This window comes from Bos indicus, chromosome 4 (assembly GCF_029378745.1).
Source record: "Bos indicus isolate NIAB-ARS_2022 breed Sahiwal x Tharparkar chromosome 4, NIAB-ARS_B.indTharparkar_mat_pri_1.0, whole genome shotgun sequence".
Lineage (NCBI taxonomy): Eukaryota > Metazoa > Chordata > Mammalia > Artiodactyla > Bovidae > Bos > Bos indicus.
In genome coordinates, this window is record NC_091763.1 from 548,911 (window position 1) to 619,964 (window position 71,054).

Here is a 71,054-nt window from a genome sequence, read left to right on the forward strand (position 1 = left end):
GTCAAAATGGTACTTGGCAGCCTTGATGCGACCCACAAAGTTCCCCGATATACCGGTCTCCCTCAGGAGCAACACCGAGGTTCCCAGCACCACTTCCTTTGAGCCACTTCTTCCCTCCTGATCTCGACAGGAGGGTCGATTCCCCTGCTTTGTCCAGAAGGGGTTCTCGAACTTCCCGTCGAACCTCAGGCTGAGGCTGGTCTCACGAGGGAATTCGAGACGGAGTCTCGTGGGCGGGGCCACCTTCCAAAAGTCCTGTTATCCCGGTCCGCTCTTGACAAGAACCCCATGCCCGGACATCTCTTCGAACGCCACCCTGTGGAGGAAGTCACAACACGATAGGGCACTGAAACCCCCGTGCATCGTCCGGAAAAAACCCGCAGGTTCCAAATACAGCTCGACAAGTGGCCTGCCACCCCGTGAACACCTCGAGAGGCAAGCGGAGTTCCATGCCTCAACCCAAGACGAGGCCTGACTCTCCTGTCACAACTCTGCAGGGACCCTGGGATCGGAGTCAGAAATGGAGCGGAACCCTGTGGTTCCTGCCTGAACTTGAGATGAGGCCCTCTTCCATTGCACCAAACCCAGAGGAGTCCCGAGAGTCCCCTCCCAACTCCACAGTATCCCTGACTTCTCAGAGGCACCCTGAGAAGCTCGCTGAGGTCCAGCAGAAGTCAAGGGAATCCATGGTTTCCTGCCACACCCTGAGAAAGACCTGGAGAGTCCTTCTTCAACGGGTTTTGAGGCTGGATTCCCCTACCATGACTCGAGAGCAATGACGCGCTCCCCGTCGCCACTCGGATGGAGACCTGACTTCCCTGGGTACACAATGGAGGCTCCCTGAGCTCGCCGTCATACCTTGTGAGAAAACCCACTCTGATGGCGCAGCTCGAGATAAACCCCCAGATTCCCCCGTCATCGCCAGATGAGTGCTTTTGTTTCCTGCATGGCCTAGAGAGTAATCCCGAGTCCTGTCTCCCAACTCCACAGGAGGCTTATCTCCCTTTGGCCACTCTGTAGGCTCCAAAAGATACCCATCGCGACTTGAGAAAAACCACGTGCTTCCCCCGTCTTCGCAAGATGAAGCCCTTTCCCGCTACAGCATCTCAGGAGAAGTCCCACGTTAAGAATTGGAGGTCGAAACGGTACTTGGCACCCTTGATGCGACCCAAAAAGTTCCCCGACATACCGGTCTCACTCAAGTGGAACACCGAGGTTCCCGGCACATTTTTTGAGCCCGTGCTCCCCTCCTGATCTCGACAGGAGACACCATTTCCCTGCTTTGTTTGCAAGGGGTTCCCGACCTTCCCGTCGCACTTCAGGATGAGGCCGGTCTCACGAGGGAATTCGAGGGGAGACTCGTGGGCGATGCCACCTACTGAAAGACCCCGATTTCCTGGTCCACTCTTGACAAGAACCCCATGCCCGAACACCTCTCGAAGGCCACCCTGACGATGAAGATGCAACACGAAGGGGCAGTCACACCCCCATGCATCATCTGGAAAAACCCACAGGTTCCAAATACAGCTCGACAAGTGGCCTGTCACCCCGTGAACACCTCGAGTGGCAAGCGGAGTTCCTTGCCTCAACCAAAGACGAGGCGTGACTCTCCTGTCCCAACTCTGTGGGGACCCTGCCAACGGAGTCACAAATGGAGAGGAACGCTAAGGTTCCTGCCTCAACTCTAGATGAGGCTCTCTTCCATTGCAGCAAACCCAGTGGTGTTCCGAGAGGCCCCTCCCAAATCCACAGTATCCCTGACTTCTCAGAGGCACGCTGAGAAGCTCCCTGAAGTCCCCGGCACAAGTGGAGGGAACGCAGGGTTTCCTGCTGCAACCCGAGAAAGACCTCGAGAGTCCTTTCAACGCGTCTTGAGGCCTGATTCCCCTACCATGATTCGAGAGCAATGACTTGCAACACCTCACCCCTTGAATGGGAGACTTGACTTCCCTGGTGGCACAGGAGAGGCTCCCTGAACTCGAAGTCGTACCTCGTGAGAAACCTGACACTGGCGCTGCCGCTTGAGAAAAACCCCAAGTCTCCCACGTCATAGGGAGATGAGGGCCTTCGTCTCCTGCATGGCCTAGAGAGCCATCCCGAGTCCTCTCTCCAAACTCCACAGGAGGCTTGACTCCTTTTAGGCCACTCAGGGGGCTCCAAGAGATACCCGTCGCTACTCGAGAGGAGAGTGAAGTTCTTTGCTTTCACTCGGGACGAGGCCTGACTCCCCAGGTGCGTCTGGAATGCAACCCCGAGATCCCTGTTGCCACTGGAGAGGAACATTAGCTTCTGGACACAAGCCTAGATGAGGTCTATTTGCCCTGCAGCGACTCGAGAGCAATCCTCAGCTCTTCCTCACAACTCGAATGGAAGATTGGACTTCCCTGTGCCAACACAAGAGGCATCCTGAATTCCCCGTCGTAACTCGAGAATCCCGCCGCCGCTCGAGAAAAACCACGAAGCGCCCCCGTCATCGCGAGACGAGGGCTTACATTTCCTGCATGGCCTGGAGAGCCATCCCGAGCCTTCTCTGCAAACTCCACAGGAGGCTTGACTCCTTGAGGCCAGTCAGGGGGCTCCAAGAGATACCCGTCGTGACTCGAGAGGAGAGCAGAGTTCTTTGCTTCCACTAGGGAGGAGGCCTGACTCCCCGGGTGAGTCTGGAATGCAACCCCGACATCCCTGTCGTTCCTGGAGAGGAACATTAGTTTCTGGACACAAGCCTAGATGAGGTCTATTTGCCCTGCAGTGACTCGATAGCATCCCCAGCTCTCCCTCGAAACTCGAATGGAAGATTGGACTTCCTTGGGCCAACACAAGAGGCATCCTGAATTCCCTGACGTAACTCGAGAGTCCCGTCGCAACTTGAGAAAAACCATGTGATTCCCCCGTCATCCCAAGATGAAGGCCTTTCCCGCGACGGCGTCTCAAGGGAAGTCCCACGTTCCGTCTTGAAGTTCTAAATGGTACCTGTAAGCCTTGATGGGACACACAAAGTTCCCCGACATACTGGTCTCCTTCGAGACGAACACCGAGGTTACCCGGCACCAATTCCTCTGAGCCACATCACCCCTCCTGATCTCGACAGGAATGTTGATACCCCTGCTTTGTCTGGAAGGGGTTCCCGACCTTTCCTTCACCCTTCAGGATGAGGCCGTTCTCACGACGAAATTCGAGACGTAGCCTCCTGTGTGGTGCCACATTCCGAAGGACCCCGATGTCCCGGTCCGCCCTTATAACCCGATGCCCGGACACCTCTTCCAATGCAACCCTGTGGATGAAGTCGCAACACGAAGGGGCACTGACACCCCCGTGCATCGTCCGGAAAAACCCATAGGTTCCAAATACAGCTCAACAAGTGGGCTGTCACCCCGTGAACACCTCGAGTGGCAAGTGGGGTTCCATGCCTCAACACAAGCCCAGACCTGCCTCTCTGTCTCAACTCTGCAGGGACCCTGCGTTCACAGTCAGAAATGGAGAGGAACCCTGAGGTTCCTGCCTCAACTCGGGACAAGGCCCTTTTCCATTGCACCAAACACAGTGGAGTCCCGAGAGGCCCCTCCCAACTCCTCAGTATCCCTGACTTCACAGAGGCACCCTGAGAAGCTCCCTGAGGTCACAGGCACAAGTCGAGGGAACCCAGGGTTTCCAACCGCAACCCGAGAAAGACCTCGAGAGTCCTTCTTCAATGCATCTTGAGGCCCGATGCCCCTACCATGACTCGAGAGCAATGATGCACTCCCCCTCGCCAATCGCATGGGAGACCTGACTTCCCTGGCGCCACAGGAGAGGCTCCTTGAGCTCCCCATTGTACCTCGTGGGAAACCCAACATTGGGGCCGCAGCTCGAGGAAAACCGCGAGGAGCCCCTGTCATCGGGAGATGAGGGCCTTTGTTTCCTGCATGGGCTGGAGAGCCATCCCAAGTCTTCTCTCCAAAATCCACAGGAGGCTTGGCTCCCTTTCGGCCACTCAGTGGGTTCCAAGAGATACCCATCGCGACTCGAGACCAGAGCGGAGTTCTTTGCTTCCACTCGAGAGGAAGCCTGACTCCCCGGGTGAGTCTGGAATGCAACCCCGAGATCCCAGTCTCCCCTGGAGAGGAATATTAGTTTCTGGGCACAAGCCTAGATGAGGTCTATTTGCCCTGCAGTGACTCGGGAGCAATTCCCAGCTCTTCCTCGAAACTCGAATGGAAGATTGGACTTCCCTGGGCCAACACAAGAGGCATCCCCAATTCCCCGTCATAACTCGAGAATCCTACCGCAACTCGAGAAAAACCACGTGGTTCCCCCGCCATCGCAAGATGATGGGCTTTCCCGCGACGGCATCTCAAGTGAAGTCCCAGGTTCCGTCTTGAAGTTCAAAACGGTACTTGGCAGCCTTGATGCGACCCACAAAGTTCCCTGACATACCGGTCTCCCTCGAAAGGAACACCAAGGTTTCCCATCACCACTTCCTCTGAGCCCCTCTCCCCTCCTGATCTCGACAGGAGGGTCGATTCCCCTTATTTGTCTGGAAGGGGTTCCCAACTTTCCCGTCACCCCTTAGGATGAGTCCGGTCTCACGAAGAAATTCGAGACGTGGCCTCGTGGGTGGTGCCACATTCTGAAGGACCCCGATTTCCCGGTCCGCTCTTGATAAGAACCCTATGCCGGGACACCTCTTCGAATGCAACCCTGTCGATGAAGTCGCAACACGAAGGGGCTCTGATACCCCCGTGCATCGTCTGGAAAAACCACAGGTTCCAAATACAGCTCAACAAGTGGCCTGTCACCCCGTGAACAACTCGAGTGGCAAGCGGAGTTCCATGCCTCAACACAAGACGAGGCCTGCCTCTCCTGTCCAAACTCTGCAGGGACCCTGTTATCAGAGTCAGAAATGGAGAGGAAACCTGAGGTTCCTGCCTCAACTTGGGATGAGGCCCTCTTCCAATGCACCAATCCCAGTGGAGTCCCGAGAGGCCCCTCCCAACTCCACAGTAACAGTTACTTCTCAGAGGCACCCTTAGAAGCTCCCTGAGGTCACCAACACAAGTCGAGGGAACCCAGGGTTTTTTGCCACAACCTAAGAGTCCAATCTTTCATTGGAGTTGCGAGGGAGACCTGGGGGTTGCTCTCGAGTCACTGCAGGGCAAATAGACCTCATCTAGCCTTGTGTTCAGAAACTAATGTTCCTCTCCAGGGGCGACAGGGATCTTGGGTTTGCAATACAGACTCACCCGGGTAGTCAGGCCTCGTCTCGAGTGAAAGCAAAGAACTCCGCTCTCCTCTCGAGTCGAGACGGGTATCTCTTGGAGCCCACTGAGTGGCCGAAAGGGAGTCAAGCCTCCTGTGGAGTTTGGAGAGAAGATTCGGGATGGCTCTCCAGGCCATGAAGGAAAGGAAGGCCCTCATTTCACGATGACGGGGGCGTCTCGTGGTTTTCCTCGACCTGCGGCACCAGTGTGGGGTTTCCCACGAAGTACGATGGGGAGCTCAAGGAGCCTCTCGTGTGGCGCAAAGATAGTCAGGTCTCCCATGCGAGTGGTTAGGGGGAACGAGTCATTGCTCTGGAGTCACGGTAGGGGCATCGGCCATCAAGACGGGTTGAAGAAAGACTCTCGAGGTCTTTCTCGGGTTGCGGCAGGAAACTCTGGGTTCCCTCGACTCGACCATGACCTCAGGGAGCTTCTCAGGGTGCCTCTGAGAAGTCAGCGATACTGCGGAGTTGGGAGGGGCCTCTTGGGGCTCCACTGGGTTTGTTGCAATGGATGAGGGCCTGGTCCCGAGTTGAGGCAGGAACCTAGGGTTTCCTCTCCATTTCTGACTCGGATTGCAGGGTCCCTGCATGGAAATCCGCTTACCACTCGAGTTGTTAACTGGGTGACAGGCCATTTGCCGAGCTGTATTTGGAACCTGCGGGTTTTTCCAGACGATGCACGGAAGTGTCAGTGTGCCCCTCTGTTTGCGACTTCATCCACAGGGTTGCATTCGAAAAGGTGTCCGGGAATGGGGTTCTTATCAAGAGCAGACTGGGAAATCGGTGTCCTTTGGAATGTGGCACCACCCACGAGGCCAGGTCTCGAATTTCGTCGTGAGACCGGCCTCATCCAGAGGGGCGACGGGAAGTTCGGGAACCCCTTTCAGACAAAGCAGGGGAATCGACCCTCCTGTCGAGATCAGGAGGGGAGAAGGGGCTCAGAGGAAGTGGTGCTGGAAACCTCGGTGTTCCTGTCGAGGGAGACCTGTATGTCGGGGAACTTTTTAGGTCGCATCAAGGCTGCCAAGTACTGTTTCCAACTTTACGACGGCAGGTGAGACTTTTCTTGAGACGTCCTTGCCGGAAAGGGCTTCATCTTGCGATGACGGGGGAACTACGTGGTTTTCCTCGAGTTGCGGCGGGATTCTCGAGTTATGACGGGGAATTAAGGATGCCTCTTGTGTTAGCCCAGGGAAGTCTAATTTTCCATTCGAGTTGCGAGGGAGAGCTGGGGATTGCTCTTGAGTCACAGCAGGGTAAATAGTCCTCCTCTAGGCTTGTGTCCAGAAACTAATATTCCTCTACAGGGGCGACAGGTATCTCGGGGTAACATTCCAGTCTCACTCGGGGAGTCAGGCCTCATCTCGAGTGGAAGCAAAGAACTCCAGTCTCCTCTCCAGTAGCGACGGGTATTTCTTGGAGCCCACAGAGTGGCCTAAAGGGAGACACTCCTCCTGTGGAGTTTGGAGAGAGGATGCGGGATTGCTCTCTAGGCAATGCAGGAAACGAAGGCCCTAATCTCCCTCTGAGGTGGGACTCTCGGGGTTTTTCTTGAGCGGCTGCGCCTGTGTAGGGTTTCTCACGAGGTACGACGGCAAGCTCAGGGAGCCTCTCGTGCGGCGCCAGGGAAGTCGGGTCTCCATGCGAGGGGCGAGGGGGAGCGCGTCATTGCTCTCGAGTCATGGTAAGTGAATCGGGCCAAAAGACGCATTGAAGAAGTACTCTCGAGGTCTTTCTCGGGTTGCAGCAGGAAACCCTGCGTTCCCTCCACTTGTGCCGGTGACCTCATGGAGCGTCTCAGGGTGCCTTTGAAATGTCAGGGATACTGTGGAGTTGGGAGTGGCCTCTCGGGACTCCACTGGATTTGGTGTAATGGAAGTAGGCCTCATCTCCAGTTGAGGCAGGAACCTCAGGGTTCCGCTCCATTTCTGACTCCGATCTCAGTGTCCTTCCAGAGTTGGGACAGGAGAGGCAGGCCTCGGCTTTTGTTGAGGAATGGAACTCTGCTTGCCTCTGGAGTTGTTCACGGGGTGACAGGCCACTGGTCGAGCTGTATTTGGAACCTGCGGGTTCTTGCAGATGATGCATGGGGGTGTCATTGCCCCTTCGTGTTGTGACTTCATTCACAGGGTTGCATTCAAAGAAGGGTCGGGACCTCGGGTTCTTCTCAAGAGCGGACTGGGAAATCAGGGTCTTTTGGAATGTGGCACAACCCACGAGGCTACGTCTGGAATTCCCTCTTGAGACCGGCCTCATCCTGATGTGCGAAGGGAAGGTCGGGTACCCATTGCAGACAAAGCAGGGAAATCGATACTCCTGTCTAGATCAGGAGGAGAGAATGGGATCAGATGAAATGGTGCCGGGAACCTTGGGGTTCCTCTCCAGTGAGACCGGTATGTTGGGGAACTTTTTTGGGTCGCATCAATGGTGCCAAGTACCATTACAACCTTCAAGACGGAACGTGGGACGTCTCTTGAGACTCTTTAGTGGGAAAGGGCTTCATCGTGCGATGACTGGGGAACCACGTGGTTTTTCTCGAATTTCAGTGGGATTCTCGATCTACGACAGGGAATTCAGGATGCCTCTTGTGTTGGCCCAGGGAAGTCCAATCTTCCATTTGAGTTGCCCAGGAAAGCTGGGGATTACTCTCGAGTCACTGCCGGGCAAATATACCTCATCTAGGCTTGTGTCCAGAAGCTAATGTTCCTCTCCAGGGGCGACAGGGATCTCGGGGTTGCATTCCTGACTCACCCGGGGAGTCAAGCCTCGTCTGCAGTGGAAGAAAAGAGCTCTGCTCTCCTCACGACTAGCGATGGGTATCTCTTGGATTCCACTGAGTGGCCTAAAGGGAGTCACGCCTACTGTGGAGTTTGGAGAGAGGACTCGGAATTTCTCTCTAGGTCACGCAGGAAATGAAGGCCCTCATCTCGCGATGACGGGGGAGTCTCGGGGTTTTTCTCGAGTGGCGGCACCAGTGTGGGGTTTCTCACGAGGTATGATGGGGAGCTCAGGGAGCCTCTCGAGTGGCGCCAGGAAGTCAGGTCTCCCATGCGAGTGGCGAGGGGGAGCGCGTCATTGCTCTCGAGTCACGGTAGGGGCATCTGGCCTCAAGACGGGTTGAAGAAGGACTCTCGAGGTCTTTCTCAGGTTGCAGCAGGAAACTCTGGGTTCCCTCGACTTGTGCCGGTGACTTCAGGGAACTTCTCCCGGTTCCTCAGAGAACTCAGGGATGCTGTGGATTTTGAGGGGCCTTTCGGGACTCCACTGGGTTTGGTGCAATGGAAGAAGGCCTCATCTCCAGTTGAGGCAGGAACCTCAGGGTTCCTCTCCATTTCAGACTCGATCCCAGGGTCCCTGTAGAGTTGGGCCCGGAGAGTCAGGCCTCGTCTTGGGTTGAGTCATGGAACTCCACTTGCCTCTCGAGGTGTTCACGGGGTGACAGGCCACTTGTCGAGCTGTATTTGGAACCTGGAGGTTTTTCCGGACGATGAACCGGTGTGTCAGTGCCCCTTCGTGTTTCGACTTCATCCACAGGGTTGCGTTCAAAGAGGTGTCCGGGCATCGGGTTCTTGTCAAGAGCATACTGGGAAATCGGGGTCTTTCAGAAGGTGGCACCCCCCACGAGGCTATGTCTCGAATTCCCTCGTGAGAAAGGCCTCATCTTGACGTGTGACGGGAAGTTCTTGAAACCCTTCCAGACAAAGCAGGGGAATGGACCCTCCTGTCAAGATCAGTAGGGAAGCAGGGGATCACATGAAGTGGTGCCGGGAACCTTGGTGTTCCTCTCGAGGGAGACAGGTATGTCAGGGAACTTTCTGGGTCGCATCAAGAGTGCCAGGTACAGTTCGACCTTCAAGACGGAACGTGGGACTTCTCCTGAGACGGTGTAGGGGTAAAGGCTTCATCTTTCAATGACCTGGGAACAACGTGGTTTTTCTCGAGTTGCGGCGGGATTCTCGAGTTACGATGGGGAATTTAGGATGCCTCTTGTGTTGGCCCAGGGCAGTCCAATCTTCCATTCGAGTTGCGAGGGAGAGCTGGGATTGCTCTTGAGTCACAGCAGGGTAAATAGTCCCCCTCTAGGCTTGTGTCCAGAAACTAATGTTCCTCTCCAGGGGCGACAGGGATCTCGGGGTTGTGTTCCAGACTCACCCAGGGGACAGTCATCATCTGGCGTGGAAGCAAAGAACTCCGCTCCCCTGTATATTCGTGTCGTGTATCTCTTGAAGCCCACTGAGTGGCTTAAAGGGAGCCAAGCCTCCTGAGGTGTTTGGAGAGAAGACTCCGGATGGCTCTCTAGGCTATGCAGGAAACGAATGCCCTCATCTCGAGATGACGGGGGAGTCTCAGTGTTTTTCTCGAGCGGTGGCGCCAGTGTGTGGTTTCTCACGAGGTTAGATGGCGAGTTCAGGGAGCCTCTGGAGTGGCGCCAATTTAGGCAGGTCTCCCATGCAAGGGGCGAAGGGTTTCGTGTCATTGCTCTCACATCATGGTACGGAATCGGGCATCAAGACGCATTGAAGGACTCTTGAGGTCTTTCTCGGGTTGCCGCAGGAAACCCTGTGTTCTCTCGAATTGGGCCCGTGACATCAGGCAGCTTCTCAAGCTGCCGCTGAGAAGTCAGGGATACTGTGGAGTTGGGAGGGGCCTCTCGGGACTCCACTGGGTTTGGTGCAATGGAAGAGTGCCTCATCTCCAGTAGAGACAAGAACCTCAGGGTTCCTCTCCATTTCAGACTCCGATCGCAGGGTCCCTGCAGAGTTTGCACAGGGGATTCAGGCCTCGTCTTGAGTTGAGCCATGGAACTCCGATTGCCTGCTGAGGTGTTCACGGTGTGACAGGCCACTTGTTGATCTGTATTTGGAACCGGCGGGTTTTTTCCGGATGAGGCACAGGGGTGTTAGTGCCCCTTCGTGTTGACTTCATTCACACGGTGGCGTTTGAAGAGGTGTCCAGGCATGGGGTTCTTGTCAAGAGCAGACCGGGAAATCGGGGTCTTTCGGAACGTGGCCCAGCCCACGAGGCTCTGTCTCAAATTCCCTCGTGAGACTGGCCTAATGCTGAGGTGCGACGGGAAGGTTGGGAACCCCTTCCAGACAAAGCAGAGGAATCGACCCTCCTGTAGAGATCAGGAGATGAGAAGGGGCTCAGAAGAAGTGGTGCCGGGAAACCTCGGTGTTCTTCTCGAGGGAGACTGGAATGTCGGGGAACTTTCTGTGTCGCATCAAGGCTGCCAAGTACGGTTTCGAACTTAAAGATGGCACGTGGGACATCTCTTGAGACAACTTCGGGGGAAAGGGCTTCATCATGCGTTGGCAGTGTAACCATGTGGTTTGTCTGGAGTTGCGGCAGGATTCTCGAGTTACGATGGGGAATTCAGGATGCCTCCAGTGTTGGCCCATCGAAGTCCAATCTTCCATTCGAGTTGCGAAGGAGAGCTGGGCATTGCTCTCCAGTCACTGCAGGGCAAATAGACCTCATCTTGGCTTGTGTCCAGAAAGTAATGTTCCTCTCCAGGGGCGACAGGGATCTCGGGGTGGCATTCCAGACTCACCCGGGGAGTCAGGCATCGTCTCGTGTGGAAGCAAAGAACTCCGCTCTTGTCTCAAATCGCGACTGGTATCTCTTGGAGCCCCCTGAGTGGCCTAAAGGGAGTTAAGCCTCCTTTGGAGTTTGGAGAGAGGACTCGGGATGGCACTCCAGGCAATGCAGGAAATGAAGGCCCTCATCTCGCGATGACAGGGGCGCCTCGTGGTTATCCTCGAGCTGCGACGCCAGTGTGGGGTTTCCAACGAGGTATGATGTGGAGCTGACGAAGCCTCTCGTGGGGCACCAGGGACGTCGGGTCTCCATGGGAGGGGTGAAGGGGAGCGCGGCATTGCTCTCGAGTCATGGTAGGGTAATCGGGCCTCGAGATGCATTGAAGAAGGACTCTCGAGGTCTTTCTCAGGTTGCGGCAGGAAACCATGGGTTCCCTGGACTTGTGCCGGTGACCTCAGGGAGTTTCTCAGGGTGCCTTTGAAATGTCAGGGATACTGTGGAGTTGGGAGTGGCCTCTCGGGACTCCACTGGGTTTTGTGCAATGGAAGAGGTCTTCATCTCCAGTTGAGGCAGGAACCTCAGGGTTCCTCTCCATTTCAGACTCTGATCACAGGGTTCCTGCAGAGTTGGGCCAGGAGAGTCAGGCCTCGTCTTGGGTTGAAGCATGGAACTCCGCTTGCCTTTCGAGTTGTTCACGGGGTAACAGTCCACTTGTCGAGCTGTATTTGGAACCTGCGGGTTTTTCCGGACGATGCACGGGGGTGTCAGTGCCCCTTCGTGTTGTGATTGCATCCACAGGGTGGCATTGGAAGAGGTGTCCGGGCATGGATTCTTGTCAAGAGCAGACTGGGAATCTGGGTCTTTCGGAAGCTGACACCGCCCACGAGGCTCCGTCTCGAATTTCCTTGGGAGACCGGCCTCATCCTGAGGTGTGACTGGATGGTTGGGACCCCCTTCGAGACAAAGCAGGGGAATGGACCCTCCTGTCGAGATCAGGAGAGAAACAGAGGCTCAGATGAAGTGGTTCTGGGAACCTCGGTGTTCCTCTGGAGTGAGACCAGGATGTCAGGGAACTTTGTGGGTCACATCAAGGGTGCAAAGTACCATTTCAACCTTCAAGACGGAACGTGGGACTTCTCCTGAGACGCTTAGCGGGAAAGGGCTTCATCTTGCGATGACGGGGGAACCACGTGGTTTTTCTCGAATTTCGGCGGGATTCTCTAGTTACGACGGGGAATTCAGGATGCCTCTTGTGTTGGCCCAGGGAAGTCCAATCTTTCATTCGAGTTGCAAAGGAGAGCTGGAAGTTGCTATCGAGTCACAGCAGGGCACATAGACCTCATCTAGGCTTGTGTTCAGAAGCTAATGTTCCTCCCCAGGGGCGACAGGGATTTCGGGGTTGCATTCCAGACTCACCTGGGGAGTCAGGCCTAGTCTCAAGTGGAAGCAAAGAACTCCGCGCTCCTCTCGAGTAGCAACCGGTATCTCTTGGATTCCACTGCGTGGCCTAAAGGGAGCCAAGCTTCCTATGGAGTTTGGAGAAAGGACTCGGGGTTGCTCTCTAGGCCATGCAGGAAACGAAGGCCCTCATCTCGCGATGCCGGGGGAGTCTCAGGGTTGTTCTCGAGGGGTGGCGCCATTGTGGGGTTTCTCATGAGGTACTACGGAGAGCTCAAGGAGCCTCTCATGGGGCGTGAGGGAAGTTGGGTCTCCATGCGAGGGTCAGTGGAGAGCGCGTCATTGCTCTCGAGTCACGATAGGAGAATCGGGCCTCCAGACGCTTTGAAGAAGGACTCTTGAGGTCTTTCTTGGGTTGCGGCAGGAAACCCTGGGTGCCCTGGACTTGTGCCGGTGACCTCAGTGAGCTTCTCTGGGTGCCTCTGAGAAGTCAGGGATACTGTGGAGTTGGGAGGGGCCTCTCGGGACTCCACTGGGTATGGTGCAATGGAAGAGGGCCTCGTACCGAGTTAAGGCAGGAACCTCAGGGTGCCTCTCCATTTCTGACTTCAATCGCAGGCTCCCTGCAGAGTTGGGACAGGAGAGTCAGGCCTGGTCTTGTGTTGAGGCACGGAACTCCGCTTGCCGCTCGAGTTGTTCACGGGGTGGCAGACCACTTGTCGAGCTGTATTTGGAACCTGTGGGTTTTTCTGGACGATGCACGGGGGTGTCAGTACCCCTTGGTGTTGTGACTTCATTCACAGGGTTGCATCCGAAGAGGTGTCCTTGCATGGGGTTCTTATCAAAAGCGGACCGGGACACCAGGGTCCTTTGGAATGTGGCACCAACTACGAGGCCACGTCTCGAATTTCTTCGTGAGACCGGCCTCATCCTGAGGTGCGACGGGAAGGTCAGGAACCCCTTCCAGACAAAGCAGGGGAATTGACCCTCCTGTTGAGATCAGGAGGGGAGAAGGGGCTCAGAGGAAGTCGTGCTGGGAACTTGGGTGTTCCTCTCGAGGGAGACCAGTATGTCGGGGTACTTTGTGGGTCCCATCAAGCCTGCCAAGTTCCGTTTTGAACTTCAAGACGGAATGTGGGACTTCTCTTTAGACGCCGTCGCGGGAAAGGGCTTCATCTTGCGATGGCGGGGAAACCACGTGGTTTTTCTCGAGTTGTGACGCGATTCTCAACTTTCGACAGGGAATTCAGGATGCCTCTTGTGTTGGCCCAGGGAAGTTCAATCTTCCATTCGAGGTGCGAGGGAGAGCTCGGGATTGCTCTCGAGTCACCACAGGGCAAATAGATCTCATCTAGGCTTGTGTCCAGAAGCTAATGTTCCTCTCCAGGGACGACAGGTATCTAGGGGTTTCATTCCAGACTCACCCGGGGAGTCAGGCCTCATCTCGAGTGGAAGCAAATAACTCCACTCTCCTCTCGAGTCTTGAAGGGTCTCACTTGAAGCCCACTGAGTGGCCTCAAGGGAGTCAAGCCTCCTGTTGAGTTTGGAGAGAAGACTAGGGATTTCTCTTCAGGGCATACAGGAAACTAAGGCCCTCATCTCACGATGACGGGGCCGCCTCGTGGGTTTCCTCGAGCTGCGGCGCCAGTGTGGGGTTTCCCACGAGGTACGACGGGGAGCTCAGGGAGCCTCGCGTGTGGCGCCAGGGAAGTCAGATCTCCCATGCGAGTGGCGAGGGGGGAGCGGTTAATTGCTCTCGAGTCCCGGTAGGGGCATCGGGCCTCCAGATGCGTTGAAAAAGGACTCTAAAGGTCTTTCTCAGGCTGGGGCAGAGAACCCTGGCTTTCCTCGACTTGTGCCAGTGATCTCAGGGAGGTTCTCAGGGTGCCTCTGAGAAGTCAGGGATACTGTGGAATTGGAAGGGGTCTCTCGGGACTCCACTGGGTTTGGAGCAATGGAAGAGGGCCTCATCCTGAGTTGAGGCAGGAAGCTCAGGGTTCCTCTCCATTTCTGACTCCTATCGCAGGGTCCCTGCAGAGTTGGGACTCCAGAGGCAGACCTCGTCCTGTGTTGAGGCATGGATCTCCGCTTGCTGCTCGAGTTGTTCACGGGGTGACAGGCCACTTGTCCAGCTGTATTTGGAACCTACATGTTTTTCCGGACGATGCACGGGGGTGTCAGTGCCCCTTCGTGTTGTGAATTCATCCACAGGGTTGCATTCAAAGAGGTGTCCAGGCATGGGGTTCTTGTCAAGAGCGGACCCGGAATTCGAGGTCCTTCGGTATGTGGCACCACCCACGAGGCCAGATCTCAAATTTCTTTGGGAGACCAGCCTCATCCTGTGGTGCGACGGGAAGGTCAGGAACCCCTTCCAGACAAAGCTGGGGAATCGACCCTCCAGTCCAGATCAGGAGGGGAGAAGGGGCTCAGAGGAAGTGGTGCCGGGAATTTCGGTGTTCCTCTCGAGGGAAACAGGTATGTCGGGGAACGTTGTGGGTCGCATCAAGGCTGCCAAGTATTGTTTCGACCTTCAAGACGGAACGTAGTTCTTCTCTTGAGACGCCATCGCGGGAAAGGGCTTCATCTTGCGATGGCGGGGGAACCACGTGATTATTCTCGAGTTCCGGCGGGATTCTCAAGTTACGATGGTGAATTCAGGATGCCTCTTGTTTTAGCCCAAGGAAGTCTAATATTCCATTCCAGTAGCAGGGGAGCTAGTAATTACTCTCGAATCACTGCAGGGCAAATAGACTTCATATAGGCTTGTGTCCAGAAGCTAATGTTCCTCTCCAGGAAAGACAGGGATCTCGGGGTTGCATTCCAGACTCACCCGGGGAGTCAGGCCTCATACCGAGTGGAATGAAAGAATTCTGCTTTCCTCTCGAGTCACGACGGGTATCTCTTGGAGCCCCTTGAGTGGCCTAAAGGGAGTCAAGCCTCCTGTGGAGTTTGGAGAATAGACTCGGGATGGCTCTCCTGGCCATGCAGGAAATGAAAGCCCTCATCTGGCGGTGACGGGGTCGCCTCGTGGTTTTTCCCGAGCTGTGGCCCCAGTGTGAGGTTCTCACGATGTACGACAGGGAGCTCAGGGAACCTCTCTTGTGGCACCAGGGAAGTCAGGTCTCCCATGCGAGGCGAGGGGGAGTGTGTCATTGCTCTCGAGTCACGGTAGGGGAATCGGGTCTCAAGACGCTTTGAAGAAGGACCCTCGAGTTTTTCTCGTGTTGTGGCAGGAAACGCTGGGTTCCCTCGACTTGTGCCCGGGAACTCTTTCAGCTTCTCAGCGTGCCTGTGAGAAGTAGGGGTACTGTGGAATTGGGAGGGCGTCTCTGGACTCCACTGGGTTTGGTGCAATGGAAGAGGGCCTCGTCCCGACTTGAGGCAGGAACCTCAGGGTTCCTTTCTACTTCTGACCCCGATCGCAGGGTCCCTGCAGAGTTGCGACAGGAGAGGCAGGCCACGTTTTGTGTTGAGGCATGGAACTCTGCTTGCCTCTGGAGCTGTTCACGGGGTGACAGGACACTTGTCCAGCTGTATTTGAAACCTACAGCTTTTTCCAGATGATGCACGGGAGTGTCAGTTCTTTCCGTATTGCTACTTCATCCACAGGGTTGCATTCGAAGAGGTTTCCGAGCATTGGGTTTTTATCAAGAGCGGACCGGGAAAACGGGGTCCTTCGGAATGTGGCACCACCCACGAGGCCACGTCTCAAATTTCTTCTTGAGTCCGGCCTCATTCTAAGGTGCGACGGGAAGGTCGGAAACCCCTTCCAGACAAAGCAGGGGAATCGGCCCTCCTGTCCAGATCAGGAGGGGAAAGGGGGCTCAGAGGATGTGGTGCACGGAAACTTCGGTGTTCCTCTCAAGGGAGACAGGTATGTCAGGGAACTTTGTGGGTCGCCTCATGGCTGCCAGGTACCGTTTCGAACTTCAAGATGGCACGTGGGATTTCTCCTGAGACTCAATCCCGGGAAAGGGCTTCATCTGGTGATGGGGGAGGGGAACCACGTGGTTTTTCTCGAGTTGCGGTGGGATTCTCGATTTACGACGGGGAATTCAGGATGCCTCTGGTGTTGGACCAGGGAAGTCCAATCTTTCATTCGAGGTGGGAGGGAGAACTGGCGATTGCTCTCGTGTCACTGCAGAGCAAATAGCCCTCATCTAGGCTTGTGTCCAGAAACTAATGTTCCTCTCCAGAGGCGACAGGGATCTCTGGGTTGCATTCCAGACTCACCCGGGGAGTCAGGCCTCGTCTCGAGTGGAAGCAAAGAACTCCGCTTTCCTCTCGAGTCGGGACGGGTATCTTTTGGAGCACCCTGAGTGGCCTAAAGGGAGTCAAGCCTCCTGTGGAGTTTGCAGAGAAGACTAGGGATGGCTATTCAGGTCATGCAGGAAACAAAGTCCATCATCTCGTGATGACGGGTGTGCCTCATGGTTTTTCTCGAGCTGGAGCGCCAGTGTGGGGTGTCCCACGAGGTACGACGGCGAGCTCAGGGAGCCTCTTGTTGGGCACCAGGGAAATCGGGTCTCCATGCAAGGGGCAAGGGGGTGCGCGCCATTGCTCTCGAGTCATGGGAGGGGAATCGGTCCTGGAGACGCATTGAAGAAGTCTTCTTGAGGTCTTTCTCCTGTTGTGGCAGGAAACCCGGGGTTCCCCTGACTTGTGCCGGTGAGATCAGGGAGCTTCTGAGGGTGCCTCTGAGAAGTCAGGGATACTGTGGATTTGGGAGGGGCCTCTCGGGACTCCACTGGGTTTGGTGCAATGGAGGAGGGACTCGTCTCGAGTTGATGCAGGAACCTCAGGGTTCCTCTCCATTTCTGACTCCGAAGGCAGGGTCCTTGCAGAGTTGGGACAGGAGAGGCAGGCCTCGTTTTGTGTTGAGGCATGGAACTCCGTTTGCCGCTCGATTTGTTCAAGGGGTGACAGGTCACTTGTCGAGCTGTATTTGGAACCTATGGGTTTTTCCAGACGATGCATGGGGGTGTCAGTGGCCCTTCATGTTGCGACTTCAACCACAGGGTTGCATTCTAAGAGGTGTCCGGGCACGTGTTGTTATCAAGGGTGGAGAGGGACATCGGGGTCCTTCGGAATGTGGCACCACCCACGAGGCCACGTCTTGAATTTCCTCATGAGACCGGCCTCATCCTGAGGTGCTACGGAAAGATCGGGAACCCCTTCCAGACAAAGCAGGGGAATCTACCCTCCTGTCGAGATCAGGAGGGTAGAAGGGGCTCTGTTGAATTGGTGCCCGGAAACCTCGGTGTTCCTCTGGAGTGAGACTGGTATGTCAGGAAACTTTGTGGGTCGCATCAAGGCTGCCAAGTACCGTTTCGATCTTCAAGACGGCACATGGGACTTCTCTTGAGACGCCATCGTGGGAAAGGGCTTCATCTTGCGATGGCGGGGGAACCACGTGTTTTTTCTCGAGTTGGGGCGGGATTCTGGAGTTACGACTGGGAATTCAGGATACCTCTTGTTTCCCCCAGGGACGTCCAGTCTTCCATTCGAGTTGCTAGGGAGAGCTGGGATTGTTCTCGAGTAACTGCAGGGCAAATAGACCTCATCTAGGCTTGTGTCCAGAAACTAATGTTCCTCTGCAGGGGCGACAGGAAACTCGGGTTGCATTCCAGTCTCACCCAGGGAGTCAGGCCTCATCTAGAGTGGAAGCAAAGAACTCCGCTCTCCTCTCGAGTCGACAGGTATCTCTTGGAGCCCCCTGAGTGGCCTAAAGTAAGTCAAGCCTTCTGTTGATTTTGCAGAGAAGACTCGGGAAGGTTTTCCAGGCCATGCAGGAAACGAAGGCCCTCATCTTGCTTGACGGGCGAGTCTGGGGGTTTATCTCGAGCTGCAGTGCCAGTGTGGGGTTTCTCACGAGGTACAACGGGCAGCTCAGAATGACTCCCTGGTGGAGCCAGGGAAGTCAGATCTCCATGGGAGTGGCAAGGGGAAGTGTGTCATTGCTCTCGAGTCATGGTAGGGGAATCGGGCCTTAAGACGTGTTAAAGAAGGACTCTCGAGGTCTTTCTTTGGTTGTGGAAGGAAACACTTGGTTCCCCTGACTTGTACCAGACCTCAGGGAACTTTTGAGGGGGCCGCTGATAAGTCAGGGATACTGTGGATTTGGGAGGGGACTCTCAGGACTCCTCTGGGTTTGGTGCAATGGAAGACGGTCTCATCTCGAGTTCAGGCAGGAACTTGAGGGTTCCTCTCCATTTCTTACTTCGATCCAAGGGTCCAAGCATAGTTGGGATTGGAGGGTAAGGCCTCGTTTTGGGTTTATGCATGGAACTCCGCTTACCTCTCGAGTTGTTCACGTTGTGACAGGCCATTTGTCAAGCTGTATTTGGAACCTTCGGGTTTTTCCAGACGATACACGGGGTGTAACTGCCCCTTCGTGTTGCGACTTCATCCACAGTGTGGCGTTCGAGGAGGTTTCCGGGCATGGGGTTCTTGTCAAGAGCGGATCAGGAAATCAGGGTCCTTCGGAATGTGGCACCACCCACTAGGCTACGTCTCGAATTTCTTCGTGAGAACAGCCTCATCCTGAGGTGCGACTCGAGAAAAACCACGTGGTTCCCCCGTCATCGCAAGATGAAGCCCTTTCCCGCTACATCGTCTCAGGAGAAGTCCCACGTTCCGTCTTGAAGGGCAAAACCGTACTTGGCACCCTTGATGTGACCCACAGAGTTCCCAGACATACTGGTCTTCCTCGAGAGGAACAGCGAAGTTCCCGGCACCACTTCCTCTGAGCCCCTTCTCCCCTCCTGATCTCTACAGGAGGGTCGATTCCCCTGCTTTGTCTGGAAGGGGTTCCCGACCTTCCCATCGCACCTCAGGATGAGGCCGGTCTCACAAAGAAATTCGAGACGTTGCCCCGTGGTTATTGCCACATTCCAAAGAACTCCAATATCACGGTCTGCTCTTGATAAGAACCCGGTGCACGGACACCTCTTTGGATGCAACCCTGTAGATGAAGTCACAACACGAAGGGGCCCTGACACCCCCATGAATCGTCCGGAAAAACCCGTAGATTCCAAATACAGCTGGACAAGTGGCCTGTCATCCTCTGAACAACTCGAGCGGCAAGCGGAGTTCCATGCCTCAACACAAGACGAGGCCTGCCTCTCCTGTCCCAACCCTGCAGGGACCCTGCGATCGGAGTCTGAAATGGAAAGGAACCCTCAAGTTCCTGCCTCAACTCCGGATGAGGCCCTCTTTCATTGCACCAAACCCAGTGGAGTCCCGAGAGGCCCCTCCCAATTCCACAGTATTCCAGAATTCTCAGAGGCACCCTGAGAAGCTCCATGAATTCACCGGCACAAGTTGAGGGAACCCAGCATTTCCTGCCTCAACCCGAGGAAGACCTCGAGAGTCCTCTTCAATGCGTCTTGAGGCCCGATTCCCCTACCGTGACTCAGGAGCAATGACACGCTCCCCCTCGTCACTCGCATGGGAGACCTGACTTGCCTGGAGCCACACGACAGGCTCCTTGAGCTCCCAATTGTACTTCATGAGAAACCCCACACTGGCACCGCAGCTCGAGGAAAATCAGGAGGAGCACCCGTCATCCCGAGGTGAGGGCCTTCGTTTCCTGCATGACTGCAGAACCATCCCTAGTCTTCTCTCCAAACCCCACGGGAGGCTTGACTTGCTTTAGGCCCTCAGGGTTCTCCAAGAGATACCCGTCGCGACTGGAGAGGAGAGCGGAGTTCTTTACTTCCACTCGAGACTAGGCCTGACTCCCCGGGTGCGTCTGGAATGCAACCCCAAGATCCCTGTCGCTCCTGGAGAGTAACATTAGCTTCTGGACACAAGCCTAGATGAGGTCTATTTGCCCTGCAGTGACTCGAGACCAATCCCCAGCTCTCCTTTTCAACTCGAATGGAAGATTGGACTTCCCTGGGCCAACACAAGAGGTATCCAGAATTCCCTGTCGTTACTCGAGAATCCTGCCGCAACTTGAGAAAAACCACGTGGTTCCCCAGTCATCGCAAGATGAAGCTCTTTCCCATACAGCATCTCAGGAGAAGTCTCACGTTCCGTCTTGAAGTTCGAAACGGCACTTGGCACCCTTGATGCGACCCAAAAAGTTCCCCGAAATACCGGACTCACTCGAGAGGAACACTGAGGTTCCCGGCACCACTTCATCTGAACCCCTGCTCCCCTCCTGATCTCGACAGGAAGGTCCATTCTCCTGCTTGTCTGGAAGGCTTCCCGACCTTTCAGTCACACCTCAGGATGAGGCCGGTCTCACTAGGGAATTCGAGACGGAGCCTCGTGCGCAGTGCCACCTTCTGAAAGACCCCGATTTCCCAGTCCGCTCTTGACAAGAACATGATGCCCGGACACCTCTTCAAACGTCACCCTGTGGATGAAGTCGCAACATGTAGGGGCACTGACACCCACGTGAATCGTCTGGAAAAAACCGCAGGTTTCAAATACAGCTCAACAAGTGGCCTGTCACCCCGTGAACAACTCGAGAGGCAAGCGGAGTTCCATGCCTCAACCCAAGACTAGGCCTCACTCTCCTCTCCCAACTCTGCAGGAACCCTGCGATCGGAGTCTGAAATGGAGAGGAAACCTGAGGTTTCTTCCTCAACAGGAGATGAGGCCCTCTTACATTGCAACAAACCCAGTGGAGTCCTGAGAGCCCCCTCCCAATTCCACTGTATCCCTGACTTCTCAGAGGCACCCTGAGAAGCGCCCTACGTCACCTGAACAAAACAAGGGAAGCCAGGGTTTCCCTACCGCAACCTGAGAAACACGCGAGAGCCCTTCTTCAAAGTGTCTCGAGGCCCGATTCCCCTGCCATGACTCGACAGCAATGACGCGCTCCCCCTCGCCCCTCACATGGAGACCCCAATTCCCTGGAGCCCCACGAGAGGCTCCCTGAGCTCCCCTTCATACCTCGTGAGAAAAGCCATACTGCGCCACAGCTCGAGAAAAACCACGAGACTCGCATGTCATCGCGAGATGAGGGCCTTCGTTTCCTTCATGGCCTAGAGAGTAATCCCGAGTCCTCTGTCCAAACTCCACAGGAGGCTGGACTCCCTTTAGGCCACTCATTGGGCTCCAAGAGATACCCGTTGCGACTCGAGAGGGTAGCGGAGTTCTTTGTTTCCACTCAAGACCAGGCCTGACTCCCCGGGTGAGCCTGGAATGCAACCCTGAGATCACTGTCGGCCATGGAGAGGAACATTAGCTTCTGGACACAAGACTAAATGAGGTCTATTTAACCTTCAGTGACGCGAGAGCAATCCCCAGCTCTGCTTTGCAACTCGAATGGAAGATTGGACTTCCCTGGGTCCACACAAGAGGCATCCTGAATTCCCCGTCGTAATTCGAGAGTCCTGCCGCAACTCGAGAAAAACCATGTGGTTCCCCCGTCATCGAAAGATGAAGCCCTTTCTCGATACAGCGTCTCAAGAGAAGTCCCACGTTCCATCTTGAAGGTTGAAACAGTACTTGGCACCATTGATGCGCCCATAAAATTTCTCCAAAATACCAGACTCACTCGAGAGGAACACCGAAGTTCCCGGAACCACTTCATCTGAGCCCCATCTCACTTCCTGATCTCGACAGTAGGTTCTATTCCCCTGCTTTTTCTGGAAGGGATTCCCGACCTTCCCGTCGCACCTCAGGATAAGGCCAGTCTCACGAAGAAATTCGAGACATAGCCTCGTGTGTGGTGCCACATTCTGAAAAAGACCCTGATTTCCCTGTCCGCTCTTGAGAAGAATCCGATGCATGGACCCCTCTTCGAATGCAACCCTGTGGATGAAGACACAACATGAAAGGTCACTGACACTCTCTTGCATCTTCCGTAAAAACGCGCAGGTTCCAAATACAGGTCGACAAGTGGCCTGTGACCCCATGAACAATTTGAGAGGTAAGAGGAGTTCCATGCCTCAACCAAAAACGAGGCCTTACTCTCCTGTCCCAACTCTGCAGGGACCCTGCGATCAGAGTCAGAAATGGAGAGGAATCCTGAGGTTCCTGCCTGAAATCGACATGAGACCCTCTTCCATTGCACCAACCCAGAGGAGTCCCGAGAGGCCACTCCCAACTCCACAGTATCCCTGACTTCTCAGAGGCACTCTGAGAAGCTCCCTAAGGTCACCTGCACAAGTCGAGGGAACCCAGGTTTTCCTGCCACAACCCGAGAAAGACCTCGAGAGTCCTTCTTCAACGCGTCTTGAGGCCCGATCCCCTACCATGACTCGAGAGCAATGACGTGCTCCCCCTCGCCACGAGCATGGGAGACCTGACTTCCCTGCTCCAAAAAGGAGGCTCCCTGAGTACCCCGCCATACCTCGTGAAAAACCCCACACTAGCGCCGCAGCTGGAGAAGTACCACGAGACAACCCCGTCTTCGGGAGATGAGGGCCTTCGTTTCCTGCAAGGCCTGGAGAGCCATCCCGAGTCTTCTCTCCAAACTCCAGAGTAGGCTTCACTCCCTTTAGGCCACTAAGGGGGCTTCAAGAGATACCAGTCGTGACTCTAGAGGAGAGTGGAGTTCTTTGCTTCCACTCGGGATGAGGCCTGACTCCCCGAGAGAGTCTCGAATGCAACCCCGAGATCCCTGTCGCCACTGGTGATGAACATTCGCTTCTGGACACAAGCCTAGATGAGGGCTATTTGCCCTATAGTGACTCCAGAGTAATCCCCAGCTCTCCCTCGCACCTCGAATGGAAGATTGGACTTCCCTGGGCAAACACAAGAGGCATCCTGAATTCCCCATCGTAACTCGAGAATCCTGCCACAAATCGAGAAAAACCACGTGGTTCCCACGCCATTGCAAGATGAAGCCCTATCCCACGACGGCGTCTCAAGAGAAGTCCCACGTTCCGTCTTGAAGTTCGAAACGGTACTTGGCAGCCTTGATGCGACCCACAATATTCCCCGACATACCGGTCTCCCTTGAGAGGAACACCGAGGTTCCCAGTACCACTTCCTCTGAGACCCTTCTCCCCTCTTGTTCTCGACAGAAGGGTCCATTCCCCTGCTTTATCTGGAAGCGGTTCCCAACCTTCCGGTCGCACCTCAGGATAAGGCCGGTCTCACTAAGAAATTCGAGACGGGGCCTGGTGGGTGGTGCCACATTCCGAAGAACCCAGATGTCCCAGTCCGCTCTTGATAAGGACCCGATGGCCGGACACTTCTTCGAATGCAACCCTGTAGATGAAGTGGAAACACAAAGAGGAACTGACACCCCCGAGCATTGTCTGGAAAAACCCATAGGTTCCAAATACAGCTCGACAAGTGGCCTGTCACCCCATGAACAAATCGAGGGGCAAGTGGAGTTCCATGCCTCAACACAAGACGAGGCCTGTCTCTCCTGTCCCAACTCTGCAGGGACCCTGTGATAGGAATCAGAAATGGAGAGGCACACTGTGGTTCCTGCCTCAGCTCAGCACGAGGTCATCTTCCATTGCACCAAACCCAGTGGATTCCCGAGAGGCCCCTCCCAACTCCACAGTATCCATGATTTCTCAGAGGCACGCTGAGAAGCTCCCTGAGGTCATCGGCACAAGTCGAGGGAACCCAGGGTTTCTAGAGGCAACCTGAGAAAGACCTCGAGAGTCCTTCTTCAACGCGTCTTGGGGCCCGATGCCCCTACCATGACTTGAGAGCAATGACGCCCTCCCCCTGGCCACTCGCATGGGAGACCTGACTTCCCTGGAGCCACACGAGAGGCTCCCTGAGCTTCAGTCGTACCTCGTGGGAAACCCAACAGTGGTGCCGCAGTTCAAAGAAAACCACAAGGCGCCCCCATCATCGCGAAATGAGGGCCTTCGTTTCCAGCATGGCCTGGAGAGCCATCCCGAGTCTTCACTCCAAAACTCCACAGGAGGCTTGACTCCCTTTAGGCCACTCAGGGGGCTCCAAGAGATACCCGTCGCGACTCGAGAGGAGAGCGGAGTTCTTTGCTTCCCTCGAGACGAGGCCTGACTCCCCGGCTGAGTCTGGAATGCAACCCCGAGATCCCTATCGCCACTGAAGAGGAACATTAGTTTCTGGACACAAGGCTAGATGAGGTCTATTTTCCCTGTAGGGACTCGAGAGCAACCCCCAGGTCTCCCTCGCAACTTCAATGGAAGATTGGACGTCCGTGGGCCACCACAAGAGGCATCCTGAATTCCCCATCGTAACGCGAGGATCCCACCGCACCTCGAGAAAAACCACGTGGTTCCCCCGCCATCGCAAGATGAAGCCCTTTCCCGCGAAGGCGTCTCAAGAGAAGTCCCACGTTCCGTCTTGAAGTTCGAAACGGTACTTGGAAGCCTTGATGCGACCTACAAAGTTCGCCGACATACCAGTCTCCCTCGAGAGGAACACCGAGCTTCCCAGCACCACTTCCTCTGAGCCCCTTCTCCCTTCCTTATCTCGACAGGAGGGTGGATTCCCCTGCTTTATCTGGAAGCGGTTCCCAACCTTCCTGTCACCTCTCAGGATGAGGCCGGTCTCATGAAGAAATTTGAGACGGGGCTCGGTGGGTGGTGCCACATTCTGAAGGACCCCGATATCCCGGTCTGCTCTTGACAAGGACCCGATGCCCGGAAACCTCTTCGAATGCAACCCTGTGGATGAAGTCGAAACACGAAGGGGAACTGACACCCCTGTGCATTGTCCGGAAAAACCCGTAGGTTCCAAATACAGCTCGACAAGTGGCCTGTTACCCTGTGAACAACTCGAGCAGCAAGCGGAGTTCCATGCCTCAACACAAGACGAGGCCTGCCTCTCCTGTCCCAACTCTGCAAGGACCCTGCGATTGGAGTCAGAAATGGAAAGGAACCCTGAGGTTCCTGCCTCAACTGGAGATGAGGCCCTCTTCCATTGCACCAAACCCAGAGGAGTCCCAAGAAGCCCCTCCCAACTCCACAGTATCCCTGACTTCTCAGAGGCACCCTGAGAAGCTCCCTGAGGTCCTGCACAATTCGATGGAACCCAGGGTTTCCTGCCACAACCCGAGAAAGAACTCGATAGTCCTTCTTTAAGGTGTCTTGAGGCCCGATTCCCCTACCATGACTCGAGAGCAATGACGCGCTCCCCCTCGCCACTCGCATGGAGACCCGACTTCCCTTGCTCCTCAAGGGAGCCTCCCTGAGCTCCCCATCGTACCTCGTGAGAATCCCACACTGTCGCCCCAGCTTGAGAAAAAAAAACGAGACTCCCCCGTCATGGCGAGATGAGGGCTTCATTACATCCATGGCCTAGAGAGCAAAACGAGTCCTCTCTTCAATCTGCACAGGAGGCTTGACTCCCTTTAGGCCACTCAGTTGGCTCCAAGACATTCCCGTCGAGAATCGAGAGAAGCGCGGAGTTCTTTGCCTCCAATCTAGACGAGGCCTGACTCCCCGGCTGAGTCTGGAATGCAACCACGAGATCCCTGTCGCCAGTGAGATGAATATTAGCTTCTGGACACAAGCCTAGATGAGGTCTATTTGCCCTGCAGGGACTCGAGAGCAATCCCCAGATCTCCCTGGCAACTTGAATGGAAGATTGGACTTCCCTGGGCCAACACAAAAGGCATCCTGAATTCCCCATCGTAACTCGAAAATCCCACCGCAACTCGAGAAAAACCACGTGGTTCCCCCGTCATGCAAGATGAAGCCCTTTCTCACTACAGCGTCTCAAGAGAAGTCCCAAGTTCTGTCTTGAAGGTCGAAACGGTACTTGGCATCCTTGATGCGACCCAAAAAGTTCCCTGACATACTGGTCTGACTCGAAAGGAACACAGGTGTTCCCGGCGCCATTTCATCTGAGGCCCTTCTCACCTCTTGTTCTGGACGGGAGGGTTGATTCCCCAGCTTTGTCTGGAAGGGGTTCCCGACCATCCAATCGAACCTCAGGATGAGGCTGGTCTCATGAGGGAATTCGAGACGGAACCTCGTGGATGGTGCCAAATTCTGAAAAAGACCCCGATTTTCCGGTCTGCTATTGAGAAGAACCTGATGCCCGGACCCCTCTTCAAATGCAACCCTGTGGATGAAGGCACAACACAAAGGGGCATGGACACCCCCATGCATCATCCAGAAAAACCCACAGGTTCCAAATACAGCTTGACAAGTGGCCTGTCACCCCATGAACACCTCGAGAGGCAAGCGGAGTTCCATGCCTCAACCTAAGACGAGGCCTGACTCTCCTGTCCCAACTCTGCAGGGACCCTGCGATCGGAGTCAGAAATGGAGAGAAACCCTGAGGTTCCTGCCTCAAGTCGAGATAAGGCTCTCTTCCATTGCACCAAACCCAGTGAGGCCCGAGAGGCCCCTGCCAACTCCACAGTATCCCTGACTTCTCAGACGCACACGGAGAACCTCCCTGAGGTCACGGGCACAAGTCTAGGGAACTCAGGGTTTCCTGCCACAACCGAAGAAAGACCTCAAGAGCCCTTCTTCAATGCATCTTGAGGTCCAATTCCCCTACAGTGACTCGAGAGAAATGACCCGCTCCTTCTCGCAACTCGCTTGGAGACCTGACTTCCCTGGCGCCACACGAGAGGCTCCCTGAGATCCATTCGTACCTCGTGACAAAACCCATTCTGGCGCCGCAGCTCCAGAAAAACCACGAGACTCCCCCGTCATCGCGAGATGAGGGCCTTCGTTTCCTTCATGGCCTAGAGAGCAATCCCATGTTCTCTCTCCAAACTCCACAGGAGGCTAGATTCCTTTTAGGCAACTCATCGGGCTCCAAGAGATACCCGTCGCGACTTGAGAGGGGAGTGGAGTTCTTTGTTTCCACTCAAGACGAGGCCTGACTCCCCAGGTGAGCATGGAATGCAAACCCGAGATACCTGTCGCCCCTGGAGAGGAACATTAGATTCTGGACACAAACCTAGATGAGGTCTATTTAACCTTCAGTGACGCTAGAGCAATCCCCATCTCTGCTTCGAAACTCGAATGGAAGATTGGACTTCCCTGGGCCAGCACAAGAGGCATCCTGAATTCCCCGTCGTAACTTGAGATTCCCATCGCAACTTGAAGAAAACCACGTGGTTCCCCCGTCATCGCAAGATGAAGCCCTTTCCTGCTACAGAGTCTCAAGAGAAGGCCCACCTTCCGTCTTGAAGGTTGTAAGGGTACTTGGCACCCTTGATTCGACCCAAAAAGTTCCCCGACATACCAGTCTCACTGGAGAGGAACCCTGAGGTTCCCCCCACCACTTCATCGGAGCCCATTCTTCCCTCCTGATCTTGACAGGAGGGTCGATTCCCCTGCTTTCTCTGGAAGGGGTTCCCGACCTTCCCGTTGCACCTCAGGATGAGGCCTGTCTCACGAAGAAATTCGCGACATAGCCTCGTGGGTTCGTCCACATTCTGAAAGACCCCGATTTCCCCGTCCACTCTTGACAAGAACCCGATGCCCAGACACCTCTTCGAACGCCACCCTGTGGATGAACTCGCAACTCGAAGGGGCACTGACACCACCGTGAATCTTCCGAAAAAAACCCGAAGGTTCCAAATACAGCTCGACAAGTGGCCTGTCACCCCGTGAACACCTCCAGAGGCAAGCGGAGTTCCACGCCTCAAACCAGGACGAGGCCTGACTCTCCTGTCCCAACTCTGCAGGGACCCTGCGATCGGGTCTGAAATGGAGAGGAAACCTGAATTTCCTGCCTCAACTGGAGATGAGGCTCTCTTTCATTGCACCAAACCCAGTGGAGTCCCGAGAGGCCCCTCCCAACTCCACTGTATCCCTGACTTCTCAGAGGCACCCTGAGAAGCTCCCTGAGATCACCGGCACAAGTCGAGGGAACCCAGGGTTTTCTGCTGAAACCCGAGGAACACCTCGAGAGTCCTTCTTCAATGCGTCTCGAGGCCCGATTCCCCTACCATGACTCGAGACCAGTGACGGGCTCCCCCTCGCCCGCACATGAAGACCCGACTTCCCTAGCGCCACACGAGAGGCTCTCTGAGCTCGTCGTCTTACCGCGTGAGAAAACCCACACTGGCGCCGCCGCTCGAGAAAAACACCGAAACTACCCCATCCTTGCGAGATGAGGGCCTTCGTTTCCTGCTTGGCCTGTTTCCTGTCACTCAAGAGGCAAGCGGAGTTCCCTGCCTCAACACAAGACGAGGCCTGCTTCTCCTGTCCCAACTCTGCAGGGGCCCTGCAATTCGAGTCAGAAATGGAGAGGAACCCTGAGGTTCCTGCCTCAACAGGTGACCAGGCCCTCCTCCATTGCTCCAAACCCAGTGGAGCCCCGAGAGGACCTTCCCAACTCCACAGTATCCCTGATTCTCAGAGGCACCATGAGAAGCTCCCTAAGGTCCCTGGCACAAGTCGAGGGAACCCAAGGTTTCCTTCCGCATCCTGAGAAAGAACTCTAGCGTCCTTCTTCAACACGTCTCAAGGCCCGATTCCCCTACCATGACTCGAGAGCAATGACGCGCTCCCACTCTCCCCCCGCATGGAGACCCGACTTCCCTGGCGTCCCAGGAGAGGCTCCCTGAGCTCCCATTCGTACCTGGTGACAAACCCCACACTGGAGCCACAGCTCCAGATAAACCACGAGTCCCCCCTGTCATCGCGAGATGAGGGCCTTCATTTCCTGCATGGCCTCAACAGCAGTCCTGAGTCATCTCTCCAAACTCCACAGGAGGCTTGACTCCTTTTAGGCCACTCAGTGGGCTCCAAGAGATACCCGTTGTGACTCGAGAGGAGCACGGAGTTCTTTGCTTCCCATCGAGATGAGGCCTGACTCCCCTGGTGAGTCTGAAATGCAACCCTGAGATCCCTGTCGCCCCTGCAGAGGAACATTAGCTTCTGGCCACAAGCCTAGATGAGGTCTATTTGCCCTGCAGTGATTCGAGAGCAATCCCCAGCTCTCCCTCGAACCTCAAATGGAAGATTGGACTTCTCTGGGACAACACAAGAGACATCCTGTATTCCCCGTCGTAACTCAAGAATCCCGCCGCAACTCGAGAAAAACCACGTGGTTCCCCCGCCATCGCAAGATGAAGCCCTTTCCCTCGTCGGCGTCTCAAGAGAAGCCCCACGTTTCGTCTTGAAGTTCGAAACGGTGCTTGGCAGCCTTGATGCGACCCACAAAGTTCCCCGACTTACCGGTCTCCCTCGAGAGGAACACCGAGGTTCCCGGCACCACTTCCTCTGAGCCCCTCCTCCCCTCCTCATCTCTACAGGAAGGTCCATTCTCCTATTTTGTCCGAAAGGAGTTCCCGACATTCCCATTGGAACTCAGGATGAGTCCGGTCTCACAAACATATTCGAGTCGTGACCTCGTGGTTAGTGTCACATTCCGAAGGTCCCCGATGTCCTGGTCTGCTCTTGATAAGAACCTGATGCCCGGACACCTCTTCGAATGCAACCCTGTGTATAAAGTTGCAACACAAAGGGGCACTGACACACCCGTGCATCGTCTGGAAAATCCCGAAAGTTCCGTATACTGCTCGACTAGCGTCCTGTCACCCCTTGAACAACTCGAGTGGAAGTGGAGTTCCATACCTGACACAAGAGGAGGCTTGCCTCTCCTGTCCCAACTCTGCAGGGAGCCTGCGATCAGAGTCACAAATGGAGAGGAACCCTGAGGTTTCTGCCTCAACTCCGGAAGAGGCCCTCTTCCATTACACCAAACCCAGTGGAGTGCCGAGAGGCCCCTCCCAACTCCACAGTATTTTTGACTTTTCAGAGGCACCCTGCGAAGCTCCCTGAGGTCACCAGCAGAAGTCCAGGGAACCCAGGGTTTCCTGCCGCAACCCGAGAAAGAACTCGAGAGTCCTTCTTCAACGCGTCTTGAGGAACGATGCCCCTACCGTGACTCCAGAGCAATGACCCACTACCCCTCGCCACTCGCATGCAAGACCTGAGTTCCCTGGCGCCACACGAGAGGCTCCCTGAGCTCCCCGGCGTATATCGTTGGAAACCCCACACTGGTGCCCCAGCTCGAGGAAACCCACGAGTTGCCCGAGTCATCTCGTGATGAGGGCCTTCGTTTCCTGCATGGCCTGGAGAGCAATCCCGAGTCTTCTCTCCAAACTCCACAGGAGGCTTGACTCCCTTTAGGTCACTCAGGGGGCTCCAAGAGATACCCGTCGTGACTCGAGAGGAGAGTGGAATTCTTTGCCTCCACTCGAGATGAGGCCTGAGTCCCCGGGTGCGTTTGGAATGCAACCCCGAGATGCCTGTCGCCCCTGGAGAGGAACATTAGTTTCTGGACACAAGCCTAGATCAGGTCTTATTTGCCCTGTGGTGACTCGAGAGCAATCTCCAGCTCTCCTTATCAACTCGAATGGAAGATTAGACTTCCCTGGGCCAACACAAGAGGCATCCTGAATTGCCCGTCGTAACTCGAGAATCCCGCCCCAACTTGAGAAAAACCAAGTGGTTCCTCCGCCATCACAAGATGAAGCCCTTTCCCGAGACGGCGTCTCAAGAGAACTCCCACGTGCCGTCTTGAAGTTCGAAATGGTACTTGGCAGCCTTGATGCGACCCACAAAATTCCCCGACATACCGGTCTCCCTCGAGAGGAACACCGAGATTTCCCGGCAGCACTTCCTCTGAGCCCCTTCTCCACTCCTGATCTCAACAGGAGGGGCGATTCCCCTGCTTTGTCTCGAAAGGGTTCCCGACCTCCCCGTTGCCCCTCAGGTTGAGGCCTGTCGCACGAAGAAATTCGAGACGCAGCCTTGTGGGGGATGCCACATTCCTAAAGACCCTGATTTCCCAGTCCGCTCTTGAGAAGAACCCGATGCCCAGACCGCTCTTCGAATGCAACTCTGTGGATGAAGTCACAACAGGAAGTGTCAAAGACACCCCCGTGTATCGTCTGCAAAAACCCGCAGGTTCCAAATACAGCTCGACAAGTGGCCTGTCACCCCGTGAACACTTCGAGAGGGAAGCGGAGTTCCATGCCTCAACCCAAGATGAGGCCTCACTCTCCTGTCCCAACTCTGCAGGGACCCTTCAATCGGAGTCAGAAATGGAGAGGAACCCTGAGGTTCCTGCCTCAACTGGAGATGAGGCCCTCTTCCATTTCACCAAACCCAGTGGAGTCCCGAGAGGCCCCTCCCAACACCACAGTATCCCTGATTTCTCAGAGGCACCCTGCGAAGCTCCCTGAGGTCACCGGCACATGTTGAGGGAACCCAGGGTTTCCTGCCACAACCCAAAAAAGACCTCGAGAATCCTTCTTCAACGCGTCTTGAGGCCCGATTCCCCTACCATGACTCGAGAGAAATGACGTGCTCCCTCTCCCAACTTGCATGGAGACCTGACTTCCCAGCACCCCACGAGAGGCTCCCTGAGCTCCCCTTCGTACCTCGTGAGAAAAGCCATACTGGCGCCATAACTCGAGAAAAACCACGAGACTCCCCTGTCATCGCGAGATGAGGGCCTTCGTTTCCTGCATGGCCTAGAGAGCAATCCCGAGTCCTCTCTCCAAACTCCACAGGAGGCTGGACTACCTATAGGCCACTCATTGGGCTCCAAGAGATACCCGTTGCGACTCAAGAGGGTAGCGGAGTTCTTTGTTTCCACTCAAGACCAGGCCTGACTCCCCGGGTGAGCCTGGAATGCAACTCCGAGATCACTGTCGCCCATGGAGAGGAACATTAGCTTCTGGACACAAGCCTATATGAGGTCTATTTAACCTTCAGTGACGCGAGAGCAATCCCCAGCTCTGCTTCGCAACTCGAATGGAAGATTGGACTTCCCTGGGTCCACACAAGAGGCATCCTGAATTCCCCGTCGTAATTCAAGAATCCCGCCTCAACTCGAGAAAAACCACGTGGTTCCCCCCCTCCCCCCCCCCATCGCAAGATGAAGCCCTTTCCAGCGACAGCGTCTCAAGAGAAGTCCCACCTGCAGTCTTAAAGTTCGAAACAGTACTTGGCAGCCTTGATGCGACCCACAAAGTACCCCAACCTACAGGTCTCCATCGAGAGGAACCCCGAGGTTTCCCGGGACCATTTCATCTGAGCCCCTTCTCCCCTCCTGATCTCGACAGGAGGATTGATTCCCCTGCTTTGTCTGGAAGGGGTTCCTGACCTTCTCGTCCCACCTCAGGATGAGGCCGGTCTCATGAAGAAATTTGAGACGGCGCCTCGTGGATGGTGCCACATTCCGAAGGACCCCGATTTCCCGGTCTGCTCTTGATAAGAACGCGATGCCCGGACACCTCTTCGAATGCAACCCTGTGGATGAAATCCCAACATGACGCGGCACTGACCCCTCCAAGCATCGTCCAGAAAAAACCATAGGTTCCAAATACAGCTTGACAAGTGGCCTGTCACCCCGTGAACACCTTAAGAGTCAAGCGGAGTTCCATGCCTCAACACAGGACGAGGCCTGACTCTCCTATCCCAACTCTGCAGGGACCTTGCCATCGGAGTCTGAAATGGAGAGGAACCCTGAGGTTCCTGCCTCAACTGGAGATGAGGCCCTATTCCATTGCACCAAACCCTGTGGAGTCCCAAGAGGCCCCTCCCAAATCCACAGTATCCCTGACTTCTCAGAGGCACCCTGAGTAGCTCCCTGAGGTCACCGGCACAAGTCGAGGGAACCCAGGGTTTCCTGCCGCAACCCAAGAAAGACCTCGAGAGTCCTTATTCAATGCATCTCGAGCGCCGATTCCCCTCCCATGATTCGAGAGCAATGACGCGCTCCCCCTCGCCACTGGCATGGGAGACTTGACTTCCCTCGAGCCACACGAGAGGCTCCCTGTTCTCCCCATCGTACCTCGGGAGAAACCCCACACTGGCGCTGCCACTCGAGAAAAACACTGAGACTCTCCCGTCATCGCGAGATGAGGGCCTTCGTTTCCTGCATGGCCTAGAGAGCAATCCCGAGTCCTCTGTCCAACACCGAAGGAGGCTTGACTCCCTTTAGGTCACTCAGTGTGCTCCAAGAGATACCCGTCGCTACTCGAGAGGAGAGTGGAGATCTTTGCTTCCACGCGAGACGAGGCCTGACTCCCCGGGTGAGTTTGGAATGCAACCCCGAGATCCCTGTCGCCCCTGGAGAGGAACATTAGCTTCTGGACACAAGCCAGGATGAGGTCTATTTTCCCTGCTGTGACTCGAGAGCAATCCCCAGCTGTCCTTTGCAACTCGAATGGAGATTAGACTTCCCTGGATCAACACAAGAGGCATCCTGAATTCCCCGTCATAAGTCCAGAATCCCGCCTCATCCAGAAAAACCACGTGGTTCCCCCGTCATCGCAAGACGAAGCCTTATCCAGCTACAGCATCTCAGGAGAAGCACGTTCTATCTTGAAGGTCGAAACGGTACTTGGCACCCATGATGGGACACAAAAATTTCCCCGACATAATGGTCTCACTCAAGAGGAACACCGAGGTTCCCGGCACCACTTCATCTGAGCCCCTGCTCCCCTCCTGATCTCGACAGGAGGGTCCATTCCCCTGCTTTGTCTAGAAGGGGTTCCCGACCTTCCCGTCGCACCTCAGGATGAGGCTTCTCTCACGAGGGAAATCGAGACGGAGTCTCGTGGGTGGTGCCACCTTCCAAAAGCCCCGGATTCCCCGGTCTGCTCTTGATAAGAACCTGATGCACGGACAGCTCTTCAAATGCAACCCTGTGGATGAAGTCAAAACACGAAGTGGCACTGACACCCCCGTGCATCGTCCGGAAAAACGGGTAGATTCCAAATACAGCTCAACTAGTGGCCTGTGACCCCGTGAACAACTCGAGCAGCAAGCGGAGTTCCATGCCTCAACACAAGATGAGGCCTCCCTCTAATGTCCCAATTCTGCAGGGACCCTGCGATAGGAGTCAGAAATCGAGCGGAACCCTGAGGTTCCTTCCTCAACTCGGGACGAGGCCCTCTTCCATTGTACAAAACCTAGTGGAGTGCCGAGAGGCCCCTCCCAACTCCACAGTATCCCTGACTTCTCAGAGGCACCCTGAGAAGCTCCCTGAAGTCACCAGCACAAGTGGAGGGAACCCAGGGTTTCCTGCTGCAACCTGAGTAAGACCTTGTGAGTCCTTTTTCAATGCGTCTCGAGGCCGGATTGCCCTACCATGACTCGAGAGCAATGACGTGCTCCCCTTCGCCCCTCACATTGAGACCGGACTTCCCTGGAGCCCCACGAGAGGCTCCCTGAGGTCGCCGTCGTACCTGGTTAGAAACCCCACACTGGCGACGCCACTCGAGAAAAACCCCGAGACTCCCCCGTCATCGCGAGATGAGGGCCTTCGTTTCCTGCACCGCCTGGAGAGCAATCCCGAGTCCTCTATCCAAACGCCACAGGAGGCTTGACTCTCTTCAGGCCACTCAGTGTGCTCCAGCACGTACCCGTCTCGACTCGAAAGGAGACTGGAGTTCTTTGCTTCCACTCGAGACGAGGCCTGACTCCCCAGGTGAGTCTGAAATGCAACCCCGGGATCCCTGTCTCCCCTGGAGAGGAATATTAGTTTCTGGACACAAGCCTAGATGAGGTCCATGTGCCCTGCAGTGACTCGAGAGCAATCCCCAGCTCTCCCTCGCAACTCGAATGGAAGATTGGACTTCCCTGGGCCAACACCAGAGGCATCCTGAATTCCCCGTCGTAACTCGAGAATCCCACCGCAACTCGAGAAAAACCACGTGGTTCCCCCGCCATCACAAGAGGAATCCCTTTCCCAAGACGGCATCTCAAGAGAAGTCCAACGTTCCGTCTTGAAGTTGGAAATGGTACTTGGCAGCCTTGATGCGACCCACAAAGTTCCCCGACATACCAGTCTCCCTCGAGAGGAACACCAAGCTTCCCGGCAGCACTTCCTCTGAGCCCCTTCTCCCCTCCTGATCTCGACAGGAGGGTCGATTTCCCTGCTTTTTTTTTTATATATATATACATGTTATTTTACATGTTTCAATGCCGTTCTCCCAAATCTTCTCACCCTCTCCCTCTACCACAGAGTTCATAAGACTGTTTTATACATCAGTGTCTCTTTTGCTGTCTCATACACAGGGTTATTGTTACCATCGTTTTAAATTCCATATATATGCGTTAGTATACTGTATTGGTGTTTTTCTTTCTGGCTTCACTCTGTATAATAGGCTCCAGTTTCATCCACCTCATTAGAACTGATTCAAATGTATAATTTTTAATGGCTGAGTAATACTCCATTGTGTATACGTACCACAGCTTTCTTATCCATTCATCTGCTGATGGACATCTAGGTTGCTTCCATGTCCTGGCTATTATAAACAGTGCTGCGATGAACATTGGGGTACACATGTCTCTTTCCCTTCTGGTTTCTTCAGTGTGTATGCCCAGCAGTGGGATTGCTGGATCATAAGGCAGTTCTATTTCCAGTTTTTTAAGGAATCTCCACACTGTTCTCCATAGTGGCTGTACTAGTTTGCATTCCCACCAACTTTGTAAGAGGGTTCCCTTTTCTCCACACCCTCTCCAGCATTTATTGCTTGTAGACTTTTGGATCACAGCCATTCTTACTGGTGTGAAATGGTACCTCATAGTGGTTTTGATTTGCATTTCTCTGATAATGAGTGATGTTGAGCATCTTTTCATGTGTTTGTTAGCCATCTGTATGTCTTCTTTGGAGAAATGTCTATTTAGTTCTTTGGCCGATTTTTTTATTGGGTCGTTTATTTTTCTGGAGTTGAGCTGTAGGAGTTGCTTGTATATTTTTGAGATTAGTTGTTTGTCAGTTGCTTCATTTGCTATTATTTTCTCCCATTCTGAAGGCTGTCTTTTCACCTTGCTAATAGTTTCCTTTGATGTGCAGAAGCTTTTAAGGTTAATTAGGTCCCACTTGTTTATTTTTGCTTTTATTTCCAATATTCTGGGAGGTTGGTCATAGAGGATCCTGCTGTGATGTATGTCAGAGAGTGTTTTACCTATGTTCTCCTCTAGGAGTTTTATAGTTTCTGGTCTTATGTTTAGATCTTTAATCCATTTTGAGTTTATTTTTGTGTATGGTGTTAGAAAGTGGTCTAGTTTCATTCTTTTGCAAGTGGTTGACCAGATTTCCCAGCACCACTTGTTAAAGAGATTGTCTTTAATCCATTGTATATTCTTGCCTCCTTTGTCAAAGATAAGGTGTCCATATGTGCGTGGATTTATCTCTGGGCTTTCTGTTTTGTTCCATTGATCTATATTTCTGTCTTTGTGCCAGTACCATACTGTCTTGATAACTGTGGCTTTGTAGTAGAGCCTATAGTCAGGTAGGGTGATTCCTCCAGTTCCCTTCTTCTTTTTCAAGATCGCTTTGGCTATTCGAGGTTTTTTGTATTTCCATACAAATTGTGAAATTATTTGTTCTAGCTCTGTGAAGAATACCGTTGGTAGCTTGATAGGGATTGCATTGAATCTATAAATTGCTTTGGGTAGTATACTCATTTTCACTATATTGATTCTTCCAATCCATGAACATGGTATATTTCTCCATCTATTAGTGTCCTCTTTGATTTCTTTCACCAGTGTTTTATAGTTTTCTATATATAGGTCTTTAGTTTCTTTAGGTAGATATATTCCTAAGTATTTTACTCTTTCCGTTGCAATGGTGAATGGAACTGTTTCCTTAATTTCTCTTTCTGTTTTCTCATTATTAGTGTATAGGAATGCAAGGGATTTCTGTGTGTTGATTTTATATCCTGCAACTTTACTATAGTCATTGATTAGTTCTAGTAATTTTCTGGTGGAGTCTTTAGGGTTTTCTATGTAGAGGATCATGTCATCTGCAAATAGTGAGAGTTTTACTTCTTCTTTTCCAACTTAGATTCCTTTTATTTCTTTTTCTGATCTGATTGCTGTGGCCAAAACTTCCAAAACTATGTTGAATAGTAATGGTGAAAGTGGGCTCCCTTGTCTTGTTCCTGGCTTTAGAGGACATGCTTTCAATTTTTCACCATTGAGGATAATGTTTGCTGTGAGTTTGTCATACATAGCTAATAAAAGCTATATATAATAGGAGGTATGTTCCTTCTATTCCTGCTTTCTGGAGAGTTTTTATCATAAATGGATGTTGAATTTTGTCAAAGGCTTTCTCTGCATCTATTGAGATAATCATATGGTTTTTATTTTTCAATTTGTTAATGTGGTGTATTACATTGATTGATTTGCGGATATTGAAGAATCCTTGCATCCCTGGGATAAAGCCCACTTGATCATGGTGTATGATCTTTAATGCTATAATTTTGTTAAGGATTTTTGTATCTATGTTCATCAGTGATATTGGCCTGTAGTTTTCTTTTTTTTTTGTGGGATCTTTGTCAGGTTTTGGTGTTAGGGTGAAGGTGGCTTCATAGAATGAGTTTCGAAGTTTACCTTCCTCTGCAATTTTCTGGAAGAGTTTGAGTAGGATAGGTGTTAGCTCTTCTCTAAATTTTTGGTAGAATTCAGCTGTGAAGCCATCTGGACCTGGGCTTTTGTTTGCTGGAAGATTTTTGATTACAGTTTCAGTTTCCGTGCTTGTGATGGGTCTGTTAAGATTTTCTATTTCTTCCTGGCCCAGTTTTGGAAAGTTGTACTTTTCTAAGAATTTGTCCATTTCTTCCACGTTGTCCATTTTATTGGCATATAATTGTTGATAGTAGTCTCTTATGATCCTTTGTATTTCTGTGTTGTCTGTTGTGATCTCTCCAGTTTCATTTCTAATTTTATTGATTTGATTTTTCTCCCTTTGTTTCTTGATGAGTCTGGCTAATGGTTTGTCAATTTTATTTATCCTTTCAAAGAACCAGCTTTTGGCTTTGTTGATTTTTGCTATGGTCTCTTTTGTTTCTTTTGCATTTATTTCTGCTCTAATTTTTAAGATTTCTTTCCTTCTACTAACCCTGGGGTTCTTCATTTCTTCCTTTTCTAGTTGCTTTGGGTGTAGAGCTAGGTTATTTATTTGACTTTTTTCTTGTTTCTTGAGGTGTGCCTGTATTGCTATGAACTTTCCCCTTAGGACTGCTTTTACCATGTCCCAGAGGTTTTGGGTTGTTGTGTTTTCATTTTCATTGTTTCTATGCAAATTTTGATTTCTTTTTTGATTTCTTCTGTGATTTGTTGGTTATTCAGCAGCGTGTTGTTCAGCCTCCATATGTTGGAATTTTTAATAGTTTTTCTCCTGTAATTGAGATCTAATCTTACTGCATTGTGGCCAGAAAAGATGCTTGGAATGACTTCTATTTTTTTTTAATTTACCAAGGCTAGCTTTATGGCCCAGGATGTGATCTCTCCTGGAGAAGGTTCCATGTGCGCTTGAGAAAAAGGTGAAATTCATTGTTTTGGGATGAAATGCCCTATAGATATCAATTAGGTCTAACTGGTCTATTGTATCGTTTAAAGTTTGTGTTTCCTTGTTAATTTTCTGTTTAGTTGATCTATCCATAGGTGTGAGTGGGGTATTAAAGTCTCCCACTATTATTGTGTTATTGTTAATTTCTCCTTTCATACTTGTTAGCATTTGTCTTACATACTGCGGTGCTCTCGTGTTGGGTGCATATATATTTATAATTGTTATATCTTCTTCTTGGATTGATCCTTTGATCATTATGTAGTGACCTTCTTTGTCTCTTTTCACAGCCTTTGTTTTAAAGTCTATTTTATCTGATATAAGTATTGCTACTCCTGCTTTCTTTTGGTCCCTATTTGCATGGAAAATCTTTTTCCAGCCCTTCACTTTCAGTCTGTATGTGTCCCCTGTTTTGAGGTGGGTCTCCTGTAGACAACATATGTAGGGGTCTTGTTTTTGTATCCATTCAGCCAGTCTTTGTCTTTTGGTTGGGGCATTCAACCCATTTACGTTTAAGGTAATTACTGATAAGTATGATCCCATTGCCATTTACTTTATTGTTTTGGGATCGAATTTATACACCATTTTTGTGTTTCCCATCTAGAGAATATCCTTTAGTATTTGTTGGAGAGCTGGTTTGGTCGTGCTGAATTCTCTCAGCTTTTTCTTGTCTGAAAAGCTTTTGATTTCTCCTTCATTGTTGAATGAGATCCTTGCTGGGTACAATAATCTGGGCTGTAGGTTATTTTCTTTCATCATTTTAAGTATGTCTTGCCATTCCCTCCTGGCTTGAAGAGTTTCTATTGAAAGATCAGCTGTTATCCTTATGGGAATTCCCTTGTGTGTTATTTGTTGTTTTTCCCTTCCTGCTTTTAATATTTGTTCTTTGTGTTTTATCTTTGTTAATTTGATTAATATGTGTCTTGGGGTGTTTCGCCTTGGGTTTATCCTGTTTGGGACTCTCTGGGTTTCTTGGACTTGGGTGATTATTTCCTTCCCCATTTTAGGGAAGTTTTCAACTATTATCTCTTCAAGTATTTTCTCATGGTCTTTCTTTTTGTCTTCTTCTTCTGGGACCCCTATGATTCGAATGTTGTAGCGTTTAATATTGTCCTGGAGGTCTCTGAGATTGTCCTCATTTCTTTTAATTCGTTTTTCTTTTATCCTCTCTGATTCATTTATTTCTACCATTCTATCTTCTAATTCACTAATCCTATCTTCTGCCTCTGTTATTCTACTATTTGTTGCCTCCAGAGTGTTTTTAATTTCATTTATTGCATTATTCATTATATATTGACTCTTTTATTTCTTCTAGGTCCTTGTTAAACCTTTCTTGCATCTTCTCAATCCTTGTCTCCAGGCCATTTATCTGTGATTCCATTTTAATTTCAAGATTTTGGATCAATTTCACTATCATTATTTGGAATTCTTTATCAGGTAGATTCCCTATCTCTTCCTCTTTGGTTTGGTTTGGTGGACATTTATCCTGTTCCTTTATCTGCTGGGTATTCCTCTGTCTCTTCATCTTATTTAAATTGCTGAGTTTGGGGTGTCCTTTCTGTATTCTGGCAGTTTGTGGAGTTCTCTTTATTGTGGCGTTTCCTCGCTGTGTGTGGGTTTGTACAGGTGGCTTGTCAAGGTTTCCTGGTTAGGGAAGCTTGTGTCGGTGTTCTGGTGGGTGGAGCTGTATTTCTTCTCTCTGGAGTGCAATGAGATGTCCAGTAATGAGTTATGAGATGTCTATGGTTTTGGGGTGACTTTGGACAGCCTGTATCTTGAAGCTCAGGGCTGTGTTCCTTTGTTGCTGGAGAATTTGCTTGGTATGTCTTGCCCTGGAACTTGTTGGCCCTTGTGTGGTGCTTGGTTTCAGTGTCAGTATGGAGGCGTTTAATGAGCTCCTGTCAATTAATGTTCCTTGGAGTCAGGAGTTCCCTGGAGTCGGGGTTTTGACTTAAGCCTCCTGCTTCCAGTTATTGGTCTTATTTTTACAGTAGTTTCAAAACTTCTCCTTCTATACTGCACCATTGATAAAACATCTACATTAAAGATGAAAAGTTTCTCTACCGTGAGGGTCACTCAGAGAGGTTCACAGCGTTACATGGAGAAGAGAAGAGGGAGGAGGGAGTTAGAGATGACCCAAATGAGATGAGGTGGAATCAATAGTGGAGAGAGTGGGCTAGCCAGTAGTCACTTCCTTATGTGCACTCCACAACTGGACCGCTCAAAGATGTTCACGGAGTTATACAGAGAAGAGAAGAAGGAGGAAGGAGACAGAGGTGGCCAGAAAGATAAAAGGGGGGAATGAAAAGGAGGGAGACAGATCCAGCCAGTAATCAGTTCCCTAAGTGTTCTCCACCGTCTGGAACACACAGACATTCACAGAGTTGGGTAGAGTAGAGAGGGGTTAGGGAGGAGACACAGGCGACCTGGTGGAGAAAAAGGAAAGTCCAAAGGGAGGGAGAGCAGTCAAGCCAGTAATATCGCTCCCTAGTGAAAAATGGGTACTGAAGATTGGGTTCTTAAAGGTACAAAATTGGTAACAAATACACAAAAGCAAAAATTAAAAATCTAGAGTAGAGTTTGGAATTTCAAAAATACGATGTTAAAGAAAAGAAGAAGGAAAAGAAAGAGAGAAAAAATGAACAAACACCCAATCAAAAAATGGGCCAAAGAACTAAATAGACATTTCTCCAAAGAAGACATACAGATGGCTAACAAACACATGAAAAGATGCTCAACATCACTCATTATCAGAGAAATGCAAATCAAAACCACTATGAGGTACCATTTCACACCAGTAAGAATGGCTGCAATCCAAAAGTCTACAAATAATAAATGCTGGAGAGGGTGTGGAGAAAAAGGAACCCTCTTACACTGTTGGTGGGAATGCAAACTAGTACAGCCACTATGGAGAACAGTGTGGAGATTCCTTAAAAAACTGAAAATAGAACTGCCTTATGATCCAGCAATCCCACTGCTGGGCATACACACTGAGGAAACCAGAAGGGAAAGAGACACGTGTACCCCAATGGTCATTGCAGCACTGTTTATAATAGCCAGGACATGGAAGCAACCTAGATGTCCATCAGCAGATGAATGGATAAGAAAGCTGTGGTACGTATACACAATGGAGTATTACTCAGCCATTAAAAAGGATATATTTGAATCAGTTCTAATGAGGTGGATGAAACTGGAGCCTATTATACAGAGTGAAGTAAGCCAGAAGGAAAAACATAAATACAGTATACTAACACATATATATGGAATTTAGAAAAATGGTAACAATAACCCGGTGTACGAGACAGCAAAAGAGACACTGATGTATAGAACAGTCTTATGGACTCTGTGGGAGAGGGAGAGAGTGGGAAGATTTGGGAGAATGGTATTGAAACATGTAAAATATCATGTAAGAAACGAGTTGCCAGTCCAGGTTCGATGCACGATACTGGATGCTTGGGGCTAGTGCACTGGGACGACCCAGAGGGATGGTATGGGGAGGGAGGAGGGAGGAGGGTTCAGGATGGGGAACACATGTATACTTGTGGTGGATTCATTCTGATATTTGGCAAAACTAATACAATTATGTAAAGTTTAAAAATAAAATAAAATTAAAAAAAATAAAATAATTCTTAAATACAGGAAAAAAAAAAAAACGAACAAACAAAAACAAACAAGGTCGTGAAAATTATAAAGAAAATATAGGTACAAAATTGATAACTAATACCAAAAAGCAAAAGTTAAAAATCTAGAGTAGAGTTTGGAATTTCAAAAATACAATGTTAAAAAAAAGAAGAAGAAAAATAAAGACAGAAAACAAACTAACAAACAAAAACAAACAATGTTGCAAAAATTATAAAGAAAATACAGGTACAAAATTGATATCAAATACCAAAAAGCATAAATTAAAAATCTAGAGTAGAGTTTGGAATTTCAGATATACAATGTTATATAAAAGAAGAAGAGAAATAAACAGAGAAAAAAAAAGTCACAGAAATTATAAAAAAACTATAGATACAAAATTGATAACATATACCAAAAAGCTAAAATTAAAAATCTAGAGTAGAGTTTGGAATTTCAAAAATACAATGTTAAAGAAAAGAAGGAAAAAAAAGGACAAAAAATTATAAATATATATATATATGAAGTTTGCTGAAGAAGAAAAAAATAGGGTCTTTTTTTTTTTTTTTTTTTGCAAAGTAATAGGTTATAAAAGTGAAATTTAGAGGAACAATAGAGGACTTAAATTTTTTTTAAAAAAAATTTAAAAAAAGAGAAAGAATTATCGTAAAAATAGTAAAAATATATCTAGGACTTTCTCTGGTTTTGTTGTGAGTATTGTGAGTTCAGTTCATTTTTGGCTAGTTCCTTGGTCCGACTTACATTTCTCAAGATCTATAGGCCCCTTTCTATGTAGTCCGTAGTAACCACAGGTTTTTAATCTATTGCCTGTAGCTTCCAAGGCATTTCCCTCTGTTATAGCTTCTTCTGTTTGCTGGTCTCTTCAGTGTCTGGTTTCGGCCCTGACACAAAGGGGACGGTGGAGGACACTTTTTTTTTTTTTTTTTTTAGGCTCACTTGTTCAGTCGCACTGTGGGGAGGGAGGGAGGGAGGGAGGCTGCAAACAAATAACACTGGCGTGCGCTCGCAGTGCCTCAGCCACACTGGGTCTGCCCCCGCTCACGGAGCGTGTAGCCTCCCTGCCCACACTGCTGGGGCTCTAGGTTGTTCTGCCGGGAAACATCCGAGGCCGGCTCTGGGCTGCCTGCACTTCCAGGTCCAAGCCGCTTAGGTTCAGGCACTCGGGTAGTCCTCAGAGGCACAGACTCGGTTGGGCCTGCGTTTTGTGCTCTTCCCAGGCCTGAGCAGCTCAGGTGATGAGGTGTTCAGCGAGCGCCATTGCTGCAACTTATCACCTCCCTGCCACTTGATTATATGGGTGTACAACCGGCGCACCTTCTCAGGCAGATGTTGACCGTCCAGACCCCCAAGAAGTTTTAGTTAGCAAAGAAGCCTGCTTACAGGTTTATAGATAATGTCTCTCTGGGGCTGCGATTGCCCCCTTCCAGCTCTGGCTGCCTGTCACTGGAGGGGGAAGGTCTGCAGCCGGCTATCTCTGTTCAGTCCTTTGTTCCGTGCTCACGCCTGGCGGTGTCTTAGGTTAGGGCCAGCTTTTCGCGTGGTAGATATCCCACAGTCTGGTTTGCTAGCCCAAATTATTTCTCTCAGATAGCGCTCGGGGTATTCAGGCCAGGTTCTTACTCTGAGCGATGCAGCCCGCGCCGCCTCCCTGCCCAGTCCCCACTTGCTAATGGCGTGTGCAGGCGTCTGCACTGCTTCTCCACTGGGAGAGTTACCGTAGGGTTTGAAATCGGCGAGTTTTAATTGTTTATTTATTTTTTCTCCCTGTAATGTTGCCCTCTGTGCTTCCAAATCTCGGCACACATTCGGCAGTGAGAAGGTTTCCTGGTGTTTGAAAACTTCTCTCTTTCTAAGACTCCCTTCCCAGGACGGAACTTCATCCCTCCCTCTTTTGTCTCTTTTTTTGTCTTTTATATTTTTTCCTACCTCCTTTTGAAGACTTGGGTTGCTTTTCTGGGTGCCTGATGTCCTCTGTCGGCATTCAGAAGTTGTTTTGTGGAATTTACTCGATGTTTATATGCTTTCTGATGAATTTGTGGGGGATAGAGTGTTCTCCCTGGCCTACTCCTCGCCATCTTGGATCCTCCCCTATTCCCCTGCATAGTCTGGAAGGGCTTCCCGACTTTCCCGTCGCAATTCAGGATGAGGCCGGTCTCACGAAGAAATTCGAGACGTAGCCTCGTGGGTGGTGCCACATTCGGAAGGACCCTGATTTCCCGGTCTACTCTTGATAAGAACCCGATGCCCGGACACCTCTTTCGAATGCAACCCTGTGGATGAAGTTGCAACACGAAGGGGCCCTGACACCCCCGAGCATTGTCCAGAAAACCAGTAGGTTTCAAATTCAGCTCGACAAGTGGCCTGTCACACCGTGAACACCTCGACAGGCAAGCGGAGTTTCATGCCTCAACACAAGACGAGGCCTGCCTCTCCTGTCCCAACTCTGCAGGGACCCTGTGATCGGAGTAGAGAAATGGAGAGGAACCCTGAGGTTCCTGCGTCAACTCGGAACAAGGCCCTATTCCATTACACCAAAACCAGTGGAGTCCCGAGAGGGCCCTCCCAACCCCACAGTATCCCTGAGTTTTCAGAGGCACCCTGAGAAGCTCCCTGAGGTCACCGGCACAAGTCGAGGGAACCCAGGGTTTCCTGCCACAACCCGAGAAAGAACTTGAGAGTCCTTCTTCAAAGCATCTTGAGGCCCGATGCCCCTACCGTGACTCGAGAGCAATGACCCGCTCCCCCTCGCCACTCGCATGGGAGACCTGACTTCCCTGGCGCCACACGAGAGGCTCCCTGAGCTCCCCGTCGTACCTCGTGGGAAACCCCACACTGACGCCACAGCTCGATAAAAAGCAGGAGGCGCCCCGATCATCGCGAGATGAGGGCCTTCGTTTCCTGCATGGCCTAGAGAGCAATCCCGAGTCCTCTCTCCAAACACCACAAGAGGCTTGACTCCCTTTAGGCCACTCAGTGGGCTCCAAGTGTTACCCGTCGGGACTCAAGAGGAGAGCGGAGTTCTTTGCTTCCATTCGAGAGGAGGCCTGACTCCCCGGGTGAGTCTGGAATGCAACCCCAAGATCCCTGTCGCCCCTGGAGAGGAACATTAGCTTTTGGACACAAGCATAGATGAGGTCTATTTGCCCTGCTGTGACTCCAGAGCAATCCCCCGCTCTCCTGGGCAACTCGAATGCAAGATTGGACTTCCCTTGGCCAACACAAGAGGCATCCTGAATTACCTGTTGTAAATCGAGAATCCCACCGCAACTCGAGAAAAACCACGTGGTTCCCCCACGATCGAAAGATGAAGCCTTTTCCCGCGACGGCGTCTCCAGAGAAGGCCCACGTTCCATCTTGAAAGTCGAAAGGATACTTGGCAGCCTTGATGAGACCCACAAAGTTGCCCGACATACCAGTCTCCCTCGAGAGGAACACCGAGGTTCCCGGCACCACTTCCTCTGAGACCCTTCTCCCCTCCTGATCTCGACAGGCGTGTCGATTCCCCTGCTTCGTCTGGAAGGGGTTCCTGACCTTCCTGTGTCACCTCAGGATGAGGCCGGTCTCATGAAAAAATCCGAAAGGTGGCCTCGTGGGTGGTGCCACATTCCGAAGGACCCCGATGTCCCGGTCCGCTCTTGATAAGAACCCGATGCCCAGACACCTCTTACAATGCAACCCTGTGGATGAAGTCACCAAAGGAAGGGGCCCTGACACCCGCGTTATCGTCCGGAAAAACTAGTAGGTTCCAAATACAGCTCGACAAGTGGCCTGTCACCCTGTGAACACCTCGAGCGGCAAGCGGAGTTCCATGTCTCAACCCAAGATGAGGCCTGCCTCTCCTGTCCCAACTCTGCGGGGAGCCTGCGATTGGAGTACAGAAATGGAGAGGAACCCTGAGGTTCCTGCCTCAACTGGAGATGAGACCCTCTTCCATTGCACCAAACCCAATGGTGTCCCGAGAGGCCCCTCCCAACTCCACAGTATCCCTGACTTCTCAGAGCCACCCTAAGAAGCTACCTGAGGTCACCGGCACAAGTCGAGGGAACCCAGGGTTTCTTGCCGCAACCTGAGAAAGACCTTGAGCGTCCTTCTTCAACGCATCTTGAGGCCCGATTCCCCTACCATGACTCGAGAGCAATGACAGGCAACCCCTCGCCCATTGCATGGGAGACTTGACTTCCCTGGCAGCACATGAGAGGCTCCCTGAACTTGCGGTCATACCTCGTGAGAAACCCGACACTGGCGCCGCCACTGGAGAAAAACTCCGAGACTCCCACGTCATAGGGAGATGAGGGCCTTCGTTTCCTGCATGGCCTAGAGAGCAATCCCGAGTCCTCTCTCCAAACTCCACAGGAGGCTTGACTCCCTTTAGGCTACTCAGTGGGCTCCAAGAGATACCCGTCGCGACTCGAGAGGAGAGCGGAGTTCTTTGCTTCCACTCGAGATGAGGACTGACTCCCCAGGTGAGTCTGGAATGCAACCCCGAGATCCCTGTCGCCCCTGGAGAGGAACATTAGTTTCTGGACACAAGCCTAGATGTGGTCTATTTGCCCTGCAGTGATTCGAGAGCAATCCCGAGCTCTCCCTCACACCTCGAATGGAAGATTGGACTTCCCTGGGCCAACAAAAGAGGCATCCTGAATTCCCCGTCGTAACTCGAGAATCCCGCCGCAACTCGAGAAAAAACAGGTGGTTCCCCTGCCATCGCAAGATGAAGCCCTTTCCCGAGACAGCATCTCAAGAGAAGTCCCAAGTTCCGTCTTGAAGGTCAAAACGGTACTTGGCACCCTTGATGCGACCCAAAAAGTTCCCCAACATACCGGTCTTCCTCTAGAGGAACTCCGAGGTTCCCGGCACCACTTCCTCTGAGCCCCTGCTCCCCTCCTGATCTCGACAGGAGGGTTCATTCCCCTGCTTTGTCTGGAAGGTGTTCCCGACCTTCCCGTCGCACCTCAGGATGAGACCGGTCTCACGTGGGAATTCGAGACGGAGCCTGGTGGGCGGTGTCACCTTCCGAAAGACCCCAATTTCCCAGTCCGCTCTTGACAAGATCCCGATGCCGGGACACCTCTTTGATCGAAATCCTGTGGATGAAGTCGCAACACAAAGGGGCACTGACACCCTCGTGCAACGTCCGGAAAAAACCCGCAGCTTCCAAATACAGCTCGGATGTGGCCTGTCACCCCGTGCACACCTCGAGAGGCAAGCGGAGTTCCATGCCTCAACACAAGACGAGGCCTGCCTCTCCTGTCCCAACTCTGCAGGGACCCTGGGATCCGAGTCAGAAATGGAGAGGAACCCTGAGGTTCTGGCCTCAAGTCGGGACGAGGCCCTCTTCCATTGCACCAAACCCAGTGGAGTCCACAAAGGCTTTTTCTCGAGTGGCTGTGTAAGTGTGGGGTTTCTCACGAGGTCCAACGGGGAGCTCAGGGAGCCTTTCGTGCGGCGACAGGGATGTGAGGTCTCCCATGCAAGTGCCGAGGGGGAGCGCATCATTGCTCTCGAGGCAAGGTAGGGGAATTGGGCCTCAAGATGCTTTGAATAAGGACTCTCGAGGTCCTTCTGAGGTTGCGGCAGGAAACCCTGTGTTCCCTCGACTTGTGCCAGTGACCTCAGGAAGCTTCTCAGTGTGCTTCTGAGAAGTCAGGAATACTGTGGATTTGGGAGGGGCCTCTCGGGACTCCACTGGGTTTGGTGCAATGGAAGAGGGCCTCGTCCCGAGTTGAGGCAGGAACCTCAGGGTTCCTCTCCATTTCTGACTCCGATCGCAGGGTCCCTGCAGAGTTGGGACAGGAGAGGCAGGCCTCGTCTTGTGTTGAGGCATGGAACTCCGCTTGACACTCGAGGTGTTCACGGGGTGACAGGCCACTTGTCGAGCTGTATTTGGAACCTGCGGGTTTTTCCGGACGATGCACGGGGGTGTCAGTGCCCCTTAGTGTTGTGACTTCATCGACAGGTCTGCATTCGAAGAGGTGTCCGGGCATCGGGTTCTTATCAAGAGCAGACCAGGACATCTTGGTCCTTCGGAATGTGGCACAATCCACGAGGCCACGTCTCCAATTTCTTCGTGAGACCGGCCTCATCCTCAGGTGCGATGGGAAGGTCGGGAACCCCTTCCAGACAAAGCAGGGGAATCGACCCTCCTGTCGACATCAGGAGGGGACAAGGGGCTCAGAGGAAGTGGTGCTAGGAAACCTCGGTGTTCCTCTCTAGGGAGACCGGTACGTCAGGGAACTTTGTGGGTCGCATCAAGGCTTCCAAGTACCGTTTCGAACTTCAAGACGGAACCTGGGACTTCACTTGAGACGCTGTCGCGGGAAAGGGCTTCATTTTGCGATGGCAGGGGAACCACTGGTTTTTTCTCGAGTTGTGGCGTGATTCTCGAGTTACGACGGGGAATTCAGGATGCCTCTTGTGTTGGCCCAGGGAAGTCCAGTCTTCCATTCAAGTTGTGAGGGAGAGCTGGGGATTGCTCTCGATTCCCGGCAGGGCAAATAGACCTCATCTATGCTTGTGTCCAGAAACTAATGTTCCTCTCCAGGGGCGACAGGGATCTCGGGGTTGCATTCCAGACTCACCCCGCGAGTCAGGCCTCATCTCGAGTGTAAGCAAAGACCTGTGCTCTGCTCTCGAGTCACCACTGCTATCTCTTGGAGCCCCCTGAGTAGCCTATAGGGATTCAAGCCTCCTGTGGAGTTTGGAGAGAAGACTCGAGATGGCTCTCCAGAATATGCAGGAAACGAAGGCCCTAATCTCTCGATGACGGGTGGGTCTCGAGCTTTTTCTCGAGCTGGGGCGCCAGTATGAGGTTTCTCACGAGCTACAACAGGGAGCTCAAGGAGCCTCTCGTGTGGTGCCAGGGAAGTCACGTCTCCCATACGAGTGGGAAGGGGTAGCGCGTCATTGCTCTCGAGTCACGGTAGGGGAATCAGGCCCCAAGACCCACTGAAGAAGGATTCTCAAGGTCTTTCTCAGGTTGGAGCAGGAAACTCTGGGTTTCCTCGACTTCTGCCGGTGACCTCAGGGAGCTTCTCAGGGTGCCTCTAAGAAGTCAGGGATACTGTGGAGTTGGGAGGGCCCTCTCGGGACTCCACTGGGTTTGGTGCAATGGAAGAGGGCCTCATCTCCAGTTGAAGCAGGAACCTCAGGCTTCCTCTCCATTAAAGACTCCAAACACAGGGTCCCTGCACAGTTGGGACAGGAGAGTCAGGCCTCGTCTTGGGTTGAGGCATGGAATGCAGCTTGCCTCTCTAGGTGTTCACGGGGAGACAGGGCACGTGTCGAACTGTATTTGGAACCTGCGGGTTTTTCCAGATGATGCACAGGGATGTCAGTGCCCCTTGGTGTTGGGACTTCATCGACAGGGTTGCGTTCGAAGAGGTGTCTGGGCATCAGGTTCTTGTCAAGAGCGGACTGGGAAATCGGGGCCTTTCGGAAGGTGGCACCGCCCACGAGGCTTCGTCTCGAATTCCCTCGTGATACCGGCCTCATCCTGAGGTGCGTCGGGAAGTTCGGGAACCCCTTCCAGACAAAGCAGGGGAATGGACGCTCCTGTCGAGATCAGGAGGGGAGCAGGGGCTCAGATGAAGTGGTGCCGGGAACCTCGGTGTTCCTCTCGAGGGAGACCAGTATGTCGGGGAACTTTGTGGGTCGCATCAAGGGTGCCAAGTACCGTTTCGACCTTCAAGACGGAACGTGGGACTTCTCCTGAGACGCTGTAGCAGAAAAGGGCTTCATCTGGCGATGGCGGGGGAACCACGTGTTTTTTCTCGAGTTGCGGTGGGATTCTGGAATTACGACGGGGAATACAAGATGTCTCTTGTGTTGGCCCAGGGAAGTCCAATCTTCCATTCGAGTTGCAAAGGAGAGCTGGGGATTGCTCTCGAGTCACTGCAGGGCAAATTGACCTCATCTATGCTTGTGTCCAGAAGCTAATGTTCCTCTCCAGGGGAGACAGGGATCTCAGGGTTGTATTCCAGACTCACCTGGCGAGTCAGGCCTGGTCCGGAGTGGAATCAAAGAACTCCGCTCTCCTCTCGAGTCGCGACAGGTATCTCTTGGAGCCCACTGAGTAGCCTAAAGGGAGCCAAACCTCCTGTGGAGTTTGGAGAGAGGACTCGGGATTGCTCTCTAGGCCATGCAGGAAACGATGTGGGAGTCTCGGGGTTTGAAATGATGTGGGAGTCTCAGGGTTTATCTCGAGCGGCGGCGCCAGCATGGGGTTTCTCACGAGGTATGCCAGCGAGCTCAGGGGGCCTCTCGTGAGGCACAGGGGAAGTCGGGTCTCCATGCGAGGGGCGAGGTGGAGTGTGTCACTGCTCTCGAGTCATGGTAAGGGAATTGGGCCTCTAGATGCGTTGAAGAAGGACTCTCGAGTTCTTACTTGGGTTGGGGCAGGAAACCCTGGGTTCCCTCAACTTGTGCCGGTGACCTCAAGGAGCTTCTCAGGGTTCCTCTGAGAAGTCAGGGATACTGTGGAGTTCGGAGGGGCCTCTCGGGACTCCACCGGGTTTGGTGCAATGGAAGAGGGCCTCGTCCCGACTTGAGCCAAGAACCTCAGTGTTCCTCTCCATTTCTGACTCCAATCGCAGGGTCCCTGCAGAGTTGGGACAGGAGAGGGAGGCCTCGTCTTGTGTTGAGGCATGGAACTCCACTTGCCGCTCGAGTTTTTCACGAGGTGACAGGCCACTAGTTGAGCTGTATTTGGAATCTAAGGGTTTTTCCGGACCATGCACGGGGGTGTCAGTGCCACTTCGTGTTGCGACTTCATCCACAGGGTTGCATTCGAAGAGCTGTCCGTGCATCAGGTTCTTATCAAGAGCGAACCAGGACATCGGGGACCTTTGAAATGTGGCACTACTGACGAGGCCACGTCTCGAATATTTTTGTGAGACTGGACTCATCCTGCTGGGCAATGGGATTGTCGGGAACCCCTTTTAGACAAAACAGGAGAATCGACCCTCCTGTCGAGATCAGGAGGGGAGCAGGGGCTCAGAGGAAGTGGTGCCGGGAACCTCGGTGTTCCTCTCGAGGGAGACCGGTATGTCGGGGAATTTTGTGGGTTGCATCAAGGCTGCCAAGTACCATTTGGAACTTCAAGATGGAACTTGGGACTTCTCTTGAGACACTGTAGCGGGAAAGGGCTTCATCTTGCGATGACGGGGGAACCACGTGGTTTTTCTCGAGTTGCGGCGGGATTCCTGAGTTATGACGAGGAAATTAGGATGTCTCTTGTGTTGGCCCAGGAAAGTTCAATCTTCCATTCGAGTTCCAAGGGAGAGCTGGGGATTGCTCTCGAGTCACTGCAAGGAAATAGACATCATCTAGGCCTGTGTCCAGAAACTAATGTTCCTCTGCAGGTGCGACAGGGATCTCAGGGTTGCATTCCAGACTCACCCGGGGAGTCAGGCCTCTTCCCGAGTGAAAGCAAAGAACTCCACACTCCTCTCAAGTCGCGACGGGTTTCTCTTGGATCCCACTGAGTGGCCTAAAGGAAGTCAACCCTCTTGCGGAATTTTAGAGAGAACTCTGGATTGCTCTCCAGGCTATGCAGGCAAAGAAGGCCCTCATCTTGCGGTGACGGGGAGTCTCGTGGTTTTTCTTGAGCTGACGCCCCAGTGTGGGGTTTCTCATGAGGTACAATTGAAAGCTCACGAAGCCTCTCGTGGGGCGCCAGGGAAGTCAGGTCTTCATTCGAGTGGTGAGGGGGAGCGCGGCATTGCTCTCGAGTCATGGTAGGGAAATCAGGCCTCAAGACGCGTTAAAGAAGAATTCTGGAGATCTTTCTCGGGTTGCGGCAGGAAACCCTGGGTTTCCTCGACTTGTGCCAGTGACCTCAGGGAGCTTCTCAGGGTGCCTCGGAGAGGTCAGGCATACTGTACAGTTGGGAGAGGACTCTCGGGACTCCTGTGGGTTTGCTGCAATGGAAGAGGGCCTCATCTCGAGTTCAGGCAGGAACCTCAGGTAACCTCTCCATTTCTGACTTCGATCCAAGGGTCCCTGCAGAGGTGCGACAGGAGAGTCAGGCCTCGTCTTCTGTTGAGGAATGGAACTCCACTTGCCTCTCGAGTTGTTCACGGGGTGACAGGCCACTTGTCGAGCTGGATTTGGAACCTGCGGGTTTTTCCAGATGATGCATTGGGTGTCAGTGCTCCTTCGTGTTGTGACTTCATCCACAGGGTTGCATTCGAAGAGGTGTCCGGGCATCGGGTTCTTATCAGGAGCGAAAAGAGAAATCAGGGTCTTCTGGAATATGGCAGCACCCAGGAGGCTACGTCTAGAATTTTTTCGTGAGACCGGCCTCATCCTGAGGTGGGACAGAAAGGTCGGAATACCCTTCCAGAAAAAACAGGGGAATCGATCCTCCTGTCGAGATCAGGAGGGGAGCAGGGGCTCAGAGGAAGTGGTGCCGGGAACCTCAGTGTTCCTCTCGAGTTAGACCGGTATGTCGGAACTTTTTGGGTCTCATCAAGGGTGTCAAGTACCGTTTCGAACTTCAAGATGGAACGTTGGACTTCTCTTGAGATGCTGTAGCGGGAAAGGGCTTCATCTTGCTATGACAGGGGATCCTCGTGGTTTTTCTCGAGTTGCAGCGGGATTCTCGAATTACGACGGGGAACTCAGTATGCCTCTCGTATTGGCCCAGGGAAGTCACATTTTCCATTCGAGTTGTGAGGGAGAGCTGTGAATTGCTCTCGAGTCACTGCAGGGCAAATAGACCTCATCTAGGCTTGTGTCCAGAAACTAATGTTCCTCTCCAGGGGTGACAGGGATCTCGGGGTTGCATTCCAGACTCTCCCGGGGAGTCAGCCCTCATCTTGAGTGGAAGCAAAGAACTCCGGTCTCCTCTCCAGTCACGACGGATATCTGTTTCACCCACTGAGTGGCCTAAAGTGAGTCAAGCCTCCTGTGGCATTTGGAGAGAGGACTCGGGATTGCTCTCTAGGCCCTGCGGGAAAAGAAAAGCCTCATCTCGCGATTATGGGGGAATCTCGTGTTTTTTCTCGAGCTGCGGCGCCAGTGTGGGGTTTCTCACGAGTTACGGCGGGGAAGTCAGGGAGCCTCTCGTGTGGCGTCAGGGAAGTCAGGTCTCCATTCAAGTTGTGAGGGGGAGTGTGGCATTGCTCTCGAGTCATGGTAGGCTAATCGGGCCTCAAGATGCGTTGAAGAAGGACTCTCGAAGTCTTTCTCGGGTTGTGGCAGGAAACCCTGTGTTCCCTCGACTTGTGCCAGTAACCTCAGGAATCTTCTCAGGGTGCCTCTGAAAAGTCAGGGATACTGGGGATTTGGGAGGGGCCTCTGGGGACTCCACTGGGTTTGGTGCAATGGAAGAGTACTGGGGTCCAGCCACGGCTGTCGTTGGTGAGGATCAAGATACAATAGCTTCAATTTGATATTAATTAGAGATATAAAGAATAATAGAATGAGGATAGCTCAGTAGGAAAATTCAGTGGAGAAAAGAGGCTGAGTAGCTTGGTTTACATGGGAGACCAATAAATCTTCAAGACAAGAAGCTTGCACCATTTATATAGGCCGCAGGCTTCCTTCTGTTCTCCCAAATGAGAGGAGACACTGAGGCCTCCCTGGTTGGATCTTAGAAGCCCAGGCATAATTAGTAAGCATGGTGTGTTCTGCGCTCCAGATGGAGACTCAGACAGAATTTGAGAGAGAGAGAGAGACATGGGGAGACTAGTCTTTCGAGGAACTGATCCCAATTCTTTATTTTCCATGATCTACTTTTATACACTGAGATGTTATGCAAAAGTCATGCAGGGTCAGCAGTCCTGACTTTTATCAAAGTCAGGTGCTTCATACAAATGTATACAGAAATCTTAGGGGTGTTACATCATCTTCTGCCCAGGGGGCCTCCTGACAATTTATGACCCTCTCCTTGTGACAGCGGTCAGTCAACCAGGACACTTATTTCTCCAGGGGTAATTATTCTTAAAACAGACGCCACCCAAATAAAGTTACATTCCTATAGGGTGAGGGTGTAGTGGATTTTAGTTAAGGAAAGAATTTACTTAGCCTAAAGTCTAACATGATTAATATCAAAGGTTAATACTTATTTCTTCTATATATTCATTAATGTGTGTAAGGGCAGGTGATATGGAGACTTAGCAACAAACATTGGCTCAACAAATGAAAAACACTTCACCAATACAATTTTGAATCAGCCCATTATACTTATACTAATAGTTTTCTAACTTTTCTAAGGAACCTGTTTGTAGAAGGTTTAAAGCATCTCGTGCCTCTCATGGTTGGGAGGCTGTGAGCAATCACATGTGGCCGGACAAGCCTGTCAGGCAGGCCAGAGAACCTTCAGAGGAGTTTGTAGGTTAAAAACACTCTTGTCACGCCCAGGAGTTTTTATTCACTGGAGCTCTAAGTTAACTCCTTCTCCGAAAGAGGTGGTGGGGGACAGACCCCCTTAAAGTCTGAGGTGTAGGTAAGAGCACAAAGTAGTAAAGTAGGCAGGGTCTGGTAATGGGGGTAGATGCTCGAGGACTTCCAGGCGGACTCCTGAGGCTCGATCCCGCCTTTGCATATGTCGAGCCTCCTTCCTAATGTCCTTTGCCATGGGCGGAATGCCTCACTTTGGCCCCCAACAGAAGAGGGCCTCATCTCGAGTTGAGGCAGGAACCTCAGGGTTCCTCTCCATTTCTGACTTTGATCGCATGGTCCCTGCAGAGTTGGAACAGGAGAGTCAGGCCTCGTCTTGTGTTGAGGAATGGAACTCCGCTTGCCTCTCGAGTTGTTCACAGGGTAACAGGCCACTTGTCGAGCTGTATTTGGAACCTGAGAGTTTTTCCGGTCAGTGCACTGGGGTGTCAGTGCCCCTTCGTGTTGTGACTTCATGCAAAGTGTTGCATTTGAAGAGGTGTCTGGGAATCGGGTTCTTATCAAGAGCAGACCAGGAAATAGGGGTCTTTCAGAAGGTGGCACCACCCACGAGGCTATGTCTTGAATTTCTTTGTGAGACCGGCCTCATCCTGAGGTGCGACGGGAAGGTCAGGAACCCCTTCCAGACAAAGCAGGAGAATCGACCCTCCTGTCGAGATCAGGAGGGGAGAAGGGGCTCAGATGAAGTGGTGCCAGGAACCTCGGTTTTCCTCTCAAGTGAGACCAGTATGTCAGGAAACATTTTGGGTCGCATCAAGGGTGTCAAGTAACGTTTCAACCTTCCAGATGGAACGTGGGACTTCTCTTGAGACACTGTAGAGGGAAAGGGCTTCATCTTGCAATGACGGGGGAATCTCGTGGTTTTTCTCGAGTTGTGGCGGGATTCTCGAGTTAAGACAGGGAACTAGGATACCTCTCATGTTGGCCCAGGGAAGTCCAATCTTCCATTCGAGTTGCGAGGGAGAGCTGGGGATTGCACTCGAGTCACTGCAGAGCAAATAGACCTCATCCAGGCTTGTGTCCAGAAACTAATGTTCCTCTCCACGGGTGACAGGGATCTTGGGGTGGCATTCCAGACTCACCCGGGGAGTCAGGCCTCGTTTCGAGTGGAAGCACAGAACTCCGCTCTCCTCTCGAGTCGCGATGGGTATCTCTTAAAGCCCACTGAGTGGCCTAAAAGGAATCAAGCCTCTTGTGGAGTTTTGAGAGAGGACTTGCGATTGCTCTCTAGGCCCTGTGGGAAAAGAAGGGCCTCATCTCGCGATGACGGGGGAGGTTCGTGGTTTTTCTCGAGCTGCAGCGCCAGTGTGGGGTTTCTCACGAGGTATGACAGGGATCTCAGGGAGCCTCTCGCGTGGTGCCAGGGAAATCAGGCCTCCATTCCATTTGTGTGGGGTAGCGCGTCATTGCTCTCGAGTAATGGTAGGGGAATCGAGCCTTAAGATGAGTTGAAGAAGGAATCTGGAGGTCTTTCTCAAGTTTCGGCAGAAAACCCTGGGATCCCTTGACTTGTGCCGGTGACCTCAGGGAGCTTCTCAGGGTGCCTCTGAGAAGTCAGGGATACTGTGAAGTTGGGAGGGGCCTCTCGGGACTCCACTGGGTTTGGTGTAATGGAAGAGGACCCCATCTCTAGTTGAGGCAGGAACCTCAGGGTTCCTCTCCATTTCTGACTTCGATCGCATGGTCTCTGCAGAGTTGGAACAGGAGAGTCAGGCCTCGTCTTGTGTTCAGGCATGGAACTCCGCCTGCCTCTCGAGTTGTTCATGGGTTGACAGGCCACTTGTCGAGTTGTATTTGGAACCTGCGCATTTTTCCGGACGATGCACTGGGGTGTCAGTGCCCCTTCGTGTTGTGACTTCATCCACAGGGTTATATTTGAAAAGGTGTTTGGGCATTGGGTTCTTGTCAAGAGTGGACTGGGGTCTTTCGGAATATGGCACCACCCACGAGGCTATGTCTCGAATTTCTTCATGAGACTGGCCTCATCCTGAGGTGCGACGGGAAGGTCGGGATCCCCTTCCAGACAAAGCAGGGGAATCGATCCTCCTGTCGAGATCAGGAGGGGAGAAGGGGCTCAGATGATGTGATGCCGTGATCCTCTGTGTTTCTCTCGAGTGAGACCGGTATATCGAGGAACTTTTTGGGTTGCATCAAGGGTGTCAAGTACCGTTTCGAACTTCAAGACGGAACGTGGGGTTTCTCTTGAGACGCTGTAACGGGAAAGGGCTTCATCTTGCGATGACGCGGGAACCTCGTGGTTTTCTCGAGTAGCAGTGGAATTCTTGAGTTACGACGGGGAACTCAGGATGCCTCTCCTGTTGGCCCAGGGAAGTCCAATCTCCATTCGAGTTACGAGGGAGAGCTGGGGATTGCTCTTGAGTCACTGCAGGGCAAATAGACCTCATCCAGGCTTCTGTCCAGGAACTAATGTTCCTCTCCAGGGGTGACAGAGATCTCGGGGCTGCATTCAAGACTCAACCGGGGAGTCAGGCCTCGTGTCGTGTGGAAGCAAAGGACTCCGCTCTTCTCTCCAGTTGGGAGGGGTATCTCTTGTAGCCAATAGAGTGGCCTCAAGGGAGTCAAGCCTCCTGTGGAGTTTTGAGAGAGGCCTCGGGATTGCTTTCTAGGCCCTGCAGGAAAAGAAGAGCCTCATCTCGCAATTATGGGGTAATCTCGTCATTTTTTTTTTTTTTTTTTTTTGAGCTGCGGCGGGACGTGTGTTGTTTCTCTCGAGTAACGATGGGGAACTCAGGGAGCCTCTTGTGTGGCCCCAGGGAAGTCCAGTCTCCATTCGAGTTGTGAGGGGGGAGTACGGCATTGCTCTCGAGTCACAGCAGGGGAATCGGGCCTCATGATGCCTTGAAGGGGGAATCGTGAGTTCTTTCTCAAGGTGCAGCAGGAAACCCTCTTTTCCCTCGACTTGTGTCGGTTACCTCTGGGAGCTTCTCAAGGTGCCTATGGAAAGTCAGTAATATTGTGGAATTGGGAGGGGCCTCTCGGGACTCCACTGGGTTTTGTGCAATGGAAGAGGGCCTAATCTCGAGTTGAGGTGGGAACCTCAGGGTTCCTCTCTTGTTCTGACGTGGGTCTAGGGCTGTGTATGCAATTTCAAACAAGGAGTCATGTCTCAATGTGTGTGGAGGCATGGAACCTTGCTTTCCTTTCGAGTTGTCAAAGGGGTTTCAGGCTTCTTACTGAGTTGCATTTGGGACCTGGGGCTCTTTTCGAATTAGCAACCAGGGCATCAGAACTCCCTTCATGTTGTGAGTTGATTCCTTGCTGACATTCGAATATGTGCAAGGGAATCAGGCCTGATCGCGAGTAGATGGGGAAATACGTGGCTTTCAAATTGTGAAGGGCCCCCGGGTTCCCCTCTATTGTCAAGTAGATACCAGCCTCCATTCGAGGTGCAAAGGGGATCTCAGCATTCCTTTCCAGGCGAAGCAGGGCAATCGACCCTCATCTCGACTTGAGGCAGGGAAAACAGGGTCATTCTTGACTTGTGGCGGGAAACTCAGCGTTCAGCTTGAGTGGGGACGGGTATCTCGGGAAACTTCTGGAGTTTCCTAAAGTGAGTCAAGGGCCGTTTCCAGTTCCAAGGGAAACGTGAGTTGTCTTTGGAAATGTTGTAGAGTAAAAGGTCCTCCTCAAGCATGCAGGGTAGAATATTGCAGTTTGCGTGGAATTGTGGCGGGAAGCTTAGGGTTCCTCTTGAGTTACGTGTCGTCCTGTGTGACTGCTCATGTCTCCTCGGGGAAGTCAGATCCACTTTGAAATTGCGATGGGCATCTTGGGATTCCTCATACATCACTGCAGGGATGAATATGGCCGCATTTCAAGTTGAGGCTGGAACCTCAGGGTTCCTCTCCATTTCTGACTTTGATCGCAGGGTCTCTGCCGAGTTGGAACAGGAAAGTCAGGCCTCATCTTGTGTTGAGGAATTGAACTCCGCTTGCCTTTTAAGTAGTTCATGGGGTGACAGACTACTTGTCGAGTATATTTGGAACCTGCGTCTTTTTCCAGAAGATGCAACTGGGGTGTCAGTGCCCCTTTGTGTTGTGACTTCATCCTCAGGGTTACATTCGAAGAGGTGCCAGGGCATCACGTCTTATCTTGAGTGGATGGGGAAATCGATCTTTCAGAATGTGGCACAAGCCACGAGTCTTCCGTTTGAGTTTCAATGTGAGGCTGGCCTCTTCCTGAGGTGCGACGGGAAGGTCGGGATCCCATTCCAGACAAAGCAGGGGAATTGACCCTCATGTCGAGATCAGGAGGGAAGAAGGGGCTCGGATTAAGATGTGCTGGGAAACTCGGTGTTCCTTTCAAGTGAGAAAGGTATGTCGGGGAACTTTTTGAGTTGCATTAAGGGTGTCAAGTACTATTTCGAATTTGAAGAGGGAACATGGGATTTCTCTTGAGACGGTGCAGCAGGAAATTGCCTCATCTCGCAATGACGGGGGAACCTTGTGATTTTTCTTGAGTTTCGGCGGGATTCTCGAGTTACAACGGGGAACTCAGGGAACCTCTCATTTCCTCAAGGAAGTCCAATCTCCATTCGAGTTGCGATGGGGAGCTGGGGATTGCTCTTGAGTCACTACAAGGCAAATACACCTTATGAAGACTTCTGTCCAGAAACTCCGTGTTCCTCTCCAGTGGCGACAGGGATCTCAATGTTGCATCCAAACTTCAGCCAGGGAGTCAGGCCTTGTTTCAAGTGGAAGCAAAGAACTCCGCTCTCCTCTCGAGTTGTAACGGGTATCTTTGGAGACCATTGAGTGGCCTAAAGGGAGTCAAACCTCCTGTGGAGTTTTGAGAGACAACTCGGGATTGCTCTCCAGGGCCTGCAGGAAAAGAAGGGCCTCATCTCGCGATGACGGGGGAATCTCGTTTTTTTTTTTTTTTTTTTTTTTTTTGAGCTGCAGCACGATGTGTAGGTTTTTATCGAGTTATGACGGGGGACTTGGGGAGCCTTTCGTGTGGCTCCAGGGAAGTCCAATGTCCATTCGAGTTGCAAGCAGAGCACAGCATTGCTCTCGAATAACGGCAGGGGAATTGGGCCTCAAGATGCATTGAAGGGGGATACTCGAGGTCTTTCTCGAGTTGTGGCAGGAAACCCCGGGTTCCCTCGACTTGTGACAATGACCTCAGGGAGCTTCTCAGGGTCCCTATGGGAAATCAGGAATACTGTGGAGTTGGGATGGGCCTCTCGGGACTCCACTGGGTTCGGTGCAATGGAAGAGGGCCTCATTTTGAATTGAGGTGGGAACCTCAGGGTTCTTCTCTTGTTCTGACGTGGGTCTCGGGCTGTGTATGCCATTTCAAACAGTGAGTCAGGTCTGGACGTGTGTGGAGGCATGGACTCTGCTTTCCTCTAGAGTTGTCAAAAGGGTTTCAGGCCTCCAGCCAAGTTGAATTTGGGACCTGGGGCTCTTCTCGGATTAGCAACCAGAGCATCAGAACTCCCTTTGTGTTGTTAGTTGATTCTCGGCTGACATTCGAATCGGTGCAAGGCAATCAGGCCTGATCTCGAGTGGATGGGGAAATATGTGGATTTCAAATTGGGACAAGGCCCCCTTGTTCCCCTCCAGTGTCAAGTAGATACCAGCCTCCTCTCGACGTGTGACAGAGATGACAGCATTCCTTTCCAGGCGAGCAGGGCAATCAACACCAACCTCGACTTGAGGCGGGGAAAACGGGGCTCTTCTTCACTTGTGGCGGGAAATTCAGTGTTCCTCTCGAGTGGGGACGGGTATCTCGGGAAACTTCTGGAGTTTCGTAAATCGTGTCGAGGACGCTTTCAAGTTCCAAGGGAAACGTGGGCTTTCTTTGGAAACGCTACAGCCTAATAGGGCCACCTCAAGCGGGCAGGGGCGAATTTCGTAGTTTGCGTGGAGTTGTGGTGGGAAGCTTAGGGTTCGTCTTGAGTTGTGTGTCGACCAGGGGGACTGCTAGTGTCTCTTCAGGGAAGTCAGATCTCCTTTGGCATTGCGAAGGGCTCCTCGGGATTCCTTGCACATCGTTGCAGGGATGAATAGGTCCTCATCTAGAGTTCACGCGGGAAACTGAGGGTTCCTCTCCGTTTATGACTTCGATCACAGGGTCTCTGCAGAGTTGGAACAGGAGAGTCAGGCCTTTTCTTGTGTTGACGAATGAAACTCTGCTTGCCTCTCACGTTGTTTTTGGGGTGACAGGCCCCTTGTTGAGTTGCATATGGAACCTTCGGCTTTTCCAGACTATGCAACAGGGTTTACAGTGCCCCTTCATGTTGTGACTTCATCTGCAGGGTTACATACAAAGTGCCCGGGCATCGGGGCTTATCTTGAGTGGAAGGGAAACCGGTGTCTTTCAGAATGTGACCCGACCCACGAGGCTTCCTCTCGAGTTCAGTGTGAGATCGGATCCTCCTAAGGTGCGACAGGAAGGTCAGGATCCCTTTCTAGACAAATCAGGGGAATCGACCCTCATGTCGAGATCAGGAGTAGAGAAGGGGCTCAGATTAAGTTGTGCCAGGAAACTCGGTGTTCCTCTCGAGTGAGACCAGTATGTCGGGGAACTTTCTGAGTTGCATCAAGGGTGTCATGTACCATTTCGAATTTCAGGAGGCAACATGGGATTTCTCTCGAGACGCTGCAAGGAGAAAGGGCCTCATCTTGCAATGACAGGGGAACCTCGTGGTTTTTCTCGAGTTGTGGCGGGATTCTCAAGTTATGACGGGGAACTCAGGAAACCTCTCGTGTTGGCCCAGGGAAGTCCAATCTCCTTCGAGTTGTGAGGTGAACTGGAGAATGCTCCCCAGTCAATGTAGGGCAAAAAGACCTCATCTAGGCTTGTGTCCAGAAACTCCGATTCCCCTCCAGTGGTGACAGGGATCTCGGGGTTGCATTCAAGGTTCAACCGGGGAGTCAGGCCTCATCTCGAGTGGCAGCAAAGTACCCTGCTCTCCTTTCCAGTTGCAACGGGTATCTCTTAGAGCCCATTGTGTGACCTAAAGGGAGTCAAGCCTCCTGTGGAGTTTTGAGAGAGGACTAGGGATGGCTCTCTAGGCCCTGCAGGAAAAGAAGGGCCTCATCTCGCGATGAAGGGGGAATCTCGTGATTTTTTTCGAGCTGTGGTGGACGTGTGGGTTTTCTATCGAGTTATGACGGGGAACTCAGGGAGCCTCTTCTGTGGCCCCAGGGAAGTCCAGTCTGAATTCGAGTTCTGAAGGGGAGCGCAGCATTGCTCTCGAGTTGCGGCAGTAGAATGGGGCCTCAAGACACGTTGAAGGGGGAATCTCAAGGTCTTTCTCGAGTTCCGGCAGGAAACCGTGGGTTCCCATGACGGTGACCTCAGGGAGCTTCTCTGGGTGCCTATTGTAAGTCAGGAATACTGTGGACTTGGGAGGAGCCTCTCGGGACTCCACTGGGTTTGGTGCAATGGAAGAGGGCCTCATCTCGAGTTGAGGCTGGAACCTTAGGGTTCCTCCCCTGTTCTGACGTGAGTTTTGGGCTGTGTATGCCGCTTCAAACAGGGAGTCAGGTCTCAACCTGTGTGGAGGCATGGAACTCTGCTTTCCTCTCGAGTTGTCAAAGGAATTTCAGGCCACCAGCTAGTTGAATTTGGACCTGGGCCTTTTTCGGAGTAGCAACTGGGGCATCAGAACTCCCTTCATGTTGTGAGTTGATTCTCAGCTGACATTCAAATTGGTGCAAGGAAATCAGGTCTGATCTCGAGTGGATGGGGCAATCAGTGGCTTTCGAATTGTGACAAGGCCCCCGGGTTCCCATCCAGTGTCAAGAAGATAGCAGCCTCCTCTCGAGGTGCGACAGGGACGTTGGCATTCCTTTCCATGCAAAGCAAGGTAATCGACCCTCATCTCGACTTGAGGTGTGGAAAACGGGGCTCTTCTTGACTTGTCGTGGGAAACTCAGCATTCCTCTCGAGTGGGGACGGGTATCTCAGGAAAATTCTGGAGTTTCCTAAAGCATGTCAAGGACCATTTCAAGTTCCAAGGGAAACGTGGGCTTTCTGTGGAAACTCTGCAGCGTAAAAAGCACCTCCTCAAGCGTGCAGGGGAGAATTCCGTAGTTTACGTGGAGTTGTGGCGGGAAGCTTAAGATTCCTCTAGAACTGCATGTCGACCTGGGGGATGGTCCTGTCTCCTCAGCGAAGTCAGATCTTTGGCATTGCTAAGTGCACATCGGGATTCCTCACGCATCGCTGCAGGGATGAATAGGGCCTCATCTCAAGTGGAAATCTCAGGCTTCTTCTCCATTTCTGACTTGGATCGCAGGGTCTCTGCAGAGTTGGAAAAGGAGAGTAAGCCTCGTCTTGTGTTGAGGAATGGAACTCCGCTTGCCTCTCCAGTTGTTCATGGAGAGACAGGGCACTTGTTGAGTTGTATTTGGAATCTGCAGCTTTTTCCGGACGATGCAACAGGGGTGTCAGTGCCCCTTCGTATTGTGACTTCATCCACAGGGTTACATTCGAAGAGGTACCCAGGCATCGGGAATTTTCTTGAGTGGACAGGGCAATCAGTGTCTTTTGAAATGTGGCGCGGGCCACGAGGCTTCCTCTGGAGTTTCAGTGTGAAACCGGCCTTCACCTGAGGTGCGACAGGAAGGTCGGGATCCCTTTCCAGACAAAGCAGGGGAATCAGCCCTCATGGCGAGATCAGGAGGGGAGAAAGGGCTCATATTAAGTTGAGCCGGGAATCTCAGTGTTCCTCTCTAGTGAGAACGGTATGTCGGGAAACTTTTTGTGTTCCATCAAGGGTTTCAAGTACCGATTCAAATTTCAAGAGGGAACGTGGGATTTCTCTTGAGACACTGCAGCGGGAAGGGGCCTCATCTCATGATTACGGGTGAACCTCATGGTATTTCTCGAGTTGTGGTGGGATTCTCGAGTTATGATGGGGAACTCAGGGAGCCTCTCGTGTTGCCCCAGGGAAGTCCAATCTCCATTAGAGTTGCGAGGGGGAGCTGGGGATTGCTCTAGAGTCACTGCAGGGAAAATATACCTCATTTAGGCTTTTGTTCCTCTCTAATGGCAACAGGGATCTCGGTGTTACATTCAAGGTTCACTCGGGCAGTCAGGCCTCGTCTCGAGTGGAAGCAAAGAATTCCGCTCTCCTCTCCAGTTGCAACGGGTATCTCTTGGAGCCAATAGAGTGGACTAAAGGGAGTCAAGCCTCCTGTGGAGTTTTGAGAGAGGACTCGGGATTGCTCTCTAGGCCCTGCAGGAAAAGAAGGGCCTCATCTCACAATGACAGGCGAATCTCATGGTTTCTTTTGAGCTGTGGCCCAACATGTGGGCTTTTCCTCGAGTTATGACGGGGAACTCAGGGAGACTCTCGTGTGGCCCCAGGCAAGTCCAGTCTCCATTTGAGTTGTGAGGGGGAGCGTGGCATTGCTCTCGATTCACTGCAGGGGAATCCGGCCTCAAGACGCGTTGAAGAGGGAATCTTGAGGTCTTTCTCGAGTTGCGGCAGGAAACCCTGGGTTTCCTTGACTTGTGACGGTGACCTCAGGGAGCTTCTCATTGTGCCTATTGGAAGTCAGGAATACTGTGGACTTGGGAATGGCCTCTCGGACTCCACTGGGTTTGGTGCAATGGAAGAGTGCCTCATCTCGAGTTGAGGTGGGAACCTCAGGTTTCCTCTCCTGTTTTGACATGGTCTCGGGCTGTGTATGCCGTTTCAAACAAGGAGGTAGGTCTCGACATGATTGAAGGCATGGAACTCTGCTTTCCTCTCGAGTTGTCAAAGGGGTTTCAGGCCTCCAGCCGATTTGAATTTGGGACCTGGGGCTCTTTTTGGATTAACAAACACGGTATCAGAACTCCTTAGTTTTGTGAGTTTATTCTCGGCTGACATTTGAATTGGTGCAAGGAAATCAGGCCTGATCTCGAGTGGATGTTGAAATCAGTGGCTTTCAAATTATGACAAGGCCCCCGGGTTCCCCTCCAGTGTCAAGTAGATACCAGCCTCCTCGCGAGGTGTGATGGGGATGTCAGCATTCCTTTCCAGGCGAAGCAGGGCAATCAAACTTCATCTAGACTTGAGGCGGGGACAAGGCGGCTGTTCTTGACGTGTGGCGGGAATTTCAGCGTTCCTCTCGAGTGAGTACGGGTATCTGGGGAATCTTCTGGAGTTTTGTAAAGCGTGTCAAGGACCCTTTCGAGTTCCAAGGGAAAAGTGGGCTTTCCTTGGAAACGCTGCAGTGTAAAAGGGCCTCCTCAAGAGTGCAGGTGAGAATTTCGTCGTTTGCATGGAATTGTGGCGGGAAGCTAGGCTTCCTCTCAAGTTGCCTGTCAACCTGGGAGACTGCTTGTGTTTCCACAGGGAAGGCAGATCTCCTTTGGCGTTTTGAGGGCCCCCTCGGGATTCCTCGTGCATCGCTGCAGGGATGAATAGGGCCTCATCTCGACATGAGATGGGAACCTCAGTGTTCCTCTCCATTTCTGACTTCGATCGCAGGGTCTCTGCAGAGTTGGAACAGGAGAGTAAGGTCTTGTCTTGTGATTAGGTTGGAACTCCGCTGGCCTCTCGAGTTGTTCATGGGGTGACGGGCCACTTGTTGAGTTGTATTTGGAACCTGCGGCTGTTTCTGGATGATGCAACTGGGATGTCCGTGCCCCTTCATGTTATGACTTCATCCTCAGGGTTACATTTGAAGAGGTGCCCGGGAATTGGGACCTTTCTTGAGTGGACGGGGAAATCTGTGTCTTTAGGGATGCGGCACGACACACGAGGCTTCCTCTCGAATTTCAGTGTGAGACCTGCCTCCTCCTGCGGTGGGACGTGTAGGTCGGGATCCCCTTCCAGACAAAGCAGGGGAATCGACCCTCATGTCCAGATCAGGAGGGGAGAAGGAGCTCAGATTAAGTGGTGCCGGGAAACTCGGTGTTCCTCTCCAGTGAGACCGGTATGTCGGGGAACTTTTTGAGTTGCATCAAGGGTGTCAAGTACCGTTTCAAATTTCAAGAGTGAACGTGGGATTTCTCTTGAGACGTGGCAGCGGGAAAGGGCTTCATCTCGCGATGACGGGGGAACCTAGTGGTTTTCGCGAGTTTCGGCGGGATTCTCGAGTTATGACGGGGAACTCAGGGAGCCTCTTGTGCTGCCCCAGGGATGTTCAATCTCCATTCGGTTGCGAGGGAGAGCTGGAGATTGCTCTCGTGTCACAGCAGGGCCAATAGACCTCATCTAGGCTTGTGTCCAGAAACTACGTGTTCCTCTCCAGTGGCGACAGGGATCTCGGGGTTGCATTCAAAATTCACCCAGGGAGTCAGGCCTCGTCTCGAGTGGCAGCAAAGTACTCCGCTTTCCTCTCGAGTAGCGACGGGTATCTCTTAGAGCCCATTCAGGGGCCTAAAGGGAGTCAAGCCTCCTGTGGAGTTTTGAGAGAGGACTTGGGATTGCTCTCTAGGCCCTGCAGGAAAAGAAGGACCTCATCTCGCGATGATGGGGGAATCTCGTGGGTTTTTTTGAGCTGTGGCGGAAGTGTGGTTTCTCACGAGTTACGATGGGGAACTCAGGGAGCCTCTTATGTGGCACAAGGAAATCCAGTCTCCATTTGAGTTGCAAGGGGGATTGCGGCATTGCTCTCGAGTCATGGTAGGGGAATCGGGTCTCAAGACGCGTTGAAGAAGGAATCTTGAGGTCTTTCTCAGTTGCGGCAGGAAACTCTGGGTTCCCTCGACTTATGCCGGTGACCTCAGGGAGCTTCTCAGGGTGCCTATGAGAAGCCAGGGATACTGTGGAGTTGGGAGGGGCCTCTCGAGACTTCACTGGGTTTGGTGCAATGCAAGAGGTCCTCATCTCGAGTTGAGGTGGGAACCTGAGGGTTCCTATCCATTTCTGACTTCGATTGCAGGGTCTTTGCAGAGTTGGAACAGGAGAGTCAGGCCTCATCTCGTGTTGAGGAATGGAACTCAACTTGCCTCTCGAGTTGTTCATGGCATGACAGGCCACTTGTTGAGTTGTATTTGGAACCTGCAGCTTTTTCCGGATGATGCAAGTGGGGTGTCAGTGCCCCTTCGTGTTGTGACTTCATCCTCATGGTTACATTGGAAGAAGTGCCCAGGCATCGGGACTTATCTTAGGTCGACAGGAAAATCAGTATCTTTTGGAATGTGTATCAACCACGAGGCTTCCTCTCGAGTTTCAATATGAGAGCGGCCTCCCTCTGAGGTGCTACTGGAAGGTCGGGATCCCTTTCAAGACAAAGCAGGGAAATAGACCCTCATCTTCAGATCAGGAAGGGAGAAAGTACTCAGATTAAGTTGTGCCTGAAATCTCGCTGTTCCTCTCGAGTGAGACTGTTGTGTCGGGGAACATTTTGAGCTGCATCAAGGTTGTCAAGTAATGTTTCGAAGTTCAAGAGGGAAAGTGGGAATTCTCTTGAGATGCTGCAGCACGAAAGGGTCTCATCTCATGATGACGGGGGAACCTCGTGGTTTTTCTCGAGTTGACTGGGATTCTCGAGTTATGACAGGGACCTCAGGGAGCCTCTCGTGTTGCCCCAGGGAAGTCCAATCTCCATTCGAGTTGCGAGGGGGAGCTGGGGATTGCTCTCACATAACTGCAGGGCAAATAGACCTCATCTAGGCTTGTGTCCAGAAACTCCGTGTTCCTCTCCAGTGGCGACAGGGATCTCGGGGTTGCATTCAAGTTTCACCCGTGAGTCAGGCCTCGTCAACACAGCTGTCCTCTCGAGTTGTGACGGGTATCTCTTAGAGCCCAATGAGTGGCCTAAAGGGAGTCAAGCCTCCTGTGGAGTTTTGAGAGAGGACTCGGGATTGCTGTCTAGGCCCTGCAGGAATAGAAGGGCCTCATCTCGCGATGACGGTGGAATCTCGTGGTTTTTTTTCGAGCTGCCACGCGATGTGTGTGGTTTCTCTCAAGTTACGACTTTAATCTCAGGGAGCCTCTCGTGTGGCCTCAGGGAAGTCCAGTCTCCATTCGAGTTGCGAGGGAGAGAGCCGCATTGCTCTCGAGTCACGGCAGGGGAATCAGTCCTCAAGCTGAGTTGAACAGGGAATCTCAAGGTGTTTCTCGAGTTGTGACAGGAAACCCTGGGTTCCCTCGACTTGTGACGGTCACCTCAGGGAGCTTCTCAGGGTGCCTATTAGAAGTCAGGAATACTGTGGGGTTTGGAGGAGCTGTCGGGATTCCACTGTGTTTGGTTGAAGGAAGAGTGCCTCATCTCGAGTTGAGGCGGGAACCACAGGGTTCCTCTCCTGTTCTGACGTGGGTCTCGGCCTGTGTATGCCATTTCAAACAGGGAGTCAGGTTCGACGTGTGTGGAGGCATTGAACTCTGCTTTCCTCTCGAGTTGTCAACAGGGTTTCAGGCCTCCAGCAGAGTTGAATTTTGGACCTGGGGCTCTCTTTTGATTAGCAACTGGAGCATCAGAACTCCCTCCGTGTTTTCAGTGGATTCTCGGCTGACATTGGAGTCAGTGCAAGGAAATCAAGCCTGATCTCGAGTGGATGGGGAAATACGTGGCTTTCAGATTGTGACAAGGCCCCCAGGTTCCCCTCCAGTGTCATGTAGATACCATCCTGCTCTCAAGGTGCGACGGGGACGTCGGCATTCCTTTCCAGGCGAAACAGGACAATCGACCCTCATCTTGACTTGTGGCGGGGAAAACGGGGCTCTTCTTGACTTGTGGCGGGAAACTCAGCGTTCCTCTCGAGTGGGGACGGGTATCTCGGGAAACTTCAGGAGTTTCGTAAAGCGAAAGGGTTAAGGACCCTTTCGAGTTCCAAGGGAAACGTGGGATTTCTTTGGAAACGCTGCAGCGTAATAGGGCCTCCTCAAGCAGGCAGGCCTGAATTTCGTCGTTTGCATGGAGTTGTGGTGGGAAGCTTAGGGTTCCTTTCGAGTTTCCTGTCGACCTGGGGGACTGCTCGTGTTTCCTCAGGGAATTCAGATCTCCTTTGGCGTTGTGAGGGCCACCTTGGGATTCCTCGCGCATCGCTGCAGGGATGAATAAGGCCTCATCTAGAGATAAGGCGGGAACCTCAGTGTTCCTTTCCATTTCTGACTTTGATCGCAGGGTTTCTGCAGAGTTGGATCAGGAGAGTCAGGCTTCATTTTGTGATGAGGTTGGAACTTCCCTGGCATCACTAGTTGTTCACAGGGAGACAGGCCACTTGTCGAGTTGTATTTGGAACATGCAGCTGTTTCCGGATTATGCAACTGAGGTGTCAGTGACCCTTCGTGTTGTGACTTCATCCACAGGGTTACATTTGAAGAGGTGCCCAGGCATCGGGGCCTTTCTTGAGTGGACAGGGAAATCTGTGTCTTTCGGAATGTGGCAGGGCACACGAGGCTTCCTTTCGAGTTTCAGTGTGCGACCGTCCTCCTTCTGAGGTGGGACGTGAAGGTCGGGATCCCCTTCCAGACAAAGCAGGGGAATCGACCCTCATGTCGAGACAAGTAGGGGAGAAGGGGCTCAGATTAAGTGGTGCCGGGAAACTCGGTGTTCCTCACCAGTGAGACCAGTATGTCGGGGAACTTTTGGAGGTGCATCAAGGGTATCAAGTACCTTTTAAAATTTCAAGATGGAACATGGGATTTCACTTGAGACGTGGCAGCGGGAAAGGGCTTCATCTCGCGATGACGGGGGAACCTAGTGGTTTTTCTCAAGTTTCGGCGGGATTCTCGAGTTATGACGGGGAACTCAGGGAGCCTTTCAATTTGGCGCAGGGAAGTCCAATCTCCATTCGAGTTACGAGTGGGAGACGGGGATTGCTCTTGTGTCACAGCAGGGCAAATAGACCTCATCTAGGCATGTGTCCACAAATTCTGTGTTCCTTTCCAGTGGCGACAGGGATCTTGGGTTTGCATTCAAGGTTCACCCGGGGTGTCAGGCCTCGCTGGAGTGGAAGCAAAGAACTCTGCTCTCCTCTCGAGTTGAGACGAGTATCTCTTGGAGCCCACTGAGTGGCCTAAAGGGAGTCAAGCCTCCTGTGGAGTTATGAGAGAGGACTTGGGATTGCTCTCTAGGCCCTGCAGGAAAAGAAGGGCCTCATCTCGCGATGACGGGGGAATATCGTGTTTTTTGGTTTTTTGAGCTGCAGCAGGACGTGTGGGGTTTCTCTCGAGTAACTACGGGGAACTCAGGGAGCCTCTCAGGTGGCCCCAGGGAAGTTCAGTCTCCATTTGAGTTGCGAGGGGGAGCACGGCATTGCTCTGGAGTCGCGCAGGGGAATCGGGCCTCAAGATGCATTGAAGGGGGAATATCGAGGTCTTTCTGGAGTTGCAGCAGGAAACCCTGGCTTCCCTCAACATGTGACAGTGACCTCAGGGAGCTTCTCATGGTGTTTATGGGAAGTCAGGAATATTGTGCAGTTGGAGGGGCCTCTCGGGACTCCACTGGGGTCCGTGCAAAGGAAGAGGGCCTCATCTCGAGTTGAGGCAGGGAAAACAGGGCTCTTCTTGACTTGTGGTGGGAAACTCAGCATTTCTCTCGAGTTGGGACGGGTATCTCTTGAAACTTCTGGAGTTTCATAAAGCATGTCGAGGATCCTTTCGAGTTCCAAGGGAAAGGTGGGCTTTCTTTGGAAATGCTGCAGCGTAAAAGGGCCTCCTCAAGTGTGCAGGGGAGAATTTCATAGTTTGCCTTGAGTTGTGGCAGGAAGTTCCTCTCGAGTTGCGTTTCGACCTGGGGGACCGCTCATGTCTCCTCAGGGAAGTCAGATCTCCTTTGTCGTTGCGAGGGGCACCTCGGGATTCCTCGTGCATCGCTGCAGGGATGAATAGGGCCTCATCTCGATTTGAGGCTGGAATCTCAGGCTTCCTCTCCATTTCTGACTTTGATCCCAGGGTCTCTGCAGATTGGAACACGAGAGTCAGGCCTCATATTGTGTAGAGGAATGGAACTCCCCTTGCCTCTGGAGTTCTTCACCGGGTGACAGGCCACTTGTCGAGTTGCATTTGGAACCTGTACCTTTTTCCTGACAATGCAATGGAGGTGTCATTCCCCTTGGTATTGTGACTTCATCCTCAGGGTTACATCCGAAGAGGTTCCCGGGCATCGAGACTTATCTTGAGTGGACAGGGAAATCGTTGTCTTTCTTAAAGTGGCACGACCCACGAGGCTTCCTCTCGAATTTCAATATGAGACCCGCCTCTTCCTGAGGTGCGACGGTAAGGTCTGGATCCCTTTGTAGACATAGAAGGCGAGTTGAGCCTCGTATCGAGATCAGGAGGGGAGAAGGGGCTCAGATTAAGTTGTGCCGGAAACCTCGGTGTTCCTCTTGAATGAGAACGGTATATCGGGGAGCTTTTTGAGTTGCATCAAGGGTTTCACGTACAGTTTCGAATTTACGAGGGAACGTGGGATTTCTCTTGAGATGCTGCAGTGGGAAAGGGCCTTATCTCGCGATGACGGGGAAACCTCGTGGTTTTTCTCTAGTTAAGGCGGGATTCTCGAGTTACAATGGGGAATTCACAGAGCATTTCAATTTGGCCCAGGAAAGTCTAATCTTCATTCAAGTTATGAGTGGGAGCAGGGGATTGCTCTTGAATCACTGCAGAGCAAATAGACCTCATCTAGGCATGTGTCCACAAATTCCGTGTTCCTCTCCACTGGCGACAGGGATCTCAGGGCTGCATTCAAAGTTCACCCGGGGCATCAGG